The sequence below is a fragment of the Aegilops tauschii genome, chromosome 1 (assembly GCF_002575655.3).
Source record: "Aegilops tauschii subsp. strangulata cultivar AL8/78 chromosome 1, Aet v6.0, whole genome shotgun sequence".
In the NCBI taxonomy this organism is placed as follows: domain Eukaryota; kingdom Viridiplantae; phylum Streptophyta; class Magnoliopsida; order Poales; family Poaceae; genus Aegilops; species Aegilops tauschii.
In genome coordinates this window covers 97,378,289-97,450,377 of record NC_053035.3, presented here as the reverse complement: position 1 = coordinate 97,450,377, position 72,089 = coordinate 97,378,289, and the positions used below count along the sequence as shown (strand labels likewise).

General features: G+C 46.6%; 1 protein-coding gene and 1 long non-coding RNA gene across 2 annotated transcripts; one reads left to right on the top strand and one right to left on the bottom strand.

The window, feature by feature from the left end:
- Window positions 1-32,207: 32,207 nt before the first annotated feature.
- LOC120967365 (uncharacterized) lies at window positions 32,208-33,627 on the bottom strand. The gene is made up of 2 exons (XR_005761167.2): window positions 33,100-33,627; window positions 32,208-32,971 (listed from the first exon to the last, which is right to left on the bottom strand). It is a non-coding gene; the product is annotated as an uncharacterized lncRNA (long non-coding RNA).
- Window positions 33,628-34,030: 403 nt separating this feature from the next.
- LOC141027731 (uncharacterized) lies at window positions 34,031-38,856 on the top strand. The gene is made up of 3 exons (XM_073505022.1): window positions 34,031-34,480; window positions 34,604-36,078; window positions 36,849-38,856. The coding sequence occupies exons 1-3, from the start codon at window positions 34,031-34,033 to the stop codon at window positions 38,854-38,856; spliced, it is 3,933 nt and encodes a 1,310-aa protein (XP_073361123.1).
- The last annotated feature ends 33,233 nt before the right edge of the window (window positions 38,857-72,089 follow it).

The window sequence follows — 72,089 nt, the reverse complement described above, 5'->3', positions numbered from 1 at the left end:
AAGAACTAAATTCTAAGAGCTGAAAAGAAAGTAGAGTAACCAAGTTAAGATCTATTTTCTGGTTGAGATCAAAAAGTTGAGGAGATATGAAGTACCACCTCTCTTGCGGCGCCGTATAGGCATCGGGGGTGCGATGGCTGTCGGTGGCGTTGAAGCAAATCTGCGACGGTAGACGGGTGCATCTGGGGATAAGTCCCGTTGCGGTGGAAGAGAAGGTCGTGCGAGCGGCCCCGGCAAAGAGGACGACGGCGCCGATGAAGCGAGGGGACGTGATGCAAGGCTCTTGGTCCGTCGCTGTGGATGAGAAACGTCCATCTCTAGCAGTGGACGGCGCGGTCTTGGTAGGCGCTCCGGCATGGTGGAGGACGGTGGCGATGGATGTGGTGGAGGACGGCGGCGATGGATGTGGTGGAGGACGGCGGCGATGGATGGGGTGGCGGACGGAGGCTAGTGTAGGGATGGTGTTCTAGCACGGATGGTGTATGAATGGGAAAATGGAGGGAGAGGTACGGGGAACCATGTTTTTGGGACGCGCCTGTCTGAAATATGGGAAAGTTATGAACTTAGCCCCCGTTTAAAATTTGGATGTCTCATCGGTTGGGGAAACGACGGTAATCTCACATCTCGCCAATATTTGCCGAGAGCGATTTCGGGCGAGGAGAGGGTGGTTGGCGCCCATGGTTGGCACCCACGGTGTATGAACAGGGCTGACAGGTAGGGAGGTTGTGTCACGTCTGAGTGAAGTTACAAACCTTCCGCTATTGAAAATATTTGGCTACATCGATTTCGGCCGAGTCGAGTTTGTTTTGCCGCCCACCGTGTATGAATAGGGAAATGGAGGGAGAAACAGAGGTCTTTCGGACGAGCTTGAATCAAATGTGTTTTGCTGCCCATGTTTGGCGCCCACCGTGTCGGAATGGGCTCAGAGGCGGCCGTGTCACGTCTAATTGAAGTTACTATCTTACCCCTATTTAGAGCAGTGGAAATCGGGCCAATGGATTGTCCGTGTAATGGGTAGACAGTAATTTCCATCTCCAAACACTTGGCTTCGGGCAGCCGACGTGGGAGTGGTTTTGTCGCTTCTTTCGAATTTTGGGACAATAAGCATCCACGTTTACCCTGGCAACTAAATTCGAATCCATTTTGTAATCCTATACAAATCTTTATAAATCATTCTATGTGTTTTTATATATCTTCAAAAGGACGACAAAGATGTATTCCACTATCATATATGAATAGGTTTACAAATGTCGATACTCAAATTCAGAAGCTAGAATCCAGTTTAAGGTGAATTCGAATATTTGGAACACTTCACACTACTAGGAAAATGGCTATAGCTAATATGGACATTAATGGCGCACCATGTATGTGGTGCGCCACTGCTATATAGCAGTGGCGCACCAGATACAGGTGCACCATTATTGACATATTACTAATGGCGCACCTAATGTGTGGTGCGCCATTACTAGTTTTGAAAAAAAATTAAAAAAATTGTTAGCAGTGGCGCCGCCTTTTCAGTTTTAAAAAAATAAAAGAAAATGATGGAAATGTCAAAAAATAAAAGAAAATAAGTTTCCCATCTGATATGTGGTCTTGTTGTTGGGAAAATTTACAAATATGAATTTCGACTTTATTTGCAAAATCTCTCTGTAATTTAGTAAAATGGGCATAACTTTTGCATACAAACTCGGATTAAAAAGTTTTTTATGTGAAAAATCATCTACTCGAAAAGTTACATCCGAATTCAACCAGGGGAACCCTGTTGAACATTTTTCAGAATCCCCAAAAACCTAATAGAATAAAAGATACGGGGCGTTTAAGATCTAGAGGGGGGAATGGAAAAATATTCAAACATGGCGCACCATTTGCTAGGTGCGCTACTAGTAACAGAAAAAAATTGGTTTCAAATTTTTTTTGAAAAAATGTTCAAAATATGATACGTAATATGACGGGAAGTTTGAAATATTTTTCAAAATTTCGTCACACCCATGAACATGAACAAAGTCATAGACATCAACAAGGTTTAATAGGATTGATATGATAGATATATCAACAAGTGCTTGTGAAGTGAGCTGGTGGTGGGGTTGGATAGAACTGCGAAGTTAAGCGTGCTCGGGCTGGAGTAGTGTGAGGATGGGTGACCTTCTGGAAGTTTGACCACGGAGTGCGTTTTGACTTGAGATTAAGCATATTGACCCGAGATTAAGCCATAGTGACCCGAGATTAAGAAAAAAACGAAAAAAAATTGAAAAAAAATTCCTGAAAAAAATGTTAGTAATGGTGCACTTCTATGTGGTGCGCCATTACTAAGTCAGATAGTAATGGCGCACCAGATAGGCATAGTAATGGCGCACTATAGGTGCGCCATTACTATCTGGGATACTAATGGCGCACCAGAGGTGCGCCAGTACTATTTCTTACTAATGGCGTGATAATAGTGGCGCACCTATAGTACGCCATTAATGGCAAAAATAGGTGCGCCACTAACAGGCCTTTTCTCTAGTAGTGTCATGTCCAACTCAAATGTCACACGCAGCATAATGTGTACTCCCATTTAGATATGTACACAAGCGATGTATCAAGATTCAAATACCGAGTCAATCAACCAAGAATGTACAGAACTAACAGACATATAAACACTTATAGAGTATATGGATCAATAATATCAATTAACATACATAAGCCAGGCCGCTGTACTTTTCTTTGCTACAACGGCATCCTTTTTTTAGCCAAGCTACTACAGCATCTTGGCCCTTTCCGATGCGTGCCACTTATGGTCCATCTATACTACTATTATTGCTGAATGCACATTCAGCCCGATTGGCATATTTGTAGGTCTGGCACAGCAATCAAAATGAAATGTCTCCGAGTCTTATCAATTAATACAGACTTGTGCTCAAATAAAATTACAAACCAAAAAACAAAAAACATTATTACATGATCTCTAAAACAAATGGTTTTTTTATTACATGAACAAACAACACAAAGGTTATTCAATGATGGAAAGAACATTTCACCTATGATTTACCAAGTGGGAATTTAATTTCCTTTTTTCCTTCAGGACCTTAACAATTTGGTTAGTCTCAGCTTGCTTCGTTTTGAAATCCACCAAATATTTAATGGTTGTCTTGAGTACTGCTACTGATTGTGCTGTTTGCTTCCTCAACATGTCAACTTCATCTCTAAGTGCAGAAGTAGAATCTCTTTCTACCACTAGTTTAGCCTCTAGAGCATCAGCAGTTGGCAATTCATAATGCACGATTGGGCCGGTGCCACTGCTGTGGGATGATACAACGTCCATGGGGACCTCGCTCTTTGATCTTGGGCTAACCTATTTTGCCATTAAAGTTTCGATTGGATTCAGAAAAGTTGAAGTTAGCAAAACATCTCAACTGGGAGTTATAACAGCAAACCAGTTAAACAAACAAGGAATTAAAGAGTTTCAATTTGATGCTGAAAAGTAGTTATTAACATCATTGTAACCCGTTGTTGCAGCAGCAAAGCAGTTAAACAAACAAGTAGGTATTTAAGTTCAGGCAAACAGGTAATTCTTAACAGTAAGTATCAAACACATAGATAGGCGCAGTCTATAATAGGATTAACAGGCTGTGGCATTATGTAATCAGTAGCAAACTAAATTAAGCCAAACAACGTAATTGAGCAATTTTGTGATAAGTGGCTAACTAAAATTCCGAGAAGCAGGTAACTGAACTTACGCTAGTTCTTTGTACAGGCACACTGCAACTTCTTTTTCACTTACAAGGTTGTACGAAGGAGTCCATGGCATCAATTGCTTGGATACGTAGTCCCAATACTTCTTTCTTCCCACACTGCATTGGTAAGTCGAATGGTTAATCTGGTAAGATGGTGCGTCCTTGATATGTTATATGAGGACGTGTAGTCAAACTAGTTGTAGCCACACACATCACACTGGCTTTTACTGTATATTTCATGCAATTACTTTTGGCATATCGAGATCTAAGCAATCTACAATAGGATGACAAGACTGGCATCCTTCACATTATTGGCGAACTCAGTTCATAGAAATAAGCAATTCAACCATTCTATGGGTAAATCAAAAGCGCCACTGGAATATTTTTCACTACCCCTATCATACACACAAAAAGGGGCGATGCCACCATAGGGGATGGTATGGGCAGCCGCCTTGGGTGGCTCGAAAGTGTGCACCTAGTTTGAGTCGTCCAAGTCGGCCCAGGCTAGTTTTGTTCATCCCAACGCACGAGCAGGCAATGTAAGAAATGAAGAAAAATGTTTCAATTTGGATAGGCCAATAACATAAGTGCAAGGCAGGCCCTATAGCAGGCTCGCGGCCCAAACGAGCGCCTCCCATATCGATCGACAGCAGGAAAAATCCCAATTCATCCGCTCCAGCCTCCAGTCTAGTTCGCTCCTAACCTAGCCGCCGCTGGACAGACCTACACAGCACTTCCTCGCGCCCTCGTTGGAGGGAGGTCGCCGGGCTTCAAGCGAATGGAAGGACAAGAAGATGAAGATCCAACCCTGGGTGTAGCCTGCGTGGGAGGCAGCGGCGGCAACACGGGCATGGCATCGAGCTTGCGCAAACAGACAGTCGCAACTTGCAAGAGTAGCATGCGCAACGAGCAGGTACATCACATCCCTGATTATATATAATTCAACTCTTCAATTTCTGGCCAATAGTTAAACCTGACGGTGTTGTAAAACTGCTTGTATGTAGGGAATCTATGAGAAAATGAAACCAATTTCTACTTATTTTATAACTCCCCGAATCAATACTGAACTGACTGAATCTGATGTATCTAATCAAGTTTCCGGTGCAAACATCCAAGCTCATGTTGTTCTTGAGCCTGAAGTGTCTAATGAACAGACTGCTAATGAAGGATTTCATGCAAACATTTTACATGCTCCTGGTGATGAACATATAGTGTCTAATGAGGCATCTAATGCAAGCATTTTGCAAGCTCCCATTAAAGGATTTAGTGTATAATGATGATCTGCTATGTTGAGAGAGACGTAGAGATTTCCAGGCATTGATGACAAGCAAATTATAGTGCATTTTCATGGCTTGAGGAAACGTCGAGGCCATCTACCAGAAAGTCCCCATATCATACTTTTCTAATCTGTTGTTTGAAACTATTGGCATACTTGTGCAGGATAGATATATTGATATGCAGTTTGCGCACTGGTTATGGGTGCAATTACACTTCGATATTTTCAGCCAGAGAACGAATAATTCAAGCAGGTACAGACCATGTTTGTAGTCCTTGTACACCATGTTGCATTTTGTGTTTTTTGGTGCTTGCATCATTTAGTGTTTATAATCTGAACTACTTTGGATCATTAGCTGGTTTTCAAAGTGCATGTAGCTTCACATTTCTCAAGTTATGTTGATTTCCGGAGTGCAAGTGCCTTCGTATTTTTTAAGTTAAATGTTAGCCCCTGGTAACTTGAATTCGTGGATCCGCCACTGCACACAAATCATACACGAATGCCAGTACGAATTAAATGAAATGCAGGGACTTATGGTAGCTCGTTGTACAGGCTCACTGCAGCTCTGCTTGCGCTTGGGATGTTCCATGTACAAGTCCATGTTACCACTTGCTTGGATGTGCAGGCATTGTGCTCCTTGCATCCCCCTCTGCATTTTTGACATGGCGAATGGCTGATCAAATAAGAGGAATCGACCTTGCTGTTGTACCGGAGGACAGATACTTACAAGGTTATACGGGTGTGCAGGATGTGTACCAGATCCCGTAGCGCCGTCATGCTTCGCTAAAAAATGGATTTGCTTGTTTCAGATGATATCTCCAGAAGAAATAAGAGTTAAAGTCAGAGTAGGATAGGCGTGTAAGATAAGAGAGCAGTGAAAGGATATCCAAACATCGTCGGAATAGTGCACAAGGGAGTGATGTGTGGATACCTAGTTTGGGCCAGCGTTTGGGCATGCTCGCCTAGCTAGAGTGCGGGTCACTTCAGAGCCGTTGAGGGTGATGCGCTGGCGTTGGCTGGCCGCGCACGGATGCAGATCTTGAGTGGCAGCGGAGCGCTACGATGCGGTGGACGAGACCGTTGGTGAAGCCCCAGCGGCCTCGGGGGGCGGAGGCGCGACGATGTGCTCGGTGAAGTAGCCCCGGTGAGCTGGGAGACGGCGTCGGTGAAGCGCACCTGATGCGGTGGAAGTCGGTGTCTATGAGGCACGTCGGTTGCGGCGGCCGACGTTGTCGGTGGACCACCCGGTGCGGTGGACGAGGGCGTAGATGAGGTAGCTCCGGTGCGGTGGTGAAGTGCGACCGTCGTCTGGCACAGAGGTGGGGAAAGAGACGAGACGAGGGGCAATTCGAACTTTGCTTGGGTTGGCGGCGAATTAGGGATTTGAGCAATCTGGGCGCGGAAGGGGACGGTGGAAAAGGGAGATTTTGCAGGGCTGGAATTGGGGCCGCCAGATATTTCAATCCGAAACGTGGAAGCGCGAACTTATTTTGTCATCGTCATTTTGGGGGGGGAGGGGGGAGCGAGGGAGGGGATGGGTGGCTGGGTGCTAAGCGTCCGTCCGACACACGCGACCACCACGACACGACCCTGTTCTGCCTGGTGCGCCTACATTTGAGAACGCAAACGAATCTTCTTTCAGTTGCAAACGAATCTAGATGTATTACCATGCCCGTGTTTTCCTTGCAATAATTAGTCATTCGAAATGAGATACTATAAAATAATTAATGAGGAGTTATTTGAAAAAAATCAAAACGGTATCCACGCTAACGTGGATTAGAGTGTGTGTCACATAATTAGTTATTTGAATTAGAGTGTGTGTCACATAGCGATCTCCAATTCTAACGTGGATTTCGCATTTCACTGTATCCACGCTACTTTTTTAATACAAATTCATATGTATATGATGAACACCATGGTAGTGAGAAAACTTTTGGATGGATTCAAACATATGACCTACAAACTTAGTATGGCAAGAATTCGAAATAATTACCCATATGCATGGTCCTCATTTCAAATCTTACAATGTACACCGACTTGAAACATCGATATTAAGTCTCGTACTATCTACATTCAAATGTTGCTTTTAGCCCCCCCCCCCCCCCCCCGCACACACGCTACATACTTCCTGTATCGGTCAATCTTCCTCTCCTAACCACCTTAGGAAGCTATCGGTTTCCAACACACATCCATTCTTTCTCTCCATGTTTCGATCTCTAACTCTCTCAACTACACAACCCCCTTTTTCCACTCTGTTACGAAATGTATTTACCTCACACACCCGCCATTGCACCCCATGCCGAGCTCTCTCTCTCTCCCTCTCCCTCTCACCCTCTCGCGCTAAATACATGCATTGCCTATCTAGCCCCCAACCTCTCATGCGCACGCACGCACGTTGTCTATCTAGTTCACTCCCTTGAGACTGTCTCACTCTTTCTTCCGCATGGCGGGCCACACTCGCTGAATATCGCTCTCTTTATCTGAGTCTCGTTTAACCTCATTTTCTTTCACACACAAATGATATATCTCCCTGTCCGGGCCTCGATCGACACACTCTATACTCTCTCACACAGAATGTCTATCTAGGTCAGTCCATTGAAGCCGCCCCCACTCTTTCGACCTCATGGCGGGCCACGCTCGTTCTCTCTCTCTCTCCCTCTCTCTCTCTCTCTGTCTCTTTGTATGTCTCAATTGACCTCGCTCTTTCTCGGACAAAAACGATATATCACCATGTTTGAGCCCACTTCGACTTATTCACATTGTATACTCTCTCATGCACATTGTCTATCTAGGTCACTCTCTCCAACCCGTCTCACTCTTTCGATCACACGACGACCCTATGTGATCGATTGACCTTGCTTCCTCCCACGCACAAAATATATCTACACGTCTGTGACTGGATCATCTCTCGAGCTCTATCTTACAGCCCTCACCCTTGCCAAAAGCTCAATCGGACAATATCTCTCCAGAGCATATATATTTGTTCAATGAATGTCGGACCACACTCACTTTGTCTCTCTATCTATATGTCTCTCGATTGACCTCGCTTTCTCACGCCGTATCTTCCACACATTGAAGCTACCTCTCCATCCCTCGCAAAGCCGGAGCTATTTACATAGCGAGGGGCACTCCAAGCTTGGATTAATTTGTGTAGGCATTTATTCCGGTCGGTTTAGATTATAGTCTCGTAGCATTCGGCCCACAACTACTCGAAACACCGTTGCAACCCCCGCAACTCCCCTAATTGATTTCCCTCTGCCTCGGTCATCGCTCTCTCGCACGTCCTTTCTCACCTTCAACGTCGCACCATGGTATTATTGCAAAAAAACTCTGTTGTTCTCTTTAATTATTATAAATAAGCTACAAAACTACACACCGATAGTCCACTTGGAATGGAACAAATTTCGACCCACAAATTAAAGTGCTACAAACTACACACCGAGGGGCCCACATGTCATGAAACAAATTTGGACCCATATACAAATTAAAAAATAAAGGACAAGGATCGAACATGCGACCAGGGCCTTCAAGCCGCACGTCAATAGGCAACATACGTAGAATAGTAATGTTTGTTGTACGTCCCTTTGTTCACATAATGTTTTTATATTACCATAGCCTATTTAATTGATAACATGTAATATTATTTTTAGTACTATTCGCCTTCACTTACTGGTGGGTTCCATGTGTGCTCTCTCTCTCCTCCCCTTCTGCGTTTAGATGCACGGGCAAACACGAAGAACTCGCGGGCGATGTTGCCGTTGACCATATCTGGACGCGTTCACAAGTTACGGCACCAGTTTCACGTGCTAGCAGCACTAGTCAGGGTGTACGTGCAATGCACGTTAATTTGGAAGTATATTAAGTGCATGCGGATATTAAGTAGGATATTATTGGCGTGTTATTATGTGATTAGCACTACTTTTGGCATGAAATTAACTGCACGCTAAACATGTTGAGCGCTCGACATTGAAGCAGTCTAGGTCGTTGGATGACAAGGAATACATGTGGCTTGATGACGTTTTATATTTAATTTGATACGGCTCTAGAAGAACATTCAATCGATCAAACCATAGATTTCGTTCAGTCTGACTCCGACTATAAATTATACGATGATCGATCTAAAATAAACGGAAATGATAAACATTCGGATTTTAAGCATGGCAATCCAAACGTTTTTCATGGCAAATTTAGATTACGCGGCGGCGGCGGCGGCGTCTTGTGGTGGGAAGCGACCCCTCTGCCGTGCTCTGTGTGTCGTCGGGCCACTGACCAATGGCGACGGCGGCGCCTTGCGCCATTGTTGGCATACTCCTGGACGTTGGCCTAGCTTCAAGGAAGGCCAAAATGTTCTGGACTTTGGAGCGAGTCAACTGGCGGGAGGAGGCGACTGGCGTTGGTGCAAGGAAGCGGTCGACGGCAGCCATCCATGCCGCTGAGGGGGGCACTAGCACCCGCGCAGGGACAGGCGCTGTCAACGGTGCGGCGGAGACATTCGTGTGCAAGGGCACCGGCACGGGCGCACACGTTAGTGCACGCGCAGGTGCATGCGCTGGCAGGTGCACGGGCACCGGCACGGGCGTGCGTGTTAGTGCACACGAAGGCGCATGTGCTGGCAGGTGCACGGGCGCGTGAAAGTCGGCGGGGACCTCGTGGAACCCCGTGGCATCAAGCTCGGCGACAATGTGCGGCTCCCAGCCCATCAATGCCACAGGGATGGGCGCTGGCGCAATCGGGGCGACGGGGGCCGGAACGGGAGCCGGGACAGGCGTGGCGTCTTCCCGCAAGGCCAGTTCAAGCTCGTCCCAAAGCGCCTTATGTTCTTGAGACTCTGGCTGGGTGTCTTCCTCAGGAAACTGGAAGACTAAGGGCAGACCATCGTGATGCGGCATGGCGTACGTTTAGGTCAGGCTGGTTGGAGGTAGACGACAGGAGAATCGGAGAGGAAGAGAGAAGATTGTAGCGATACCGGGTAGTGCGGGGTTGATTTTAAACTGCGGCGCCGGCGACATTAAAAGTGGGAGCAGTTGGGACGAAGGTGGGCGGCGGAGCCTGGTCAAAGGGCTCGCCTCCCGGTGAGCCTGCACAGCGGTCTGCTCGCACGCCTCCCTGTCAGCCGGCGCAGCGGTCTGCTCGCACGCCTCCCGTCGACTCACATGCTTGCTCAGACGGCACCTGCCGATGAGAAGCGGGACTCGTGGCGGCACGTAAACGCCCACGGTTTCAATAGTGAAAGCGTTCGCCTTAACGTGACAGGTCTTTGTTCCAAAATACCTTGGCTCTTCATTTGTGCAACTTGTCATAAGCAGCTTGTCTCAAATTGAAGAAAAAAATTACGAAGTAATATTTGTGCCATATCACGTGACCATGCTCAGTTTCAAGAATTTATGGTCACTTTTGGATTTCCTGAAATTTAAGATCCAGGATTCGAAACAATATCATAACCTGCATCATGCAATAAATTTTCAAGCCATACATTTGTCCTGTTGTATTTCTTAAAAAAGGATTTGGTCAAACATTTTGCTTAGTAAGACTTTAGACAAGTTATATATGCAGAGCAAAAGGATAATCCCTCTGTACCAATGCATTGCCTAATATATTAACTTAAGTACTAGGCACGAACAAACGGGCTCAATTCTGTGCTCATCCTAGTGTAGTAGTAGTACTAGGCAATGCAATTGACGGGTGACCTTGGCGAGCGGCGACCGAGGGAATTTAACCGTGCTCGACACGGTAGGTAACATTGTCTAGTTACTAAAGCATCCCTCTGTTGTTCATCGGTAGTCATTATGGACCGGGGACATGAGGAGAATTTCCTAGGGCTGGAATTCTGGTCGCCAGATATTTCGACTCGAAACGCGGAGGCTCGACTGGTTGGGGTTGCCTAATGTGCGTACCACGCACGCCACCAGAAGGACATGAGCCCAGTTTTTTTTAGGATCAATACGAGCCAAGGTCTGGCTGGTACGCCGTTGGGTCCTACCATTCGAGAATACGAAAGGAACCTTCTAAACTGTTGAACGAATCTATGTGTATTACAATGTCCGTATTTTCCTTGCAATTACTAATCTCAACGTGGTAATTGATTTATGATGAGTTGTTGAATTAGAGTGAATTTGTGATATAGTGATCTCAACGTGGATTTCACATTTCATGGTATCCCTGGTAAGTTTTTCAATGCAAATTCAAATTTAAAAGATGAACAATATGGAGGTGAGAAAACTTTGTATGTATCAAGCATATGACCACACACACACACACAGAGAGAGAGAGAGAGAGAGAGACCCACACACGAACACAACAACAATCCAATAAGTATAGTGCATCTATTTTTCCAAACCATGCATGTATGACACGAATTCAAAAATACTCCTTCTGTTCCTAAATATTAGTCTTTTAGAGATTTCAACAAGCGACTACATACGGAGCAAAATGAGTGAATCTACACTCTAAATTATGTCTATATACATCCGTATGTGCCAGTCCACTTGAAATCTCTAAAAAGACTAATATTTAGGAACGAAGGGAGTAAAATGTAAGACATGCATGGTCCTCAATTCAAAATTTAAAACGAACATGAAACTGAAACATGAATATTAAGTCTAGTACTACAGTACATGCAAATGTTGTGTTTAATTAGGCGGAGCTATGATTGTCGGGGGTCACCCCCTCGACCTTAGGTAAAATTGTGAAGCTCTGTTTAGGGTTGTTTAGATTATATTTTTCCCCACCCACCCAACCACCGATTGGTTGTGCACCCCCCACCCCTCCTCCTCGGGAGAATAACATGTGCCCCCATACCTTAGATGCTATATGCCGATACGAGTTGCTTGGAGCTTGTAGATCTGAGATATAGCAGCTCACATAATGTCTTAATATTTTTTACAGGAAACCTTGATGAGTTTGAGAATTGCACACAATTTGTACAAAAACTACTCAGATGCCCTTGGATCCCATATCCAACGACCTCGAAGCTCGTATCACCGTAACATCTAAGATGAAGGAGGACATCATATTCTCCTGTATGTAAGAATATCATGTGCTACCACACCTTAGATGCTTTGGTGATACAAGCTCTTCGGAGCCGTTGGATTTGTGACCCAACACCTCCTCGGTGGTTCGAATGGTTTTTTGCAGAAAAGCCCCCAAAGAGTTCGGCCACTGCTTACAAGCACAAAGACTGCTCAGATGCCATTGGATCTCAGATCAAACGACCTCGAAGCTCGTATCACCGTAGCATCCAAGCTGCGAGAGCACCTTATGTTTTCTCGCACGGGAGAATATGAGGTGCTCCCGCACCGTAGATTCTATGGTGATACGAGTTCACGGAGATCTAATGGCCCACAGTAGGAGGTTTGAATGTTTTTGCAATATACGACTGAGAGAGTTTGGGAATTGCGCAGAAAGTACAAGTACTACGCATGTGCCATCTGATCACTGATCATACGACCTAGATGCTCATATCACCGTAGCGGGTAATTAAGCTACGGGAAGCACCTAATATGAGCAACGGGGAGCCGTTGGATCCAAGATGGAGCGGCACACACGGGGCCTGAATGTTTTGTTTGCAAAAAAACTTTGGAGAGTTTGGAAATTGCGCATAATTACAAAGACTACTCCCAAGCCATTGGATCTCACTTCCAACGGTGTAAAAACTCGTATCACCATAGCATCTAAGCTGCGGGGTGGATGTGATATTCTATGCCGCTGTCATTTTTGTTCGTAAACTTGCAAAATACATGTAACTTGTGCCGTTACTTGTCTAACCGCGCAAAGTGTTTGTTCAAAAACACCATCCTACATTGAAATATCGGAACAACACACGGGGGTCCCACTTGTCATTAATCAAATTTGGACCTAAAACTAACAAATCTGAAAGACGAGATTCGAACTGGCAACCTGGACTACAAAGCGTAAGTCGATAGCCTGAAACAACAACGGTTGTTGGCTTTGTCCCATAACTCGATTTTATACAGTATTACGTTGAGTAGAGTAGAGGGAGTGCCTCGCCAACACGTGTATGACCGTTGACTCACTTACTGGTGGGTCCCAGGTCTGCGATCTCTCTCTTCTCTCCATTGTCTAACCTTTGCACGGGTGAGGGAGTCCTGGATTAGGGGGTCCTCGGACAGCCGGACTATATCCTTTGGCCGGACTGTTGGACTATGAAGATACAAGATTGAAGACTTCGTCCCGTGTCCGGATGGGACTCTCCTTGGCGTGGAAGGCAAGCTTGGCGATACGGATATGTAGATCTCCTCCCTTGTAACCGACTCTGTGTAACCCTAGCCCCCTCCGGTGTCTATATAAACCGGAGGGTTTAGTCCATAGGACAACAACAATCATACCATAGGCTAGCTTCTTGGGTTTAGCCTCTACGATCTCGTGGTAGATCAACTCTTGTAATACTCATATCATCAAGATCAATCAAGCAGGAAGTAGGGTATTACCTCCATCGAGAGGGCCCGAACCTGGGTAAACATTGTGTCCCCCGCCTCCTGTTACCATCCGCCTTAGACACACAGTTCGGGACCCCCTACCCGAGATCCGCCGGTTTTGACACCGACATTGGTGCTTTCATTGAGAGTTCCACTGTGCCGTCACCATAAGGCTTGATGGCTCCTTCAATCATCGGCAACGATGCGATCCAGGGTGAGGTTTTCCTCCCCGGACAGATCTTCGTGTTCGGCGGCTTCGTACTGCGGGCTAACTCGCTTGGCCATCTAGAGCAGATCGATAGCTACGCCCCTGGCCATCAGGTCAGGTTTGGAAACTCGAACTATACTGCCGACATCCGCGGAGACTGGATCTTCGACGGATACGCGCCCATGTCAGGTGCGCCGCACAATCACGACGAGCATGATTTAGCTCTGCCATCGGACTGTGTTCGGGAGATCACACCTGCAGCTACTCCGGCCCTCAATCCGGAACAAATCACGCCATCTGTAGACGGGTGGATGGACCCCGCCACGGAGGTCGCACACTCAGTGGCGATAGCGCCGAATACTGACTTCACCTCCTACGAGACCCGTGTTGCTGAACTGTTGGATTTGTCCCCGGCCACAGACTCCGAGCCTCTTGTGTCCGTGACCATCGAATCTGATTGGGCGCCGATCATGGAGTTTACCTCCGCGGATATCTTTCAGCACTCGCCTTTTGGCGATGTGCTAAATTCATTAAGGTCTCTCTTCCTGTCAGGAGACCCTTGGCCGAACTATGTCCGGCTAGAATGGGATGCGGACGACAAAGAAATTTGCGACCCACCCACCACCCACTTAGTAGCCACTGTCGACGATTTAACCGACATGCTCGATTTCGACTCCAAAGACATCGACAGCATGGACGACGATGCAGGAGAGGAACAGGAACCATCGCCCACAGGGCGCTGGACAGCCGCTTCATCACATGACATATACATGGTGGATACACCCAAAGAAAACAATGACGAGGAACGGAAGGATGCAGCGAAGGATAGCTCGCTCGAGAAGCAACCAAAGCATCGGCGTAGGCGCCGCTCCAAATCCCGCCTCGGCAAAAACAACGATAACAGCGCAAGAGAAAATAACACCCCAGTCGACTCCAGAGGAAACGACGACCACATTGACCCAGCGGCAGAGCAGGATGAACCAGCAAACGGCGAACATAGTACGGATCCGCTGTCCGAACACGGCGACGCCGAGGATAAAGCTCATCAACCTCCCTCCGGAGAGGAAAACAGTCCGGACGAGGATGCACACATCATCCCGGAAAGGAACTTGGAACAAGAGAACCTCCACAGAAGGCTTATTGCCACCGCGAGGAGTCTGAGAAGCAGAAGCAAAGGCTTAAGGCCGCGCAGATTACTCTCAACAGTAGATGGAACAAAGTGCTCAACAATGAAGAAAAGTATGGTGGTAGTTACCACACAAAGAGCTATCCAAAGCGCAAGATGTTGCCTGAATTTGATGATGAGGCCTTAGAGCCCACACAGCCGAAAAATAAAATGGCCGACCGGTCGGATGAACCACCTTGTGGCCGCGATAGAGCGGCTAACAAGGCCGCACATAAGTCAGCACACGATTCACGTGAGGACTTGCATCAGAAGACCGGCGTGACCAGATCCATCTACGAATCAAGGAAACGTGCTCCAGCGCACAACGAAAATCGAACACTACAACCGTCAGAACGCCATGACACATCCAAATACAGGGGTGCCGCACACCCCCTATGTTTCACCGATGAGGTGCTGGACCATGAATTTCCAGAAGGATTCAAACCATTGAAGATAGAGGCATACGACGGAACCACAGACCCTGGGGTCTGGATTGAGGACTTTATCCTCCATATTCATATGGCTCGCGGAGACGATCTCCAGGCCATCAAGTACTTGCCCCTCAAGCTGAAAGGACCAGCTCGACACTGGCTGAAGAGCCTCCCCGAAAACTCAATTGGAAGCTGGGAGGAGCTTGAGGATGCCTTTAGGGATAATTTTCAAGGGACCTATGTCCGAACTCCGGATGCAGACGATTTAAGTCACATAATACAACAGCCCGGAGAGTCAGCCCGAAAGCTTTGGAACTGATTTCTCACTAAGAAGAACCAAATCGTTGACTGCCCGGATGCCGAAGCCTTAGCAGCTTTCAAACACAGCGTCCGAGACGAATGGCTCGCCAGACATCTCAGCCAAGAAAAACCGAGAACAATGGCAGCTCTGACAAGCCTAATGACCCGCTTTTGCGCGGACGAAGATAGCTGGCTAGCCCATAGTAGCACCAGCGACCCAGGCACATCCGAAGTCAGGGACTGCAATGGAAAACCACGACGTAGTAAAAACAAGCGTCAAAATAACGAAGACAGCCCAGACAACACGGCGGTAAACGCCGGATTCAGGGGCTCTCGACCAGGTCAGCGGAAAAAGCCTTTCAAAGGCAGCAGAGATGGACCGTCAAGCCTAAACAAGATTCTAGACAAATTATGTCAGATTCATGGCACCCCCGATAAACCCGCAAATCACACCCATAGAGAATGTTGGGTCTTCAAGCAGGTCGGTAAGCTAAACGCCGAACACAAGGGGAGGGAGACACCAAGTGAAGACGAGGAAGAGCCTCGACATCAAAGCACTGGGGGACAGAAAAAATTCCCACCAGAGGTCAAAACAGTGAACATGATTCACGTGAGAAGAGGAGAAGCAAACATGCACTCCGAGACACACGTGCCGTAGAGACCGTCACCCCTAATTTCAACCCCTGGTCGGCCTACCCGATCACTTTTGATCGCAGGGATCACCTGACAAGTATCCGGCACGGAGGATTGGCTGCCTTGATGTTACACCCAATAATAAACGGATACCATCTCACACGATTCCTTATGGACGGCGGCAGTAGTCTTAATCTGATATATCAGGACACAGTCCGCAAAATGGGGATAGACCCGACAAGAATCAGCCACAGTAATACTACCTTTAAGGGAGGAATACCAGGCCCAGTAGCCCGCTGCACGGGCTCTCTAGTACTAGAGGTTGTATTCGGTTCTCCTGACAACTTCCAAAGCGAAAAGTTAATGTTCGACATCGCTCCATTCCGAAGTGGCTATCAAGCACTACTCGGAAGAGCAGCTTTTGCTCGTTTTAATGCAGTACCGCATTACGCTTCCCTTAAGCTTAAGATGCCCGGTCCACGTGGCATCATCACAATTAGCGGAAATAAAGAGCGTTCCTTCTGCGCGGAAGAACGTGTGGTGGCTTTAGCAGCCGAAAACTAAACGGCCTCTCCAACCAGAATAAATGATCGGTCGTCAAGACCGCGGACACTGGTAGACGAGTCCGGCACATCACTAGCTGTAACAGCTTAGATATACCTAAGATTGGTTTGATGGATTTACCCTCATAGGCGGTACCAGGGGCTTCCCGCGTGTAAACAGGGCTAGTTCGGCTCAACTTTACTTATCTTGAATTTTCATGGTTTATTGAGAATAACCAATTTTTCGCACGACAACTTTCACCTAAGTTCTTCTCTTTTACAGACAACAATTGTGCTACACCCTTCCAGGATACGGCACAACGGAGACACAGGCGCAGACGTGCAGTAGGGACCCGCTCAAAGGTTTCTTTTCAGATTAAGACCCTATGTAAACCTGTTTTACTGTCTCTTGTTGTTCACATCCTCCGGATACTCAGTATAACCGAGAGCGATGCTGACGTTATTGGCATTTCGCCACGTCAGAACGATGCACGTACCTGGACACTCAGGGATCATTATCAAGGGCGTTATTCAGCCCGGTATATGTTGTAAAGACCGAATACCTTAGGGAGTGTTCGGCGTCACGAGTTTGGCCTTATATGCATCAGCTCCGAATCATGTCTTTGGTCAAATGTTGGGTTTGCCCGGCTCCCGTGTTTTGCTACCTTACGTTCCGCTCTATCGGCTAAGGTGGCACCGGGAGAACTACTGCGATTGTGCCCTGGTTCATCCGGGTGAGCACCTTAGTAGAGAAAGCCGAAAATTGACTGTCATGATAAAGCGCGAGACTGGTCAACCACTCGATGACTTAGCGGAATCTTCGGGATTCCTCCGCCTTAACGAAGGGCCATTTCCCGGTCATGTACGTATGCGCCCCGTATTCGGATGAGCGCGGAGGTACCAGGGGCTATATAGTAGTCCCACCATCAAACTCCTATGGCTAAGTGAAAGTGTTAAAGCACTATAGTCCGATTGCCTCGTTCGCTGCGCTATCACCTCCTTAATGGACCAAGACGTTGCATCAAGTGTGAACACGCGTTTTTTGCGAACACCCCCGCATTATATGCGTGGGGGATGAAGCCGACGACTGCAAACTTTCAGGTTATATACATATATACATAAACGGCCGCACAGGAGGCATCATAATACTTTCAGGCAAAAGTATAAACACAGCCTTTATAATTTAATAAACATTGTTCTTACAATGGGAATACATGTCACTAGAACATAATATTCTTCGAGCACTGAGCCTCTATTAAACGAGCGCCTTCAAGGACTTCTTCAAAGTAGTGCTCGGCCGATACTCGGCCCACGGCCGAACTCTGGGTTGCAATAGCGGTGGCCTCCATCTCTGCCCAGTATGTCTTGACACGGGCAAGTGCCATCCGCGCACCCTCTATGCACGCCAACCTCTTCATAGCGTCGATGCGCGGCACAACACCAAGGAACTGTTGCACTAAACTAAAATAACTATTCGTCCTTGGCCCTTCCGGCCAAAGATGATCCACAACAGACCTCATGGCAAGCCCGGACAACCTATGGAGCTCGGCCCACTCGGCCATTCGCTCATTCAACAATAGCGGACGCACTGGAACATTGAACTGTGACCAGAACAGTTTTTCCACTTCACGATCTTTTTGATCTTTGAAAAACTCGGCCGCATCAGCAGCACTCGCTGCCAAATCCACGTATGCGTCTGCAGAACTCCATAGTTGATCAAGAGGGGCATACTTAGGATCTCCGAACTTCATCCGCAACAAAAAGGGCTTCCCAGCCGCGATATCCCCGGCTTGACATAGCCCCTCCTTCGGCGCTCTGATTTTAGAGCGGGCGTCCTTGGCCGCTACCATGGCCTTCTCCATGTCCGTCATCTTCGTTCGGTTTTCCTTTTCAAGAAGCTCGTAACGGTCGGCGGCATCTTTCAACTCAATAGCGATCTTGGCTATTTTATCCTTGCTTTCGCAATGCGCAGCCTGTTCGGCTCTCAGCTCTTCGACCGCCTTTAGAGCGGCCGCATCACTCTTCCTGGCTTGTTCCTTGGCTCGGGCAAGTTCCGCCCAAAGGGTCTCCACGGCGGCAGCCCCATCTACAGTCACAACATATTAAAGATACTAGCATTATGCTCCTCTTAATATGTGTTGATCACCGGAGAAAACGCATACCCAGTGCCTCGTCAAGCCGCTTGTTTACAAGCACGATGTCGGCATCTGCCGCATCAAGTTGCCGCTTCAGTTCGGCAAACTCACCAGTCCGGCTAGCCACCGGACCCCCAGCCACCTGCACATGAAAGGCGGCTTGATTATTACCTGGGACTATGATCCTCCGTTTGCCGCCGTTCTCGACAGCAACCAGAGTCTCAGGGGCTACTATCTACATAGGGCACACCTAGCGTGTGCGGTACCGTCAAAAACATATACTATTTCACGTACCTCAAAGCCTTTCAGCAGACTCATAAAAGCTTCATGCAACCCGCTTTCGGCGGATGAAATCCTCTCAATCACCGTGCCCATTAGAGCACGATGCGTTTTCGAGACAGCCGCTTGCTCCAGAAGATTCATCAGTGCGTCCGATCGCATACCGGACGGTTCCGGACTCTTTCTGTGGCTCTCCTTAGGAGACGAATACTCCGGACTTCGGGGGGCTGAAGGGTTACCCCCTGGCCTTGGCAGATCAGGAGAAATCCTCCGTGACGACACCTGAGGGTCGCCCACTTCACGAGGCGAGGAGGCACGGGAAGGTGTTTCGCTCTCCATCATCTCCGGAAGAAGATCCCCCGAAGACGAACTCTGTCGAGAAGGGCTACGATCCGAACTACAAGATGCACGCTTCGGTTATCGTTCTCGGAAACGAAGCATGATATATTTACTATAAAGTACTTTCGTTCACTTACAGCTCGGTAGAGGGCTGGTCCCCTTGCGGGTACTGTGCGGTAAGGATGCCCTCCGGGGTAGGACCCTCCGACAAAGGATTCTTCCTTCGCTTGGAGACCATTACTTCCAAGTCTTCAGAGGCGGTCCTCTTCCTCCCCTGGGGAGAGGGAATTTTAGATTCTCTCCCCCCCCCCCGGTTATCCTTCCTCGAGGAGGCACTAATTCCCCCGGTTTGGATGAATAGTGAGTGAGGCTCACTCTCGGCCTCTTTGTTCCTCCTGTTACCTTCCCCTGATGGCGCTTGATAAGGCGCAAGCTCAATCATCCTGGGTAGTACAGGATCCGGTGAGCCCTCGGGAAGGGGGGCCGGACACATGATCATCTTCGCCTTTTTTATCGAGTCTTGGTCAAAAGGCGACTTTTCAGAATGATGTTGTGATAAATTAAAAGACAACGTGTTCGGCCACTGAATTACTTACTTGAGTGTCTGGACGATTGCAGTTCAGACCCGCATCCTCGGAGGTGTCCGGACACTCTATTTGTGATCCAAAGAACGATCTGTACATCTCTTCGAGCGTCACGCCGAAGAAGTGCTGAATAGTTCGCGGTCCTTCCGGGTTGAACTCCCACATACGGAGAGGTCGACATTTGCAAGGCAGGCTCGACGAACTAGCATAACTTGCATTACTTAACAAGGCTGACATCTCTCTCGTGGAGATCTTGGATGCGACTCTGCAATGTCGGCACATCATTTGCTGCCCCCCAGTCCAGCCCCTTGTTGACCCATGACGCCAGTTGTGGCGGGGGGCCGAGCGGAAGGCAGGGGCAGCTACCCACTTGGTACCCCGGGGAGCTGTGATATAAAACCACTCCCGTTGCCATAAACTGGACACCTCCATGAAGGAACCCTTTGGCCATGGAACATTGGCGCCTTTGCTTATTACGGCACCTCCGCACTCCGCATGTCGCCCCTCAATCATCTTCGGCTTCACATTAAAGGTCTTGAGCCATAAGCCGAAGTGTGGGGTAATGCGGAGGAAGGCTTCGCACACGACGATGAACGACGAGATGTGAAGGATGGAATCCGGAGCCAGATCGTGGAAATCGAGCCTGTAGTAGAACATGAGCCCTCTGACAAAGGGATCTAGACTGAAACCTAGCCCTCAGAGGAAGTGGGAGACGAATATGACACTTTCGCCAGGTTCGGGAGTGAGAATGACCTGCCCTCGAGCAGGCAGCCTGTGCGAGATTTCGCCGGTCAAATACCTAGCCTCTCTTAGCTTCTTGATGTCCTCCTCTGTGACGGAGGAGGGCACCCACCGACCTTGAAGGTTGGATCCGGGCATGATTGTAGGTCTGAAGCGCCTAGCCTGAGCCTTGGGTGTTGGAACTCGAGGTGCGGGGAGGATTCAATTGAGCGCGAGAGGAAGGAGACAGGCCTAGGCCTCTTTATAAAGGGGATAAATATCAAGCGTCCTCCGCGTGGCCGTTTGGGACTTGCCTAAATCGAGGAGTCATACCAACGGGCACGATTGGGTTACCTATACCCGTATAGATGAGAATCCCGTGAAAAAAGGGACACGATCTCTGCTTCGACAGGACGTGCCAATAAAAACCGCCTCGCAACACGTGTAGTGGCAGGCTCGGAAAAATGGTTCATCATGACCAGACCACGGCAATACGTCACATTATGAAAAGCGGTCGGCAGATTGGATTTGTGGAAATATTATTCTCTCTACGGTGGTATGTGGAATTTGTTTTGAAGAGCCGGACACTATCCTTGTGTTCAAAATCTTCTATGGAGTATTCGGAGGAGGAACCCGCCTTGCAATGTCGAAGACAATCTGCGCGCCGGACTCATCGTCATTGAAGCCTGGTTTAGGGGCTACTGAGGGAGTCCTAGATTAGGGGGTCATCGGACAGCCGGACTATATCCTTTGGCCCGACTGTTGGACTATGAAGATACAAGATTGAAGACTTCGTCCCGTGTCCGGATGGGACTCTCCTTGGCGTGGAAGGCAAGCTTGGCGATACGGATATGTAGATCTCCTCCCTTGTAACCGACTCTGTGTAACCCTAGCCCCCTCCGGTGTCTATATAAACCGGAGGGTTTAGTCCATAGGACAACAACAATCATACCATAGGCTAGCTTCTAGTGTTTAGCCTCTACGATCTCGTGGTAGATCAACTCTTGTAATACTCATATCATCAAGATCAATCAAGCAGGAAGTAGGGTATTACCTCCATCGAGAGGGCCCGAACCTGGGTAAACATTGTGTCCCCCGCCTCCTGTTACCATCCGCCTTAGACGCACAGTTCGGGACCCCCTACCCGAGATCCGCCGGTTTTGACATAGACAACGGGCACACACGAAGAGCAGCGCTAGCTTGCCGTGGTGTTATTACAACTAAAAAAAGCTTGGAAAATAGAAGAATTGCCTAGAACAAGAGACGTTGTGGCTGGTCGAGACGGAGCTAACCACACCTATCCTCTATGCCATGTTAGCATGATGAAGCTGTGTGGCTAGTGGGGTGTTTTCGACCGACTGGCTGGGTCCCGAGGTCGAACCATAGGTACTACGTCTGATACAGTAAATTTTTACACGCACAATTTTCCTCCTTGCCGAGACATGGCACACCCTACCGCGCGGTTTCGGGGTCCTCCCGGGTGGTGCACGCATATATTCTTCCTGACGTGGGACGCCCTACCGCGCGTTTTTGCCGAAGCAAGTAAATGAGTCGTCAAATCACGAAAGACCACTTTTCGCGCCGAGTACATCAGTGAACCACGGTGGCTAGCTAGTTGGGCTAGTTCGACCGATTAGCTAGGCCGCCGCCACATTTGTTTTTTCACCCCTTTTTTATCTACTTGCCAGCAGGTAAATTTAAATATCCACCACGGCGTTGCTCTGGTGTTTGAGTGCGGCAGGATTTTTAATTTTTTGATTGACGGGAGCAGGCGCGGCAGGATTTTTAATTTTTTGATTGACGGGAGCAGGCGCGGCAGAAATTAATCACGATGACTCCGCCTGTAAAACCCACTGCTCCCTGATGTGAGAAGTCGTCGACTGGTGTTTTACCATGGTGAAAACCAAAAGATTCCCCGCTCCTCGGCTGGCTCCCTCCGCCTTCCCGTAGATTGCATTGCCTTTCAGCCATTTCGCCCCCTACATCACCAACGTCGTGCGCCTCGAGAAGCAGAGGGACTTCGGTGGTGTTTAGGCGCCCTCTGCATGGGCATGTCCATTTCTCGGCGCAACATGACCGTTGGATCAAACTCAGACGATGCAGATCAGTCACTGTAGCACAAAGCGTGTGGGTCTGTTTGGTTGCATTCTCATCTCAATATAGTTGTTTCCTCTTCGTGTATTTGTGTTAACCTACTAGTGTGGACTCATGCACCCTTCATGCACTCTGCCAAACACCCAAAAGTGGGTTAAGAAGGGAACTTTTGCTCCCATCCCGTGCACCCTTCATACACCCTGCCTAACACTATTCGTGCTTCATATGGTTCATGTTTCATGGAGTACTGTACCACCGTACTCTCCGTGCGCTGTAGACCTAGTTCTGTTAACATTGATCTCACCGTTCATTCTCGACCGGACAGTCGAGAAAGCGGTACTATGTTACTACATTACTGTTCATATAGTTGACATGCGCACATCATTCGTTGTCGTCATATCTTACTACACTAGCAACAAGATTATATAGTACTGACGTATGAACCACTGCACATGCCTAGTAGTAGGAGCACTGTGTATGTTCATGTGGCTGCCGTGTTTCGCACTCCTCCATCGTAAGAGTGGAAACGCTTGCTGTAATCATTATTTTCTTCAGAAAAACAGTGGACACGCTCTACCGTGTGGATCCTCCTCCAGCCATGCACTAAATTACTCACTTTCACCGACGTGTGGGACAGCCAGCATCGGGGTCCACCAGCCATGCACTAAATTACTCCGTAGTACAGTGACGGTAGACTACCCCGATCGAAGCGCCGCAATAATGCCCAATGAGCCGTCAAATCACAAAACCCCCTCCTTTCCAGCCGTAAGTTGGACAGACGAAGCAACCATCATTTCACTCTTCTCTCTCAGCTTCCTCTCTACCCAACTCGCTTCTCCCTCATCTTGTTCCTCATTTCTTCAAGAAAACCCTGACCTGCTTCTGCCATTGTTCTTCTCTCCCAAAGAAGGAAAGGTGAGCGCATCGATGGTGTTGATTCTGGCCAAGGCCCGGTCTTGCAACTCCGAGACTGATCCTATAACTCCCTCTCTTTTCTTCTTTTGGGTTTGTGATTATGGTTTCTTTTCTTTTATTTCTATTTGACAGTTTCTTGATGGATGCTGGAGCACCGCCCGAAGTCATGTCTATGGCTCTGGCCAAAACCGTCAAGGCTCACAAGCACCCCGCTGAGACTACCGCTGACAAGCTCAAAGCCATCGCCCTGTCCAAGCCCCCCTCTCCGGGATCCCTCATTAAGCAAGTCCAGGTAATATCTCTTCTTGACGATCTTTTTCTCGATCTTGATCGTGTTTTTTCATCTCACGCAGTACTAGTACTAGTAGTACAACTTTCTGGGTGATCTTGCATGTGATTTTTGTGTGCCAAATGACGGTTCTAAATTCCTCTTTTGACCAAAACATGCGAGAGGTTGACACTGATTTCTTATAGATTACTTTCAACTACTCCCTCTGTCCCAAATTTCTTGTCTTAGATTTGTCTAGATACGGATGTAAGTATTAGATACATCCGTATCTAGACAAATCTAAGACAAGAATTTTGGGACGGAGGGAGTACTTTATGAACATCAATGCTACCTTTGAAGAGGGTATATTTGCCTCAGTAACTTGTGTTATGGATATTGCAAGTAATCCCTCTGCTCTCATGCCTTTGAAGACATGTTCTAGTGTCTTTGTTCACTCATTTCTGTGCGTATATGTAGTCGTATATGGAGTATAATATCGAAAATCATCTTATATTTCTGAACGGGGGTAGTAATAAAATATGGTTTCTGTTTGAATGAGAACCAGGTCCGCGGTGGAGATGAAGTTCTCAAAGTCATGCCGTGTGAACTGGAAGACCTGAGGATGAGTTCTACTACTAAACTATCCAGCTGTTGTGTCCTTGTCGCCACGTGTCCTGAACTAGTGTTTTCCTGTAGCATTGTTGTCAGGCGTGTTCTCGAGGTTGTACTTGACCACAGCAATTGCCTGGTTGTGCCTTCGATTACGAAGGGTGTGGTTCTTGTAAAGCTTCCCAACAAATCTGATGCGGCCTATCTTCATGATCATGTTTATGAGTGGAAAGACCACTCTGTTAGGTTCTCCAAGGTTGACGAGATGGTGATGGTGCATGTAGACATCTCTCACGAAGTCCATGACCTAGTCAGTTATGCGGGGTTCATCCCGTAGGTCGGTGGCAAGAAATAGTCTGCAGAGTTTAATTAGTGCAACTTTGCTTGTCTGTAGTAAGTACTATTGTTCAGTACTTGATTTGTGTTTGTGAACCCTGTATTGTTTATTAGTACTGCCGCTTTTGGTGTGTGGTCAGTCCTGAGAACGGTCTATGTTAATGTCTGTCCACTCAATTCAGTCTATATATTTTGAAGTATCAGGTCATCTTTTTTGTGAGGACGGTTTATCGATTATGGTTACACTCCAATATCTGTATGGATAGCAGGGTTTATCGCACCCACCAGGATTTCCAGTCCCATGGATGTTCGGTCCATACGATTTGTCACGACCTTTTGACTGTTCTGCTTGTGGGAGTAGGCGGGGCCCCTGCATGCCACCCGTAGTTGGACGATCAAGATTCTGTTTAGTACTTCAACATAGTGATTTCCTGGTAAGAATTCACTCGTGTCACATCAAGTAAATCTTATTGATTTACTGTCTAAATCTTATTGATTTAATGTCATGTTTTCTTTCTTTTCCTGCAATTTTACGATGCAGGTTTTGCCATGTGACATTCATCATAGAATAAACCGTTTGGTTTGCTCTACGATGCCTATTTTTGCAGGTTTCACTTCTTATGTCGTGTCAGTAACGAAGGCACTGTCCATCACTTATATTACTGAAAAAAATTGGATCAGTCTGTTGCCTGAGTACAAGCTGAATCCCTATGATGAACTGCAGTTTGGTTTAACAAAAACGCCACAATTAGTCCTTCTCGTGTTTAAAAGAAATGAAGAAAAAAACTGGTTCACGGTCACGAAGCCTAGTCAAGTTAGAAAGCTGACCATAGCAGACCAGACACGATCGCCACTGTCTCGCACATCGGTACCACCTTCAGCAATGGATCGAGCACTGGCAGTTGCTCTAGCACTGACAGCGGCAGCAGCTCAGTCTGATCCAGCTGAGGATTGGGCACCGACCGCGTCAGCGGATCAGGCTGATCTACCGGAGGATCGGGCATCAACACCGGCACCTGCTCCGACACCGGCACCAGCTCTACAAGGAGCACCATCTCCGGCAGCAGCGGCGGCTTCGGCACCTGCACCAACACTTGCACTTGCATCTGCTCCGGCCCGTGCAGCGGCAACCAAACAAGCAGTTGCACCGGCAACAGACTGGGCTGCAGTTCGCACTTCATATACCAAAGTCCTTACAAAAACCGACATGTCCACCTTCTTGGTAAGCATTGGCCGCCCAAGTGTTTCGTTCTTTTTTCTTTCCATGTTGTTTCGCATGATTCACTGTGTTGATCTAACTGTTTGGGTATGTCTTCTTGTTTGCAAACAGAGAATTCCTAGAGCAACGAGGGAGTCATTTAACAATCCGGGCGACAGCGGTCAAGTTTCTCTTACCATGCGCAGCCTTGGTGTGAATGAACCTGCTCAATATACCGTAAGTACAAAGGATGGTCGCATGATGATTGATGCTAAAGGATGGTCAAGGTTCAAATCTAAATCATATCTTGCGGTAGGGGATGATCTCAAAATCGAACTTTCTCGGCAAGGAGAGCTGGTCCAAATCAACTTTGAAATTTTTCAATAGCAGCACGCAACTGCCAAACTGATCTATCCTCCGAGAGATTTTGATGTAATAATCTGGCATGGTGAAACAAGAGTCCTATGTGTATAAGTAATACGACAGTATTATTTATCACATGGTATATCATTGATAGAATTGCAACTCTCATTGCTGGTTAGGAACTGTCGTTCGATTTCATTCCAACAGCTGTCGTGCTTTATTCAATTCTGTGTATTCGCCTTGCGACAACATCAAAAACCAGCACCGTACCGATCGCTTGCAATATGAAAAGCGCTGAGGTAGAACACATGGGCCCCCAAACATGCAGGGTGGGCCTGCGGCCCAAAGTCCAAAACCGTGAGCCTGTCTGAGTATTATATTCTCAGCTGAACCCCCATAATGCACGTGCGTTGCACGTAACATCAAGATGCATTTGTATGAGTATTTTATCTTGTGAGAGAAAAGGATGAACGAGGGAAGGCCTTATTTGCAAATGTGGAGAGGTGTGTGGGTACCTTTTTGCAAAATTGCCATAGTTTCCTTCCTATCCGTCAGATATAAATCGGACGACCTATATTGCAGGATGGAAGGCACACCATCATCACCAACTCGTCTATACTTTGTTAAAAACAACTCTGTTTTTATAATTATATATGTTATATATATTCCCCTTGATTTTCCTTATGTATAAAGTTGTGATATAAAACATTTGTATATTTCTTTACAGAGGGACTATCTCTCTGTCAAAAATATATTTTTGTGTAACTAGTTACTCCTGTCTTTCTACTTCCTTTCACTAATATGTGGGGCATCCGGCAACGGGGTCCACGTGCCATATGCACAAATTAAAGTGCACAACTGCACGGTAGACACACCCCGGTCGTAGCGCCGCAGTAATGCCCAATGAGCCGTCAAATCACAACCCCCCCCCCTTTCCAGCTTTAGCAGTAAGCTGGACGGACGAAGCGGCAATATTTCACTGGGCCTGAATCCCCTTCTCCCTTGTCTGCTTGTTCAGAGAAAACCCCCTCTCGGCGATTGCATAGGGTTTTCTCATGGAGAACCAGGTACGAATTCTTCATCCATCCCCGATAAATCCAAGTCCCTTGGTCGCGGGTAATCCTAGGAGGGCAGCCGCCGCGGTTGATGCATTTTTCTTCCTACTGAATCTAGTGTGTTTCATTTGCAGTGCCAGGACCCTATAGGTTTCTGCGCCCTCGGCGAGACGCCACACTTGTTCCTTCTCATCCTAACACAGGATTTTAAAACACGCACAGTATGTTCCTAGAATCCTCTTTTCTATCCAGGAGGGTGGGGTATTTTTGAACATGTTGTCGACTAATTTGGAAATTTGGATTGCTATATTTGGATAAAAGGTACTACCAGTACGATGGTCAACACTGACGTGAAGGAGGAAGTTATTTCTAGATTTGGATAGGGAATACATTTTGCTCTCATATTATTTTTGCTGCAGTGCATTATTTGCTCTGCCAGAACACATGTACTCAAGATGCTCGGCCTTGCCATAACTGAATACACCAGTTTAATGGTCACAGTGAAGACAAGCCATGGATATAAGTTCCGAGTTGGGTTCATGAACCAAGAAGATCGCTGTTTTTTTATGGCCGAACTTGGATAAACTTTCTCAAGTGTTACGGACTGAAATTTGGCGCACGAATGTTGATGGAAATAGCAGAACCTGGTCTCATCTTCACTGCGATCTTCCACCCCGACGTCGTTCCAATTGTTCATCCATGTTAGTTTTGTATCTGGTTCTTGCTTGTTGCCTCGATTACTTCTTAATCCACCTATTCTGTCTAACTAATCACAATTTAACTTTAGAAGTAGCAACGAATCTCTCACGAAGATGCTACTTCTAACTAATATTTTCTTATAATTGGTGGCACGTGTAGGTTTTTTCAGAGTTAAGCAGGCTGCTCGTTTGTTATTCTGTAACAACTCGGCTGTTACTGATGGCACTGAAGTTGACTGGGACGACATCCACAAGTTCCTACACTTTATTGATCGTCTTGAGGTCCTTGTGGGGCGTTTCAATGGTGGAAGCCCACGTGGGATATGTGTGCCACTGCTGCACTTGTTGAACAGATCCAACTGTGTCGAGAAACTTATGGTACGAGCTGTTTTCTGTTATATATGTTGTTCATAAACTATTGCTTATACACAGTTTTACAGATGTGATCTTCTTGAAACAGAAACTGCCCAGTTCTATTGTTCCTATACAGATGCCTGACCATGGTCGGGTCAGACTTGCGCTTGGTCACAACATGGTGTTTATGTCGACCTACTCCATTCCCCTTGGAGGTGAAAAGATACTTATTCATGGGTGGTCTCAAATAATGAAGGCCCGTCAATCTTGGAGAATAGGACAGAAGATTATGTTCCTGCTTTTCCATGGCTCTAAAGCGAATACCCTGTTTATTGACCATATTGTGAGATGAAGCCGCTTTCAGAAGGTTGTGGATGTGCGGGGTGGCGCCTGGGCCTTGTCCTGGGGCTTGGCGGCCTCACCCTTGGTTAACTGTAGGCAAAGTAGCACTGTTCGAGGCGTGCTTTGTACGGTTGAACCTGTATAAATACTCACTAGCAAAAATGCCCGTGCGTTGCAACGGGAGGAAAAAACGTTGTGTATACCAAAACATCCACCGGTGTGACTCGATAGACCCAGGCGATGCCGCCTGGTGGCAACGGCAAGGACGCGCACGCCAAGGCATGAAAGAAATGCATATCAGTCAGGATTGCAATGTTGCACTTGCCGCATCGGGGACCCTGGATCGAAGATGCTAGATCGATATTTTAAAGAGAAAAAATGAATCCTAACAAATACACCGTGAAATAAAAACAATATGTATGCACCACTATAAATATTGCCAACTGATTCATCCAATGTTGCATGTAGAATCCCGTTTAATTAGATCCACTGAAATTTGGGTATCTTTATTTTTTTATTTTCATCTACAGCCCATTACAGCAATGTTCAAAGGTGGTGAGGTACGAAACTTTTTTTTAAATCTAGACAAAGCTCATGCATGCAGGCTGCTAGCCGATCGATCAAACTAATGCCCACCCAAAGGACACACCGGCGCGCACTCCACTCCACATCTGCTCACAACACCACCACATGATTTCAATTCCCTGAGGCACCTAGCCGCCAGCTAGACCTCATTGGACCGGCCGCATCACACATCAGCCGACCCACCGATGTATTTGCCCTGCGAGCTCTTTCTCGCCTGGACCATTGCTCTGCCGGATCATAGCCCCGTACGGCCTTGGCACCACCGCCGCACCTCCTCGATACAATCACCATGTCATCTTCGGTCATCACCCACATGCACGTCCATCCTTCCATTGATTTAAATATCAAAGAAAGCTCAGCTCTTGTCTGCCCTCACAAGTTCTTTTCTTGGGCGACTTGCTATATGAGGCCAGCTAATGTATATAACATGGTACAAATTGGTTTAAAGAAACGATGTGGTACTATTTAAAATAATAGTCAATTTCTAGTTGGTTGCTGCCTATCAATGTGTCGCTTGGCTCACATCAAGTCACAATTTACATTTTTTTGTGGGGAAAGTCACAAGTTACATACTTGAGCGAATTAGTTTTAATATAGAAGCATGAGCTAGCTCAGCTGGACCAACGCTGGGGATTGTACAATGGGGCCATGGCATGAAACATTTTTATTAATGTATTGCAGGTTTATTTCTAGAAAAAGAAGGGGTCTTTAAAAAAATCATGACGGACTAAGAATACCTATTTCCTTTATTAGTAGGTATAGAGTATAGATATAGATATAGATGTAGATATAGATATAGATATAGATATAGATACGTCTGTGACCAAATATAAAGTTTAAATTGAACTATAAAAATGTCTTATATTTGGTTATAGATAGGACAACACCTAATGATTTTCCAAAATATATCTACTTATCAAAAAAATCATTCTTGAATTCCTTCTACATGTTTGAGTCAGAAACTGTAACCACCATAATAATCCAATTCAATGGCCAAGTAGCACAATTTAGCTCGACACAAGTCTGTATGAAAAGAATAATCATAGTTACTCGTTAAAGTGCGACATTGTACAAAAATTGCACAACAAGAGAAAAATGATAATGAATGTATGCAAGATAAGAACGGATGAGAACCCAAACATCAAAAGTGACATTGGTATATAGTCTATGTTATACTGTTAAATAACAAGCCTTCTATTATCTATAAGCTTCTTTGTGCTACACGAAACAGCAAATAAGATACTTGTAGGGGCTCATTATAGCAAACATACTTGCCTACAGATTGTTTGTTCTACCTGTGCGCGTAACCATCGAGTGCATAAATATTCCGGTGGTTCAACACTGATTGAGTTAAGCATATTCCTTGAGAATCCTCATGCCGCTGGCACATAGTACACTGCCTCCATTCTATATCTGCCGCCCTACAGTCAAGACATCATATAAATTCCGATCGGTCCCTCAGCTACGTCGTGGGTGTGCTATTGCTCCAATATATTGCCTCTCTAATCCACCTTGCCGTTATATTCATCTCAGTAAGTATTGTCCGGCAATTTTTGTAGTTGATTTAATTCGTTAGTAATATATTCCTACAAAGACAGTTCTGAATCTAGGAACAAAACTACCTACAAATTACTTTGATATGCTTCCAGTTCTATATGATTACAATATTTAGGAACTTAGATTGTCGTTGCATGGTGAATTGTTGTCTTTTGGTGCTTGACTGGGTCTGGTTGTTCTGGGGTGTAGCCTGAGCTCCCCAGTGTAAGATCTACGATTCTTTTGAACTCCCCTACTTGCGATGTTGGCCATATGCATGCTGGCATATTGACATGCTTTTTGAGAATGGATGTTTAAATACATATATTTTTTGTACGGATGTGCAAATAAGATTCTAAGTTTCTAACCCACTGACCTAACTCAACTTAGACAGGACAACATCAGAGAGGAGGAATGTCAATAATACTGAAGCAACAAAGTAATCATATTATGTTCTGCAACCATCAGTAGACAAAATCTCTGCCCTCCCCGTTCTTAAACACAATTACATGAAGAAAAGAACATGCTTTAGTTCTACGCACGTGGGTTTGTGGATAAACTAACCAAATCTAAATATGTATTTCTACAAAATAAAACGTTTATTGCTGAATCACAAATCCTTCCATCCAAGTGTGAATTTCATTTGTTCAATAAGAAGATTGAACCTGAAATAAAAGAAATTCAAAAGGACAAGAACACACATCACTTGCATTGAATCAGTGTAAAGAACATCACAAATATCACACGACCACGATTGTAATCCTGTGGACTGGCTAGGACATAAACAGTTAGGGGACCCTCAATACCCGACAAAATTTACAGTTAATTGCATAAACAAAGTGGTATAGCTGGAACTGAACAAATTGGAAACAAAATTTCAGTGGTAAAGACGACAAAAACATGTGAAAGAAGATTAGCCTTTGCATCACCTGCACGTGTGAACTCGATCTTAGTATTTAGATAGAGATAAATCATGTCCATTAGTACATCTATCAGGAAGAACACCATAGAGTGCATCCTTTCCACATGCTCGTACTGCAACCTCTGAAACTGGTGAAGGCTGTATGAGAAAAGTTATATGAACTAATCTGGTCTTAACATTGATCGGACAAAAGATTCAGAAGATTTGTTTTGAGTGTCGTAAAAGAATAATCGATTTCACCTTCCCCATAAAGTCTAGAGAAGCAAACGTTAGAAGCATAGAGGATTCAGTTTAGTAAAGCACTGCAGCCCGTGCGTTATACCTCTGAAATTTGAAAAACCGTCATACATGCGCGTCAGTGAACTCCTCGATCTGCTTCATGATTCACCGAGTCCTCCATGAGCACCTGGTCATCCAGTAGTTAGTAGTTACCTCATCATCCAGTCAACCCCGGTGCATGTCTCGCCCACCGCCTCCCATGTCTCGCCCGTCAGCTTTCCAGAGACAACTACAGTGCCGCACCGCTGGCTGCCGTCGCATCGCACGCGCCATCAGGTCGTCGTGCCCACAGCGATCCGTAGTGCTGCGCAGATGCATCAGCCACGCCGGATGCACGAGCTCCACCCTGTCCAGAGAGAGACATCGTGAACTTCGCTCTGCCGACTGCCGAGGGCCCGAGCCGCCAATCCGCCATCGCGTCAGATGGGCAAGCGCCGCCACGAGTGCTGGTCGACCGCTGCCGCGTCGTCACCCACACTGGGCGGTGGAGAAGTACGTTATGATGGACAAGGAGGATGTCATGCCACCAAGACCTGGCGGCCGCTAGTCATTGTTGTCGCCGTTCTCGTAGCCCCACTGCGGCTCCTGGGGCTTGTGCTGGCCGCCGCCTCCTCACCTCAATGTTACTCTGTGACTCGGCAGGAACTACAGGCTACCCTGTATTCATAGGCGTCAGTGACCTCACATAGTCACATGTGTACATCAGGCAGAATTGACTTCTTGAGGCATGTAATCATCACCGTTCATGGTAGATGTATAAACTGATGAGATACTATAGTATGTACCTTAGACCGGGAGAAATTCCGGCGGGCGGTGGAGCACGTGCAGACGGATCTCCGGCGAAATCGACGGCGTACAGGAATGGCGATGTCAAAAACTTGTAACACGGCGATGTCGGGCAAGAAACTTTCGATGCGATCTAATCCTGGTCGAGGGGTTCCTTCTTATATCATCAATTTCGGTGTACCGGACGGCTCCGTGCTCCTGAACATCTCCTCCTCGGACACAACTCCAAGACGCACGCAACATGTGTCAGGCCACAGCAAGCTGCAGTTCAGCGCGGGCATCTTCAGTTAACGCACGGCCAGGATTGAAGATGGAAGAAGGATCGGACAGCTCGCTGCGCTCGCCCTCCGAATGAACCGTTTCCTGTTACTGTTTAGTTTCCGTTGCCGTACTGTTCCGTCACCTGTTGTCGCTGGCTATATAAAGCCACTCCTCTCTCTTTGTAAGGTATGCCATTTTCTGTAATGAACAACTACCACTTTACAGCTAATACAGATAAGCATATTCGCCTCCGATACTCTCACGCGTTCTCGGTGACGAACCCTAGCGCTCCGATCCCCAATTCTCCTAGCTTGATCTAGGTTCGGGCATGACAATTGGTATCATGAGCCAGGCTGATCTTCGGCGAGTAGTGTAGCGGCGCTGAAAATTTTCTCCCTCCCTTCCCTCCCACTTTCTGGCGGCGATTTTGGGCGGCGGTGTTGGGCGGCGATGGAGGCGGTGTGGTGGCGCTGGCGGCGGTAGACTTATTCGGCGACAGCTCAGGATCAAGAACTGGTTTGCGGGAACTCTCTGTTTCCGTGGTAAAATTCCGAGTCCTTTTCTGGGTGGTGTTGCAGGGAAGCAGATCTCGTTGGGCAGCTCAAGTCTCAGATCTGTTCGGGTTCCCAGCGCTGCGGGCTGTAAAATTCCTCTCAGGCTGAGATTGAGATGGGGCGTTCGAAGCCGAGCTTGGATGAGAATGATATCGCGGAACTGTTGGCTCTTAAGGGCGAGGTGGTTCAGACTCGTGAAGATACGGCAGAGATGCGGGGAGAACTTGATGACCTGCGCAAAGACGTCCACGCCATGAACCTCAAGCAGGATACCATGGCCAAGGCGATGTCGGGGGTGCAGGAGGTGGTCTCAGCTCTGAATACGCAGCTGTCGACTATGGCGGATATTCTCAAAAATTTCAGCAACAATCGTGCTCCAAGCCCGGGGCAACCAATCACAACCCAAACAGTGTCGGACGTGGACATACCCCAAACTTCTCGGGAGGCTGCAGAACCTGATCCCACGAGACCGTTGACTAAAGAACTGTGCAAGCGTTTGGCGTTGGAACAAGAGAAAACCAAACAGTGTGCACTCCAACTACCGGCCAGTTTACCTCCTGTCCGAGTATCCACTAGATCAGCTCCTCCGGGCTTTGCAGACGCACCTCGGCGTGACACACATTCGGGCAATGCAACTCCTACAGCAACTTATCGCACTGCCCATACTGCTGTATTCAATAACTTTCAGCCACCAGCAGTTCGAACACACTGGCAGGATTTCTACCGACAGTATGAACAGGAAATGCGTACCCAGTTTCTGAAATCTATCACTAAAGGACCACGATTGGATTTCCCTTCATTTGATGGGGATAATCCAGGAGGATGGATCAGACAGTGTGAGAAGTTTTTCCAAATGTCAGGTACACCTACTGAGTACAAAGTCAACCTTGCACAAATGCATGTGGTGGGCAAAGCAGATGTTTGGCTCAGACGCTCGGGTATCTTGGCAAAGAAACCTACATGGTCTCAATTCTGCACTGAAATTCTACACAAGTTTTCGTCCTCTAGTTCCTATGATCTAACAGAAAAGTTCCACTCTTTGAAACAGAACACTCTAACTGTAGCAGAATACACTGAACAGTTTGAGGAGCTCATGGCCGAAGTTCAGCAGGAAAACCCTGATATTTCAGAAAGTTGGTTTGTGAGATGCTATGTTAATGGGCTCAGATCACAGTTGAAGTTCCAGCTGAGGCCTCTCAGACCTGTTACCTTGACTGATGCTTACTGGTTGGCAGTAGATATTGAGCAAGGAGCACCTCTTAAGAAGCAATTCCCACAGTATTCTTCTAATGCAAAAACATCTTCTCTGTTTCCTAAACAGCACACTTCTCAGTCTGACAAACCCAATGAATTTAAACCTCCTGTCACAACTCAGAGGGCCAGAGAACCAGGCAAATGTTGGAGGTGTGGGGATCAGTGGTTCCATGGGCATAAGTGCAAGCAAGCACCTGTGATTAATGTTCTTACTGGTGAAACACCTACTAACAATTCAGGAGAACAAGAAGAAATGGAAGAACAGGAACAGGAAGAGCAGCCTATGGCAGAAGAACAATGCATGAGGATTTCTTTACAAGCTATGCAGGCAGACAGTGTTAATACCATTTCCATTGCTATTTCTGTGGGAGGGAAACAAGGAATTGCCTTAGTGGATTCTGGCAGCAATTCCACCTTCATGAGCTTAAAATTTGCACTCCAAACTTCCTGTACAATCATCAAAGATCAATCCAGAGCAGTAACTGTTGCTGGAGGGGGAAAGTTGTGGTCAGGTTCTTACATTCCTACCACTACTTTTACTGCTGGTAACACTCAGTTTCAGCATCACTTCAGAGTGTTAGACCTACCAGGACATGATGTTGTATTGGGTTCAGATTGGATGGCACAGCACAGCCCTGTAGCATTTTCTTATGATCCCAGACAGCTTATTATCTGTCATAATCAGAGTAATTCTATCACTATTCCAGCTTGTGAAACCCTGACTGCAACCAACCAGATTGATGCTTTGGAACTTAACAGGATGCTCCTCAGTGGTGCCCCTGCTTTTGTGCTCCAATTAGCAGAAGATACCACTCTTGTACCTGCTACTAAGGACAGTGCCCCCCTGCAGTTATGGAAGTCTTGCAAGAATTTCAAGAGGTTTTCAAGGAGCCACAAGGACTGCCCCCAGTGAGGGAATTAGATCATGAGATTCCTCTCAAACCTGATGCTGTACCACCTAATTCTAGGCCCTATAAAGTTCCACACATGCAGAAAAATGAGATGGAGAAACAAATTCACCACTTGTTGCAATCTAAGATGATCAGAGAAAGTCAAAGTCCTTACTCATCTCCAGCCATTTTTGATTATGAAGAAAGATGGGTCTTGGAGAATGTGCATTGACTACAGAAAATTAAATGCAGCAACTGTAAAAAAACAAATTTCCCATTCCGGTTATTGAGGATTTGTTGGATGAGCTCCATGGAGCAAAATTCTTCACCAAACTGGACTTGAGATCCGGATATCATCAGATCAGAACATGACAAGGATATTCCCAAAACTGCATTTAGAACTTACTTTGGGCATTATGAGTTTTTAGTGATGCCCTTTGGGCTTACCAATGCACCAGGAAATTTTCAGGCCTTGATGAACAAGATCTTTGGTCCTTATCTCAGGAAGTTTGTGCTAGTATTCTTTGATGATATACTAATCTTCAGTCAAACTCTTGAAGAGCACCAGGAACACATCAGAATAGTCCTGCAACTCCTCAAGGAACACCAACTATTTGTGAACAGGTCCAAATGTGTGTTTGCAGTTCCTCAGGTGTCCTACTTGGGTCACATTATCTCGGGTGAGGGAGTATCAACTGACCCAGCAAAAATTTCTGCGGTTGCTGACTAGCCAACTCCAACAACACCAACTCAGTTGAGAGGTTTTCTGGGATTATGTGGCTATTACAGGAGGTTTGTCAAGAACTTTGGTAGCATAGCTCGACCCTTACACAATATTCTCAAGAAAGATAGCTTTGTGTGGTCCTCTGCACAGACACAAGCTTTTCAGGAATTGAAACAAGCACTGATATCTGCTCCACTTCTAGCTCTTCCTGATTTTTCTGTTCCATTTGTGCTTGAGACTGATGCTTCAGGCACTGGGTTGGGAGCTGTTATGATGCAACAAGGTCAACCAATTGCTTATTACAGCTCAGTGTTGTGTCCTAAAAATGCTGCATTGTCTACTTATGAGAAGGAGGCACTAGCAATCATGGAAGCTTTGAAACAATGGAGACATTATTTCCTGGGCAATGATTTAATTATCAGAACTGATCACCAGAGCTTGCAGTTTATGACAGATCAGAAGATTTCCACTAGTATTCAACACAAGTTAATGCTCAAATTATTGGAGTTTAACTTTCAGCTGGAATACAAAAAGGGGAAAGAGAATATAGTGGCTGATGCACTATCCAGAAAATATTCTTGCATGGCAATTTCTGTAGCTACTCCTCAGTGGATTTCTCAAGTTGAAAATTCTTATATCAATGACCCCCACTGTCAGAAACTATTGGAGAAGCTGTTGGTCACTGCAACTCACACTGTCAACAATAATTCTCTTCAGCATGGCATAATCAGACACAAAGGGAAAATTTATGTGGGCAGAGACACTGAACTGAGACACAGGATTATGCAGGCACTACATTCTTCTGCTATTGGGGGCCACTCTGGCATGAAAGCATCCTACAAGAGATTGAAACAAGTGTTTTATTGGCCTGGGATGAAGAAGGACATGGATAACTTTGTTCTGTTGTGCCCTGTCTGTCAGAAAAACAAGGGGGAAACCTGCCCATATCCAGGGTTTTTAGACCCACTCCACATTCCTGACATGGTTTGGACACACATCAGCATGGATTTCATTGAGGGTCTGCCCAAATCCAATGGGAAAGAAGTGATATTTGTGGTAGTGGATAGATTGTCTAAATTTGCTCATTTCATTCCCTTGTCACACCCTTACACTGTTCAAACAGTAGCTCGAGCATTCATTGATAATGTTATGAAGTTACATGGTCCCCCTCTTGCTATTGTTTCTGACAGAGACTGCATCTTCACAAGTAGACTGTGGCAAGACATTTTTGCTGCCATGGGGATTGAACTGCGTTACAGTTCATCATACCACCCACAGTCTGATGGGCAGACGGAACATGTTAATCAGTGCATTGAGAATTATTTGCGTTCTATGACATCTCTAGATCCAAAGAAATGGGCACTGCATTTATCCATGGCAGAGTATTGGTACAACACGTCTTTTCATTCATCCCTGCAGAAAACCCCCTTTCAGGCGTTGTATGGTTATCCTCCTCCGGACCTCCAACTCCCAGCAGCACTTGCTACTACTAACCAAGAAGCAACAGAGTTTCTGGGGGACAGAAATGCAATGTGGCAGCAGTTAAAAACCAATCTGGCCAATGCTCAAGCTCGAATGAAGAAGTATGCAGACCTTAAACGTTCTGAGCGACAGTTTTCAGAGGGAGACATGGTGTATCTCAAAATGCAGTCGTATCGTTTGAATGCTTTTGGCGCTCGTTCTCATATCAAGCTTCAGAGCAAGTTTTATGGCCCGTTCCGCGTAATAGCAAAGGTGGGAAATGTGGCCTACAAATTGCTGTTGCCGGATAACGCTGCCATACATCCGGTTTTTCACGTCAGCCAACTCAAGAAACATCTGGGACCTCAGGCAGTTCCTTGTGCTGGCCTGCCTTTGATCGGTCCGAATGGGCGTGTGTGCACGGAACCGTCATGGGTGCTGGAGACGCGGCAGATACCCCGCAACAATGTGGCTGTGGTTCAGTGGTTGGTACAGTGGGAGAACCTGCCTCCTGAAGATGCGTCCTGGGAAGATGCAGATTTCATGAAGAAGGTGTTCCCAGCTTTCTTCAAACAAACGGTGGATCGTTGGTTCAATCGCCAAGCTCCTTGAGGACAAGTTCGCTCTCAGCGGGGAGTATTGTCAGGCCACAGCAAGCTGCAGTTCAGCGCGGGCATCTTCAGTTAACGCACGGCCAGGATTGAAGATGGAAGAAGGATCGGACGGCTCGCTGCGCTCGCCCTCCGAATGAACCGTTTCCTGTTACTATTTAGTTTCCGTTGCCGTACTATTCTATCACCTGTTGTCGCTGGCTATATAAAGCCACTCCTCTCTCTTTGTAAGGTATGCCATTTTCTGTAATGAACAACTACCACTTTACAGCTAATACAGATAAGCATATTCGCCTTCGATACTCTCACGCGTTCTCGGTGACTAACCCTAGCGCTCCGATCCCCAATTCTCCTAGCTTGATCTAGGTTCGGGCATGACAACATGGACTCTTCTCCGAGTCTGAGTTCGAGATGTGTGGGGAGCTCGATGACGTTGGGAGGGGCGAGGTTGGGGAGAGACGACGTTGGTCTGCATCCCTGCGACGGAGGTGGCTATGGCGGGCTAGGAAGGCTGCGGCGGCGGCGACACACGCAGAGAAGAAGAAAGAGCAGACCGAGCCAGAGAAGAAGAAAGAGATCGAGCCGGCTGTGCTTTCTTTTTTTAAGGCCCAACAATGGTTAGTTCACGGGAGGCACAAAAACGTACTAAACATGGCCTGGCCCAATAGATATTCCAGGAGCCCAATAACGAACATAGCGCAGCCGAATAATATTTCCAAGGAAAAATTTAGTACCACCTCGGTTATAACATCAACAATAATAATATGGGTGAACGGATTAAAAATTGGGCAGTGATCTGCGCCGGTGCACCGGCCGAACGATTCGGCCGGTCAGCTGCCCACCGTCAGATCGCTTTGCCCAGGGCCGTTAGATCACGCCCTTCTATTGCTTCCTTCCTCGACAATAAAATCACATTGTGCACGATGACGCTTCGAGGCCGCCGGTCACCGTCCTCGCCGCCGGTCTCCGTCCTCGTCGCCGGCTCGCGGCCCTCGCCCCCGGTCGCCGGTCGTCGTCCTTGTTGCCGCCAGGTCGCCGTCCTTGCCCCCGCTTGCCGATTTCCGTCCTTGTTGCCGCCCGGTCGCCGTCGTGGTCCCCGGTCGCCGTCCTCATCGCCCCCGGTCGCCGGTCGCCGTCCTCGTCGCCACCGGTCGTTCGCCTGGCTCCCCCGGTTGAAGCTTTTTTGTCATTACCGCTTGAAGCTTTTTCTCCTGGCGGTTGAATCTATTTCATTGCCGTTTGAAGCTTTTTCCACCATTGAAACTTTTTCCCGCGGTGGAAGATTTTTCCTCATGCCACTCTTGAAACTTTTCCTCTAGCTAGATGACGCTGTTCCACAAACGGTTGAAGCATTTTCTTCCTGGGTGGAAGCTAGACATGGCTGGACGGCGACGGTATTTTGAATGGATGTAGCAAAAAACTTCACCGATAGTAGCAACAAAAACTACGGGTGCAGCAAAAATCAAATACAGTCGCCGTCTTCGCGAGGTCGCAACTCCGCCTTACATGGATGTAGCAAAAACTTTAGCGGTAGTAGCAAAAATCTATTACGGTTGCAGCAAAAATCGACGTTTGTCATCATTCGCGAGGTCACAGCTCCGCTTGATGGATGTAGCAAAAAACTTCACCGATTGCAGCAAAAAAATGACGTGGGTGTAGCAAACACAAAAAAACAAAAAGAAAAAAGTTTCCGTCATTTTTAGAAAAGCTTCGACTATAGGTTGAAGCATTTCACACATACGATTGAAGCTTTCTCTACAACGGATGCAACTTTTTCTGGTTATGCAGTGTATGGTTGTAGCTTTCTTTTTAAAATGGTTGTAGCTTTTTTCATCTATGGGCGAAGCTTTCCTATCAACGGTTGCAGCTTTTTTCTTTGTAGCAGCCTTGGTTAATGCTTTCTCTATCGTTTCGGGTTGAAGCTTTTTCATCAAGGGTTGTAGCATTTTATGTCGACGGTTGTCGCACTCCGCCATGGCAATGACTGCTTGCAGCTTTTGATGTATCTGGTTGAAGCTTTTTTCATCTGTCGACGGTTGTAGCACTCCGCCATGGCAATGACTACTTGCAGCTTTTGATGTATCTGGTTGAAGCTTTTTTCATCTTGGTTTGAAGCATTTTGGTTAACGGTTGTAGCATGAGGGCCTGCGGCAGGTTCTGCAATGCCTTCTGCCATGTCTGCAGCGCGAGCGCCGCCGTCCTCGCAGCTCGCCATCACCATGCTCGCCATCCATGATGGCAGCTCTCCTGGGCACCGGTTGCAGCAGGCCACGACGCGGTCCCAGCTTCCGCCGGGGCCGGCGAGCGAGGACGGCGAACGGCGACGGGGACGGCCGGCGCGGGTGACCACCGGCGATGAGGACGGCCGGCGGGGACGGCGAACGGCGACGAGGACGGCCAACTGAGGTAGGGACCGGCGAGATGAGAGAGAGAGAGGAAGCAGCGCAGCCCACCCATGAGTCGCGAGATGAGATCCGCGAGATCCGCAGCGCCACCTGTGCTCCAACCGGCGAACGGCGAGGGCGAGCGGCAACGGCGACGGCGAGATCTGCGCGGAGTTGGGGCTAGCCGGCGGCAGGATCTGAAGGAGGAAGAAGGGGATCGGGAGGAGCGCGAGCGTACGATGCGCTTCGCCTCGCTTCGATCGAGTGGCCCGCGTGGGACCGGCGGAACGGTTCGGCCAGCGCACCGTTTCTAAACACTATCCTTAAAAATTTGGTGAAACGCACCTTACTTTATTAGTAGGTATAGATACTGCTTTCAGGTATGGTTGTTAAGTGCCCCTGCTGGTTTCAGTTAAGGTTGTTAAGTACTCCTGCTGCTTTTATAGTCTGCCGTGTTTCTTCAGTCCTGTCTTCCTCCAGCCGCCAAAACCAAACCAGCGCCGACGGGGCCGCCTGCTTCCGCCTCCCACGGCTGGCTGCGCCTCAGCGCACGCATCGCCGGCCCACCATCTCCTAAATCGTTAACGCCGACGTCCGAGGCCTCGCCGTCGTCCTCCGCGCGCTTTGGTGCGCTCGCCGCGGCGCCGCCCTCTCGCGTTGTCAACATGGTCAACAAACAACAGGAATCAGCAGAAGTACGTGGAGAGGATGACAGTATGGGCCCACCATGTCAGCCTATTGAAAAATAAAATGCTTCCTCCTAGTGTTTTCCTGACATCTGGGACCCACGACATTGTGAGCGTATATAGTCAATAGATAAGAGAACAGCACAAGATCGGCTGACACCTGGGACGTAGCTGCTTGGGCAGTATTTTTTTTGTTATTATTGAGGCGGAGCAGGGTTTGAACTGGGATGTGGCCCGTCTAGCCCAGGCTTATATTTTATGTTCACCATGTGACCAGCCCAGCTATTTTTTCTTTGTGAAAATGAGCCCAGTTTATTTTTTCTGAAGAATACCCAATCCAGGCCTACTTATTTTTCTACGCCCTCATGCGCTGCAACTCTTTCAAGACGCCTGCAAATCTGGGAAGTAATATGAAATGGGTTGTAAATATGAAAATAGATGACAAATTGGCAATTACTTTATAACTTCTGAATTTTTTCATATTTTCAGATTCCTATTTCACTGGGCATTAACCTAATTTAAATATATCTTCAAAGTAATTTAAATCTGGCTCGACATTTCGGTATTAAAAATAGTTTGGAACCCACAGAAATATGCGAAATTGACCCTGGCCAAGCAAAAAAATGGACTGCAATAAATTGCATAAGAAGTCGCAATGAGCTATATATAAATTATTAAAAAAGAGGGAATGGTCTGACTTATGGGCCTATTAAGTTGACGCGTATGCAAGATTTTTTTTAGTTATTATATACGTCAACAAACGATTCTAGGAGACGTAACCGTTGGATGTCAATCCAACGGCCGTCGTGTTTCTTCAATCTCTGATCTTCTTGCTCCAGCCGCCAAATCCAGCGCCGGCGGGACCACCTGCTCCCGCCTCCCGTGCAGGCCTCACCGCCCCCTACTACTCCCACCGCTGGCCAGGGCATCCCTCTACTCACCCACACCCCATGTTATTCTGCGGTGACGGCAGCCTCACACCGCAGCCGAACCAGTGAACCCTTGTACTCCTCTCCGCGTGGGCATCCACTGCCGCGTCTTCCCCGGCTCCGCGTCGTCCCCTTCCTAGGCCTCGCCGTCGTCCACCGCCCTGGTGCTCTCGGCGCGGCGTGGTCAACGTGGTCAAGGAACGACTTCCATCGGAAGAGTACTGTCGTGGAGAGGCTGACAGCTGGGTCCACGGCAGCCGTAAGGAAGTGCCTCCTTATTACGCGGAAAATAATTATTCCTCCACCTGACAGCAAGGACCCACTGGACGGGCCACTGTATTTGGCAAAAAAACGTTTCCCCCCTGACTGCTGGGACCCACCGGACGGGTCACCGTATTTCGTGAAAAAAACGTTCCCCCTGCTGTCAGCTCGGACCCACCGGAAGTGCCTCCTTATTACGCACAAAAAATGAATACTCCCCCTGCTAGATGGGACCCACCTTGGTGGGAGGCTGACTTGTGGGCCTACTAAGTTGACGGGGACGGAGTGGTTTGTCAACTTAGTCAATATGAACGATTCTAGCTCTAGTGACCGTACGATGTCTATCCAACGGCCGTAGTGCTTCTTCAACCTCTGGTCTCCTTGCTCCAGCCGCCCAAAGCAGCGCCCGTCGTGCCGCATGCTCCTGCCTCCCGTGGCCGGCTGTGATGCCGCGGAGGCCTCACCGCCCCCTACTACTCCCACCGCTGGCGACGGCGACGGCAGCCTCACACCGCAGCCGAACCAGTGAACCCTCGTACTCCTCTCCGCGTGCGCATCCACTATCGCGTCTTCCCTGGCTCCGCGTCGTCCCCTTCCTAGGCCTCGCTGTCGTCCACCGCCTTGGTGCTCTCGGTGCGGCGTGGTCAATGTGGTCAACGACCGACTTCCATCGGAAGAGTACTGTACGTGGAGAGGCTGATAGCTGGGTCCACGGCAGCCGCAAGGAAGTGCCTCCTTATTACATGGAAAATAATTATTCCTGCACCTGATAGCGGGGACCCACCGGACGGGCCACCGTATTTCGCGAAAAAAACGTTTCCCCCATGACTGCTGGGACCTACCAACTACATGTTCGCACGCAAGGAAGTGCGTCCGGGCAAATAAATGATTCGCCCCCGTGACTGCTGGGACCCACCAGCTACATCTTCGCACGCAAGGAAGTGCCTCACAGTCGGGACCCACCTGGTCGAAGCGTACGTAGCGTTGTTATTCTGGTCGCGAACGTGTACGTACATACTGGTCGATGTAGAGGCGCGCACGTGTCGTAGTAGAGGCGCACACGTAGCATGTACACGTACGTACAGCGGCCAGGGTGCAAGAAAGTAAATACGGCCACGTACGTACATACGGGCGGGGTCTCGAACGCCTACTCGCCCGTACGTACGGCCAGGGCTCGTGTACATGGCTGGGTCGGAACGGAGAAACTGCATCGTCGTCGTGTTCATGGGGAGGCAACGGAATGCGCCGTGTTCATCGGGAGGCAAGGGAATGCGTGGGAGCCAACTGGCTTGGACGGAACAGCCGATGGAAACGAGGCCTGGCATACCGCAGAACGGAGGAAACGGCCTTGTGTTCGACCGACCACGTTTGAAACGGGATCCTGTTCATCGGGAGGGGTCTGGCGTACCGCTAAATGGAGGAAACGGACCTCCTACGGTCGAAACGGGGGTCCTATTGATCGGGAGGGGTGTGGTGTACCGCAAAACGGAGGAAACGGACTTGTGTTGGAGCGCTATGGTCGAAACGGGGGTCCTGTTCATCGGGAGGGGTGTGGCGTACCGCAAAACGGGACTCCACGGGATACTGTTCATCTCCACCGTCGACCCCCTCCAGCCTTCACGGGCTACTGTTCATCCACCGTCGACCTCCTCCAGCCTCCACCTGCGACTGTTCATCCACGGGCTCCTGTTCATCCAGCCTCCACCGCGCGCTACTCCACTGGCTACTGTTCAACCAGCCCTCTCCACGGGCTCCTGTTCAACCACCCCTCCACGGGCTACTATTCATCCTGCCCTCCACCGTCTACTGTTCATCCAGCCCTCCACAGGGTGGTCCTGTTCATCCAGCCCCAACCGGCTCGATTGATCGGGGTCCTGTTCATCTAGAGGCAACACCATGGGGTCCTGTTCATCCACCCCCACCGGGAACTGTTCATCCAAACCCCCCCAGCAACACTCATTGTTCATCCAGAGGCAGCATCGATCGGCTTCAGTTAGCAGCAGTAGCGAAGGAATCGCTCGATCGAGTTCAGTTAACAGCCATCGATCGATCACTCGGGTTCAGTAACGCGTAGCCTGCAATGCAATCGCTCGGGTTCAGTTATAGCCCAACGCCTCGCTCGGGTTCAGTTAGAGCCCAATGCCTCGCACCCACGCGCGTGCATGTACGAGAGAAACGCGCATCGCTCAGCCCCGACCACCCACCGTAACCGAGAACACCCCGATATTTTTTTCGCCCTCGCTTCTACCATGGTTTTTTCCGTCATGGACGGCCCAAAGAATGTCATGCAGCTGCGTCTCCGGCCCGCCCAGGACGAAAAGCCCATTTTCTGTCATGATTTTTTGTCATAGAAGTAGGACCCCACCACATCTATGATGATACCGGGTTTTGTCACAATTATCGTCATAGAAGTGTCATAAGTATGACAGAAAAAAATTGTTCGGCCCAAAATGTCACGGATGTGTCTTTTTTTGTATTGATGTGTGTTGTTCTGAACAATTATATTGTGTAGAGTGACATTTTTTACATAAGAACTAGACAATGTACGCCCGCCTACTCCTCCCTAGGGATCTATTGGCTCCACCAGATTCATCATCGACACGAGCTTGTTGTGCTGAGTGTTGTCTTTCTTCGGTTTGATCTCTTGCACGGGGAAAGAATATCACATCTGATCAATGTACACCAAGCCAGCATTCTGAAAACAAAATGAAATGTGTTTTGACAAAAAGAACTTAGACAATAACTCCAGTGCATGTTGGCATACATACCCTGAGCTCTTGAAGTTATGCTTCTATGAAGCATCCTCCCTCCTCTGTCTCTAATTTTGCCATGAGGCCGATGATCCATTGATACGTCTCCAACATATCTATAATTTTTGATTGTTCCATGCTATTATATTATCTGTTTTGGATGTTTTATATGCATTTATATGCTACTTTATATGATTTTTGGGACTAACATATTAACCTAGAGCCCAGTGCCAGTTCATGTTTTTTCCTTGTTTTTTAGTTTCGCAGAAAAGGAATACCAAACGGAGTCCAAACGGAATGAAACTTTCACGATGATTTTTCTTGGACCAGAAGACATCTAGAGGGCTTGGAATGCACGCCAGGAAAGCCACGAGGCGGCCACAAGGTCGGGAGGCGCGCCCAGGGGGTAGGGCGCGCCCCCACCCTTGTGGGCCCCTCGTGACTCCACCGACCTATTTCTTCCGCCTATATATTCTCATATACCCCAAAACCTACCAGGGGATCCACGAAACAACTTTTCCACTGCCGCAACCTTCTGTACCCGTGAGATCCCATCTAGGGGCCTTTTCCGGCGTCCTGCCGGAGGGGGATTCGATCACGGAGGGCTTCTACATCAACACCATTGCCTCTCCAATGAAGCGTGATTAATTTACCACAGACCTACGGGTCCATAGCTAGTAGCTAGATGGCTTCTTCTCTCTCTTTGATTCTCAATACAAAGTTCTCCTCGATGTTCATGGGGATCTATTCGATGTAATCCTTTTTTGCGGTGTGTTTGCCGAGATCCGATGAATTGTGGATTTATGATCAGCTTATCTATGAATATTATTTGAATATCTCCTCTGAATTCTTATATGCATGATTTGATATCTTTGCAAGTCTCTTTGAACTATCGATTTGGTTTGGCCAACCATATTGGTTTTTCTTGCAATGGGAGAAGTGCTTAGCTTTAGGTTCAATCTTGCGGTGTCCTTTCCCAGTGACAGTAGGGGCAGCAAGGCACGTATTGTATTGTTGCCATCGAGGATAACAAGATGGGGTTTTCATCATATTGCTTGAGTTTATCCCGCTACATCATGTCATCTTAATGTGTTACTCTGTTCTTCATGAACTTAATACTCTAGATGCAGGCAGGAGTCTGTCAATGTGTGGAGTAATAGTAGTGGATGCAGAATCGTTTTGTTCTACTTGACACGGACGTGATGCCTATATTCATGATCATTGCCTTAGATATCGTCATAATTTTGCGCTTTTCTATCAATTGCTCGGCAGTAATTTGTTCACCCACCGTAATATTTTCTATCTTGAGAGAAGCCTCTAGTAAAACCTATGGCCCCCGGGTCTACTTTCCATCATATAATCTTCTACTTTCCATCATATAATCTTCTATTTTCCATCGTATAAGTTTCTGATCTACAATCTTAGTTTCCTATTTCCTTTCTTTGCAATCTTTTACTTTCTGTTCCATAAACCAAAAATACCAAAAATATCATTTTACCGTTTATCCATCTCTATCAGATCTCACTTTGCAAATAACTGTGAAGGGATTGACAACCCCTTTATCATGTTGGGTGCAAGTTGGTGTTTGTTTGTGTAGGTATTCGGTGGCTTGCGCGTTGTCTCCTACTAGATTGATACCTTCGTTCTCAAAAGCTGAGGGAAATACTTACTCTACTTTGCTGCATCACCCTTTCCTCTTCAAGGGAAAAACCAACGCAAACTCAAGAGGTAGCAGGAAGAATGTCTGGCACCGTTGCCGGGGAGATCTACGCCAAGACGAGACATACCAAGTACCCATCATAAACTCTCATCCCTCGCATTATATTATTCACCATTCGCCTCTCGTTTTCCTCTCCCCCACTTCTAAAATGATTTTCGAAAAGATTTTCCTTTTCTTTGCCGCTCTTCCGTTCGTCTTCTTTGTTTGCTTTTTGTGTGCCCGTGTGTTGGATTTCTTGCTTTGTCACGATGGCTCAAGAAAATACCAAATTGTGTGATTTTTCCAACACCGACAATAACGATTTTATTAGTACTCCGATTGCTCCTGCTACTAATGCGGAATCTTGTGGAATTAATGCCGCTTTGCTGAATCTTGTTATGAAAGATCAATTTTCCGGCCTTCCCAATGAAGATGTCGCATCCCATCTTTATAATTTCGTTGATTTGTGTGATATGCAAAGAAAAAAGATGTGGATAATGATATTGGTAAATTGAAGCTATTTCTGTTCTCGCTTAGAGATCATGCTAAAACTTGGTTTTCATCTTTGCCTAAAAATAGTACTGATTCATGGAATAAGTGCAAAGATGCCTTTATTTCCAAGTATTTTCCTCCCGCTAAGATCATCTCCCTTAGGAACGATATTATGAATTTTACGCAACTTGATCATGAACATGTTGCACAATCTTGGGAGAGGATGAAATTGATGATACGAAATTGCCCTACTCATGGTTTGAATTTGTGGATGATTATACAAAAAAATTATGCCAGATTGAAATTTGCTTCTAGAAATCTTTTAGATTCGGCCACGGAAGGCACTTTTATGGAAATTACTTTAGGAGAGGCTACTAAACACCTAGATAATATTATGGTTAATTATTCTCAATGGCATACTGAAAGATCTTCCACTAGTAAAAAAGTGCATGCAATTGAAGAGATTAATGTTTTGAGTGGAAAGATGGATGAGCTTATGAAATTTTTTGCTAGCAAGAGTGCTCCTATTGATCCTAATGATATGCCTTTGTCCACTTCGATTGAAAACAATAATGAATCTATGGATGTGAATTTTCTTGGTAGGAACAATTCTGGTAATAACGCGTATAGAGGTAATTTTATTCCTAGGTCGTTTCCTAGTAATTCCTCTAATAGTTATGGTAATTCCAACAACAATTCTTATGGAAATTATAATAAGATGCCCTCTGATTTTGAGAATAGTGTTAAAGAATTTATAAGTTCGCAAAAGAATTTCAATGCTTTGATTGAAGAAAAATTGCTTAAGATTGATAATTTGGCTAGAAACATGGATAGAATTTCTCTTGATGTTGATTCTTTGAAACTTAGATCTATTCCACCTAAGCATGGTATCAATGAGTCTCTCAAAGCCATGAGAATTTCCATTGATGAGTGCAAGGAAAGAACCGCTAAGATGCGTGCTAAAAAAGATTGGTTTATAAAAGCATGTTCTTCTAGCTTCCGTGAGAATAATGATGAAGATCTTAAAGTGATTGATGTGACTCCTATTGAATCTTTGTTTTCCAATGTAAATCTTGATAAAGATGGGACCGGAGATGAGTCAACTTTAGTTAGAAGGTGTCCCAATGATTCGGAGTTTTTAGATCTTAATGCAAAAATTGACAAAAGTGGGATTGGAGAGGTCAAAACTTTAAGTAGAAATGAACCCACTCTTTTGGATCTCAAGGAATTTAATTATGATAATTGTTCTTTAATAGATTTTATTTACTTTTTGCAATCCATGTTGAATTCTCCTCATTCTTATAGTCAAAACAAAGCTTTCACTAAACATATCGTTGATGCTATGATGCAATCTTTTCAAGAAAAACTTGAATTGGAAGTTTCTATCCCTAGAAAGCTTTATGATGAGTGGGAACCTACTATTAAAATTAAGATTACAGATTATGAATGTCATGCTTTGTTTGATTTTGGTGCTAGTGTTTCCACGATTCCAAAAACTTTGTGTGATGTGTTAGGTTTCCGTGAATTTGATGATTGTTCTTTAAATTTCCATCTTGTGGATTCCACTATTAAGAAACCTATGGGAAGAATTAATGATGTTCCTATTGTTGCAAATAGGAATTATGTGCCCGTAGATTTCATTGTTCTTGATATAGATTGCTATCCTACATGTCCTATTATTCTTGGTAGACCTTTCCTTAAAACGATTGGTGCAATTATTGATATGAAAGAAGGAAACATTAGATTTCAATTTCCGTTAATGAAAGCCATGGAACACTTCCCAAGAAAGAAAATTAAATTGCCTTATGAATCTATTATGAGAGCCACTTATGGATTGCATACCAAATATGATAATACTTCGATCTATTCGTGTTTTATGCCTAGCTAAGCACATTAAACAATAGCGCTTGTTGGGAGGCAAACCAATTTTATTTTTATTTTTGCTTTTTAGGTTCTGTTTTGCTTTGAATAAATCCATCTAGCCTCTGGTTAGATGTGGTTTTGTGTTTTAATTAGTGTTTGTGCCAAGTAAGACCTTTGGGATAACTTACGGTGATAGTTGTTTTGATCCTGCTGAGAACCAGAAACTTTTGCGCCCAGGAAAATAATTTTCATAATTCAATGAAGTGTGCTTTTGATATGATTCTTTTTGCACTAGATTGGTACACAAATTGCCCAGGTTTTCTTAATGTTTCAGGATTTTTGGAGTTACATAAGTATTCGAGAGTTACAGATTGCTACAGACTGTTCTGTTTTTGACAGATTCTGTTTTTCGCGTGTTGTTTGCTTATTTTGATGCATCTATGGCTAGTATATTGATGAGGATATGACTACCTTGGATACGACCAAAAATATTGCATACATGTATATTTGTGAGGTGATTTCTAATGCAAACTATGCAATAATTTATTTATGGCATCCAGGACAAATATACTTCACAAACTTTTGTGTCATGTCTAATTGCAGGTGTATGGGACATTTGTACAATCCACATATGAAGATAAGGGGAAAAGAGATGTTTAGGTGCTGTTCAAAAAGTCCTCTCACGTCACTTTTGGGCCAAGAGAAGATAGAGTCCAAGTCTCTCACGTTTTGGATTCAGATTCAAACTACACAGACATACCGGACTCAAAACGCCAAGAACTCTTTCATACGGACTCCGAATTGGGTGATTCTTTTCTTGTTGGAAATTAGATTTCGTGCTCTTTCCAACCCAACTGGATTCACCTTAAAATTCGTATGGAGCGTTGAGTTATCGACGAAACAACCTGACGCTGCAGCAGAATCCAAGTCAAACTACAAGTCCAAAGGTGTTGCATCACCTCCACTTGGGTCCATGAGCCTTGTACGACCTAGGGTTAGTTTTAGGCTGCCTTGGGATGTCCTCCCACCTCCTTGGCTGCCACCCCTTGCTCCTATATAAGTAGATCCATCCAGTAGCTTTTTCCTTGGGATTTGTTTAGTTAAAAGTTAGCCATTGCAACTTCGTGTACTTCGTTTGTGTCCAACGACCAGACCAAGACCGCTTACGGATCCTCACTTTTATCAACACTTCATATATATTCGCAATATTCAGATTGCTTTATCATATTCTTGCTTGTACTTTGATTGCATGCAGGAATAGACCTTCGTGGTCAGGCTGGTCTTGCTTATGGCATCATCAGTAACCTCAGGAGATTGGTTTAGCAATTGCTAAGGTGTAACGTTGTGCACGTTTGTAGTCGGATCGTCAAAGTCGACTCCAGCAAATCGAGAGTTATCATCTCATCGAAAGATCGGGACACCCCCGCCTCTATCAAGTGGGGCAACTTCGTGTACTTCGTTTGTGTCCAACGACAGACCAAGACCGCTTTCGGATCCCCACTTTTATCAACATTTCATATATATTCACAATATTCAGATTGCTTCATCATATTCTTGCTTGTTCTTCGATTGCATGCAGGAATAGACCTTCGTGGTCAGGCTGATCATGCTTCTGGCATCGTCAGTAACCTTAGGAGATTGGTTTAGCGATTCCTAAGGCGCAATGTCGTGCATGTTTATAGTCGGATAGTCAAAGTCGACTCCACCAAATCGATAGTTATCATCTCATCGAAAGATCGGGACACCCCGCCTCTATCAAGTGGTATCAGTTTTCAGGTTGCTCGGTGAGAATTTCCAGTTTTCCCTAGGTTAGATTTATTTTCTTACCTATTGTCCAAGAAAAAGCCACAAAAAAAGTTAGATCTGTTCATCCTTTGTCCGAGCCAGTCTGAGCCTTTGCAATTTTCTTTTCATTGTTTGCATTATTGAATTATCGGTTGCATCGTCGTGTCGAGTTGCTGGTCTTAGTATCTAGTTCCTTTAGATTTTCGAGTTCTGTTCACATTAGTCACGCCGCCGCTGCATCATTGTCCCTTCCGCTGTCCACCACCCCATTCATCAATTTCCACCACGTGCTACCCACTGTTCATTGTCATAATCATAGTTGAGGTCATTCACATCTTCGCTTGATCCAATCTGCATCTTATCTAGTTTGTTTTGGAAAGAGGGAGAGAGAAAAAAAGACAAAGAAAAAAAGAGAGAAAAAAGTTTAAAAAAGTCAAAGAAAAAATAAGAGAGAAAGAAAAAGGAAAAAAAGTGTGAGAAAAAAAAGAGAAGAAAAAAACTAAATTCGAATCTGTCTAGAGTCAATCTCGTAGCTGAATTCAGATTGGAATCTGTTTTGTGCACTGTTCAATAAAACAGGCTTATCCTCCTCATACGAAGTCCGTTTAGCGACGACCCGCATCTAAATAGTTGCAGAAGCTAGTTCAATATTTGACACCTCAAAATCAGCTTCTAAATAGGTCTTTTTGCCCTCCGAAGTTCACGAACACAACTTGTTCCAGTTTTCCACGCCAGTTTTAGAAGTTTTTGAATCCTCATATCAACTCGGAATTGAGTGATTCTTTTTGCGTCTGAAAGCTTGAGTCAGTGCCATTCTTGAGAAAAATTATCAGGCATAAACTTTTCCAGAGGAAAGTTGGAGAGAAATTTGTTGGTATATCCTGCTTGGCAGGTGTTTTACATCATTACTGCTATTGTGATCTTCACTTTTATCTTGTTGTCCAGAGCTACTTCATATCCTTTATTGATTCTAGTTGTGCTACGCTGTGACCTCATTAGTGTTCTAGGCTCACGTCTCTAGTTCGGTCTAGCCTAGGACAAGCACAATACCGTCGTTGAGCGTTTATTCAACATTGCATCTCTGAATTGATTATTTCTAATCTTTTGCTACCAAATATTTAAGCCTTCCAAACTCCACATATTTTTACACCGTGACCCTGGCAATCGCTTTACTCAATCTTCGAAGTTATTTGACACCGCTGGTTGCCTATCACCACCTGCTGCATGGTAAGAACTTGTAAGATATTGGTATTTGCTATACTTTGAGCGTTTTACCACCACATCCTAGTAGTTCATAGGAACATTATTCTCGGATTTTGTTTCTTATTTTCTACTAACTATGGCAGGTTCCGGAGTTGTTAGTTCACGGGCTTCATCGATCGTGGGAGATTTTCCATCACCTAAGACAATACAACAACCGTCACAAGAGGAGCAACAACATCAGAATGCACATAATCAGGTTAATGTTTCCATGCCACCATTTACTGGTCGTTTTAGGTCTGATTTATATATTGAATGGGAGTACGAAATAAATATTTGCTTCCCATAATTTTGATGAGCATGGAAAATTTCAAGCTGCGGTTAGTACTTTCAGTAGCCTTGCTTTAGTTTGGTGGAGTGAATATTGTCGGTTAAACCCTGATTTTTTTACCTACTACTCTGGATGATTTAAAACTTGTCATGAGAGATAGATTCGTCGATGTTTATTATACTCGTGGCATGATTATAAAATTACAACAATTAAAACAAGGCACTAACACGGTAACAAAATATTATGATGATTTACAAACTACATTGTTGCACTCATTTTTAGAAGAAAGTGAAGAAGATATTATGGATACCTTTTGGGGAGGATTAAACCATGATATTCAAGAGATACTAATTCAGGAAGAGTGTTATCCTATCGATCATTTGTTTCATTTTGCTTGCAAAGCTGAATAGGAAATAAAAAGACGTGTTGCCCACAAGGAGAACAAGCGCACGGTGCAGATTCCAAGTGTTGATACAGATGTTTCTTCAACTACTAGGCGTACTATGACAACCACATCCGTTGTTGCGAGGACTACATCATCTCCACCATGTGACACATCACCACCGAGAGTGCCTACATCATCTGAGTTGATCATAAGAGGTAATGACAAAGGTACAGATTTTCCACTTTCACATGAGAATGATGCATGCCTAGTTAACTTGAATACATCATGTGTTGAGCTACCTATTGATTTGGGAACACCACCTATTTTAGAGAACTGGGTTACTGTCATGAATGCGTCATGTGATTAAACAACAGAAATGCCAACAATTTTGAGTGCACCCATTGAATTAATTGTTAATGAAAAAGAACCAATGTTTAATTCTTTTGATATGACCTCTAATCTTGGTGATGATTCTATGACCAATCACTTATTGCATGTTTGCTTAGTTAAGCATGTTGTAGCATGTAAATTTGATGCAAGTAAGGTTTATTCACAAATGTTAAGATGGTTTAATGATGAACATTGTTAACCTTTTGAAATGAATAAGAGCTTCACTTATATGTGCAAACTGAGTTGCAATATTTTCATGCCTTCTACTTCTTATGATAATATTTTGGGTTTAGATTTTATGAACTATGAAGGTTACTCATGCATACATGTGTCATATGTGCAAAACCCAAGGGAAGTAAAAATGGATGACATATACATATACAACATGTACACCTTGTCTCTTTTGTTAGCCACATTTCAGATTAAGCAACGCCGAGGACGGCTTTGTTTTAAAGAAGGGGAGGATGATGAGGACATACATGTATATTTGTGAGGTGATTTCTAATGCAAACTATGCAATAATTTACTTAGGTCATCCAGGACAAAAATATTTCACAAACTTTTGTGTCATGTCTAATTGCAGGTGTATGGGACATTTGTACAATCCACATATGAAGATAAGGGGAAAAGAGATGTTTAGGTGCTGTTCAAAAAGTCCTCTCACGTCACTTTTGGGCCAAGAGCAGATAGAGTCCAAATCTCTCACGTTTTGGATTCAGATTCAGACTGCACAGACATATCTGACTCAAAACGCCAAGAACTCTTTCATATGGACTCCGAATTGGGTGATTCTTTTCTTGTTGGAAATTAGATTTCGTGCTCTTTCCAACCCAACTGGATTCACCTTAAAATTCGTACGGAGCGTTGAGTTATCGACGAAACAACCTGACGCTGCAGCAGAATCCAAGTCAAACTACAAGTCCAAAGGTGTTGCATCACCTCCACTTGGGGCCATGAGCCTTGTACGACCTAGGGTTAGTTTTAGGCTGCCTTGGGATGTCCTCCCACCTCCCTGGCTGCCACCCCTTGCTCCTATATAAGTAGATCCATCTAGTAGCTTTTTCTTTGGGATTTGTTTAGTTAAAAGTTAGCCATTGCAACTTCGTGTACTTCGTTTGTGTCCAACGACAAGACCAAGACCGCTTCTGGATCCCCACTTTTATCAACACTTCATATATTTTCGCAATATTCAGATTCCTTTATCATATTCTTTCTTGTTCTTCGATTGCATGCAGGAATAGACCTTCGCGGTCCGGCTGATCGTGCTTCTAGCATCGTCAGTAACCTCAGGAGATTGGTTTAGCGATTTGCTAAGGCGCAGCGTCGTGCACGTTTGTAGTCGGATCGTCAAAGTCGACTCCATCAAATTGATAGTTATCATCTCATCGAAAGATCGGGACACCCCGCCTCTATCATAATGGGGGGTACGAACCATGGAAAAGTTGGAATACCATAGATATTACACCAATATAAATAAAGAATGAGTTCGCAATAGTACCAAAAGTGGTGATTTATTTTCTTATACTAACGAAGCTTATGAGATTTTCTGTTGAGTTTTGTGTTGTGAAGTTTTCAAAATTTTGGTAAGGATTTGATGGACTATGGAATAAGGAGTGGCAAGAGACTAAGCTTGGTGATGCCCAAAGCACCCCAAGGTAATATTCAAGGATACCAAGAGCCTAAGCTTGGGGATGCCCCGGGAAGTCATCCCCTCTTTCCTCTTCGTCTATCGGTAACTTTACTTGAGGCTATATTTTTATTCACCACATGATATGTGTTTTGCTTGGAGCGTCTTGTATGATTTGAGTCTTTGCTTTTTAGTTTGCCACAATCATCCTTACTGTACACACCTTTTTAGAGAGAGACGCATGAATCGTGATTTATTAGAATACTCTATGCGCTTCACTTATACTTTTGAGCTAGGCAATTTTGCTCTAGTGCTTCACTTATATCTTTTTAGAGCACAGCGGTGGTTTTATTTTATAGAAATTAATGAACTCTCGTGCTTCACTTATGTTATTTTGAGTGTCTTTAAAACAGCATGGTAATTTTCTTGGGTTATAAAATTAGTCCTAATATGATAGGCATCCAAGAGGGATATAATAAAAAAATTCATATTAAGTGCATTGAATACTATGAGAAGTTTGATTCCTTATGATTGTTTTGAGATATGAAGATGGTGATATTAGATTCATGCTAGTAAGTAGTTGTGAATTTGAGAAATACTTGTGTTAAGGTTTGTGAGTCCCGTAGCATGCACGTATGGTGAACAGTTGTGTAACAAAGTCGGAGCATGAGATATTTTTTGATTGTCTTCCTTATGAGTGGCGGTCGGGGACGAGCGATGGTCTTTTGCTACCAATCTATCCCCTAGGAGCATTCGTGTAGTACTTTGTTTCGATGACTAATAGATTTTTGCAATAAGTATGTGAGTTCTTTATGACTAATGTTGAGTCCATGTCTTATATGCACTCTCACCTTTCCACCATTGCTAGCCTCTCTTGTACCGCGCAACTTTCGCCGGTTCCATACACCCACCTTATACCTTCCTCAAAACAGCCACCATACCTACCTATTATTGCATTTCCATAGCCATTCTGAGATATATTGCCATGCAACTTTCCACCATTCCGTTTATTATGACACGCATCATCATTGTCATATTGTTTTTCATGATCATGTAGTTGACATCGTATTTTGTGGCAAAGCCACCGTTCATCATTTTTTATACATGTCGCTCTTGATTCATTGCACATCCCGGTACACCACCGGAGGAATTCACATAGAGTCATATTTTTTTCTAGTATTGAGTTGTAAGTAAATAAAAGTGTGATGATCTTCATTATTAGAGCATTGTCCCATGTGAGGAAATAAAAAAAAAGGAGAAAAGGCCAAATAAAAGAAAGAGAAGGCCTAAAAAACGAGAGAAAAAGAGAGAAGGGACAATGTTACTATCCTTTTACCACACTTGTGCTTCAAAGTAGCACCATGATCTTCATGATAGAGAGTCTCCTATGATATCACTTTCATATACTAGTGGGAATTTTCATTATAGAACTTGGCTTGTATATTCCAACGATGGGCTTCCTCAAAACGCCCTAGGTCTTCATGAGCAAGCAAGTTGGATGCACACCCACTTAGTTTTCTTTTTGAGCTTTCATACACTTATAGCTCTAGTGCATCTGTTGCATGGCAATCCCTACTCACTCACATTGATATCTATTGATGGGCATCTCCATAGCCCGTTGATACGCCTAGTTGGTGTGAGACTATCTCCTTCTTTTTGTCTTCTCCACAACCACCTTCTATTCCACCCATAAAGTGCTATGTCCATGGCTCACGCTCATGTATTGCGTGAAAGTTGAAAAGGTTTGAGAACATCAAAAGTATGAAACAATTGCTTGGCTTGTCATCAGGGTTGTGCATGATTTGAATATTTTATGTGATGAAGATGGAGCATAGCCAGACTATATGATTTTGTAGGGATAAGCTTTCTTTGGCCATGTTATTTTGAGAAGACATGATTATTTTGTTAGTATGCTTGAAGTATTATTGTTTTTATGTCAATATTAAACTTTTTTTTGAATCATACAGATCTGAACATTCATGCCACAATAAATAAAATTACATGGATAAATATGTTAGGTAGCATTCCACATCAAAAATTCTGTTTTTATCATTTACCTACTCGAGGACGAGCAGAAATTAAGCTTAGGGATGCTTGATATGTCTCCAATGTATCTATAATTTTTTATTGTTCCATGCTATTATATTATCTGTTTTGGATGTTTTATATGCATTAATATGCTATTTTATATGATTTTTGGGACTAACCTATTAACCTAGAGCCTAGTGCCAGTTCCTGTTTTTTCCTTGTTTTTGAGTTTCGCAGAAAAGGAATACCAAACGGAGTCCAAACGGAATGAAACTTTTGCGATGACTTTTCTTGGACCAGAAGACATCCAGAGGGCTTGGAGTGCACGTCAGGAAAGCCACGAGGCAGCCACAAGGTCGGGAGGCGCGCCCAGGGGGTAGGGCGCGCCCCCCACCCTTGTGGGCCCCTCGTGACTCCACCGACCTATTTCTTTCGCATATATATATTCTCATATACCCCAAAACCTACCAGGGGAGCCATGAAACCACTTTTCCACCGCCGCAACCTTTTGTACCCATGAGATCCCATCTAGGGGCCTTTTCCGGCGTCCTGCCGGAGGGGGATTCGATCACGGAGGGCTTCTACATCAACACCATTGCCTCTCCGATGAAGCGTGAGTAGTTTACCATAGACCGACGGGTCCATAGCTAGTAGCTAGATGGCTTCTTCTCTCTCTTTGATTCTCAATACAAAGTTCTCCTCGATGTTCTTGGATATCTATTCGATGTAGTACTTATTTGCGGTGTGTTTGCTGAGATCCAATGAATTTTGGATTTATGATTAGCTTATCTATGAATATTATTTGAATCTCCTCTGAATTCTTATATGCGTGATTTGATATCTTTGCAAGTCTCTTCGAACTATCGATTTGGTTTGGCCAACTAGATTGGTTTTCCTTGCAATGGAGAAGTGCTTAGCTTTGGGTTCAATCTTGCGGTGTCCTTTCCTAGTGATAGTAGGGGCAGCAAGGCACGTATTGTATTGTTGCCATCGAGAATAACAAGATGGGGTTTTCATCATATTGCTTGAGTTTATCCCACTAAATCATGTCATCTTACTTAATGCGTTACTCTGTTCTTCATGAACTTAATACTCTAGATGCAGGCAGGAGTCTGTCGATGTGTGGAGTAATAGTACTAGATGCAGAATCGTTTCGGTCTACTTGACACGGACATGATGCCTATATTCATGATCATTGCCTTAGATATCGTCATAACTTTGCGCTTTTCTATCAATTGCTCGGCAGTAATTTGTTCACCCACCGTAATATTTTCTATCTTGAGAGAAGCCTCTAGTGAAACCTATGGCCCTCGGGTCTACTTTCCATCATCTAATCTTCTACTTTCCATCATATAATCTTCTACTTTCCATCATATAAGTTTCTGAACTACAATCTTAGTTTCCTATTTACTTTCTTTGCAATCTTTTACTTTCCGTTCCATAAACCAAAAATACCAAAAATATTACTTTACCGTTTATCCATCTCTATCAGTTCTCACTTTGCAAATAACCGTGAAGGGATTGACAACCCCTTTATCGCATTGGGTGCAAGTTGGTGTTTGTTCGTGCAGGTATTCGGTGGCTTGCGCGTTGTCTCCTACTGGATTGATACCTTGGTTCTCAAAAGCTGAGGGAAATACTTACTCTACTTTGCTGCATCACCCTTTCCTCTTCAAGGGAAAAACCAACGCAAGCTCAAGAGGTAGTAGGAAGAATGTCTAGCGCCGTTGCCGGGGAGATCTACGCCAAGCCGAGACACCAAGTACCCATCATAAACTCTCATCCCTCGCATTACATTTTTCTCCATTCGCCTCTCATTTTCCTCTCCCCCACTTCTAAAAAAATTCGAAAAGATTTGCCTTTTCTTCGCCCCTCTTCCGTTCGTCTTCTTCGTTTACTTTTTGTGTGCCCATGTGTTGGATTGCTTGCCTTGTCACGATGGCTCAGTGATTTTTCCAACACCAACAATAATGATTTTATTAGTACTCCGATTGCTCACACTACTAATGTGGAATCTTGTGAAATTAATGCTGCTTTGCTGAATCTTGTTATGAAAGATCAATTTTCTGGCCTTCCCAATGAAGATGTCGCATCCCATCTTAATAATTTCGTTGATTTGTGTGATATGCAAAAGAAAAAAGATGTGGATAATGATATTGTTAAATTGAAGCTATTTCTGTTCTCGCTTAGAGATCGTGCTAAAACTTGGTTTTCATCTTTGCCTAAAAATAGTATTGATTCATGGAATAAGTGCAAAGATGCCTTTATTTCCAAGTATTTTCCTCCCGCTAAGATCATCTCCCTTAGGAATGATATTATGAATTTTATGCAACTTGATCATGAACATGTTGCACAATCTTGGGAGAGGATGAAATTGATGATACGAAATTGCCATACTCATGGTTTGAATTTGTGGATGATTATACAAAAGTTTTATGCCAGATTGAAATTTGCTTCTAGAAATCTTTTAGATTCGGACATGGGAGGCACTTTTATGGAAATTACTTTAGGAGAGGCTACTAAACACCTATATAATATTATCGTTAATTATTCTCGATGGCATACTGAAAGATCTTCCACTTGTAAAAAAGTGCATGCAATTGAAGAGGTTAATGTTTTGAGTGGACAGATGGATGAGCCTAAGAAATTATTTGCTAGCAAGAGTGCTCCTATTGATCCTAATGATATGCTTTTGTCCACTTTGATTGAAAACAATAATGAATCTATGGATGTGAAATATATTGTAGGAACAATTTTGGTAATAACGCGTATAGAGGTAATTTTAATCCTAGGTCGTTTCCTAGTAATTCCTCTAATAATTATGGTAATTCCTACAACAATTCTTATGGAAATTATATTAAGATGCCCTCTGATTTTGAGAATAGTATTAAATAATTTATAAGTTCGCAAAAGAATTTCAATGTATCTACAACACAGGGATTATGGAAGAAATTGAACTTTATCAAAACAATAACAAGAAAGGAAACAAACAAAAGATATAGTTAGGGCATCTACAATGGGGGCGCTTAGCCCAGGCACCAGGGATTAATTCCTTGTCGTTTTGGTCATATCCCATCAAATCTCGTCGGATCCAGGATTTTTGGTTGGCGTCGATGCCTAGCTAGGCGCTGGACGCCTCATTCGTTTTCTTCTCATGCGGAAGGCCCTACAAATATTCTTTACATAGAAAATTAATTTTGTTAGCGCTCAAACAATCGCTCCTGTGTTGGAGGAGTGGACTCCTGCATGGGCACCACTTCCTTGGTTTTTTATTTTTTATTTTCTAAGCGCCTCTCCATTGGAGATGCCCTTAAAAGCCAAATATGTCAAGTAGGCAGCTATGTCCTCTATGGAGAAACAAGTCAGACCTGTTTCCGGCCATCCGCCCTTATCGGTTCCTCACATCAAGAATAGAATCTTTGACCATACCTTCGCTATTAATATCAGTTGTTCATAATTTAATGTTGCTTTGGCGACAAACATCAACAGATGTTGTAGCTAGAGATTGATGCTTTATGACTAACCATGGTAGCAGCTTAAACTGAAGAACAAAAATATCAAAGAAAGGAAACATGTTAATTATAAGGAAAAAAAAGTAGATCAGATGAGCATTGAAAGTATTTCTACTTGTTCTTGTGTGAGTATCGCCTAATCTACACATTCACTGCAGTAAATTATCTAGGTACCAAAGACCAAAATTTTGCCTCCCAAAAATCTAACCAGAGACCAATCAAATACACACAGAGGATCCCAGAGTTGATAAAATTATGACATATAATCTTGTCCATCATTTTTATATGTTAGTAGAGAAGTTTCAAAATTGTGGTATTAAAATTATTATTTTCATGAAAAAACGATGATGCAGTTTTATCTAACAAATTTGAACAATCCCTTTCGAAAGAAAACAATCGGAATGCTCTTTTGTATGTCAACTTGCCAGGCTATTGTTTCGAGGTCTTAAACTACAATGTTGCATGTGTGTATGGTCATTCCAGCTGCAGTTACACTTCAATGGATTGATCAACTCTGAAATCTGAATGCATTTTCTAAAGCTCGCATGCAACACCTTACACTTCAATGGATTGATCAACTCTGAAATCTGAATGCTTTTTCTAAAGCTCGCATGCAACACCTTTGAGAGTTTCGGCAAGAGCAAAACTTCAAATATTAGTCGCAGTACAAATATTAAGACACTTGATGTACTATCATCTATTCGTTTGCATATATACCAATAAAAGAACATCACTCTAGTTCAAAGTAGCAAGGCAAACATAATAAAGACTATATGCAGACAAGAGTGAAATTTATGTAAATAAGCTACAGTGTGGCTTGAATGGGAGAATACATATTGCACACTGTTAGAGTTATATTTATTATGGCCTTTGGCCTTTCGCATTCTGGCTTTTGGCCTCCCCTTGTACATGTATATATGATGGCTTTCGCCTCCTAATAATATCAAGTTGCATATTTCCAATATGGTATCAGAGCTTTAGGTGACCGCTCCACATCGACTCCTCAAGTGGCCTCCACATGCGGCTCTTCGACAGCTCGCTACTCTCAGTCGACTCTACACGCGGTTTCCAAGGGTGGTGGTGACTGCTCATCGTCGGCAGGTGTTTCTACCTCGACTTCTTCCGTTGTGTCCTTGTCTGCGCGTGAGATTGCGCACATGCGATGCCTACTTGCCGCTTGGGAGTCTTCACCGATAGGTTTTGCAGTTTCTGTGACTGACTCTTCTGGCACTGTGAAACCACTTTCGACTCATTCAGGTACATCCCCATGGATTCTCGATACCGGAGCGTCATTTCATATGACTTATGATTCTTCTGCTTTCACCTTTGTTCAACCTATCGAGTCTCCTGTTCGTGTTCTTACGGCTGATGGCACTCCCCTCCCTATAGCTAGTCGAGGCACTCTTGGCACTTCTTCATTTCATGTTCCCTCTGTCGCTCATGTTCCTCAACTTACTATGCAGCTCATATCTGGTGGTCAGATTGTTTACTCTAGTTGTAGAGTCATTCTCGATTTTGATTCTTGTTCTGTTCAGGATCGTCGCACAGGCATTCCGCTTGGTGCTGGACCTCGATGCTCTGATGGTCTTTGGGATCTTCACTGGCTTCGACTTGCCTCCGCTGCCACCGCCGCCAGTATTGTAGCTCCTGTTGCTGCATCTACTAGCTCTTTTCAGTAGTGGCATCATCGTCTTGGCCATTTATGTGGTTCTCGTCTCTCATCCTTGGTTCATTGCGGTGTTCTGGGGTTGTCGGTGTACAAAAGTAGGGGCACACCTTTGTACCCCTTTACTTGTGCACGGGCAGTCGGAGCCGCGCACCACGGCCACACTAGGCAGGGCAGAGGAGGGGTGCCGGAGAGAAGCCAAGACAACCAAGACAACACCAAGGTCAGAAACACCAAAGAGCAAGAGGGCGAGGTGGACTCCCCCGGCAAGGCCCTTACCGGGGCGGCCTCCGCGGCCCCGGCAAGAGCCTTGGCGGGGCAACTTGCCCGATGCCAACAAAGTGAGCCACCCTTGAGCCCAAGGGTTCCAAGCGTCGCCAACGGCTGTATTGGAACCAAGGCTCGGGAGGCACCTCTGTGGTGGCATGCAGATCTTCGTCAAGATCATAAATACATGAGATCAGATGAGGACCAGAAGACGGCGACCCTCGGCGGGATCCGTGCCGAGGTGATCCACAAGACCCCCGGGAAGCGCCTTTCCGGGGACGACTGCAACACCACAGCAAGACCCTTGCCAAGGGCGTCAGCGGGGCCACAGCCAGGCCCGCGTCGACCAAGACTCCACCACCGTCCCCAAGCAGTTGCTAGCTCAACCAGCTGGGCAGGCACCTGCGTGGCAACGGGCGGCCTCTACGCCAACTCAGCAAGCACCTGCGTGGTGGCATGCAGATCTTCATGAAGACCCTACCACCGCGCCACGACTGCTCCTCGACTTCCCTCCTACTGCGGAGAAGCTCGACGAGTGGAGAGCCACCATCCGGAACCTCGTCGCCATCGCCAATAAAGATGATCCGCGACCGGCGGGGCCCTCGGGCCGGCGCTCCATCGAACCACCGCATGCCAGCGGTGGAGGGCCCGGGGGTTCTGCGGCCACGGTGCACTCTCCTCCTCCACGCCAGCCACCGCAGGTGTCGATCCGTCACGATGACGCTTGTGATAATATTTCCATAGCGTCGTCCGACCCACGGACCCACCGTGATCAACGCCAAGTTCTTCGAGAACGAGCCCATGAAGATGCTCGAACCACTATCGAGCGCCGGCGCGATCACGCCACCAGTCGGACAAACGGGCGGGACCCGCTATTGACCACCCAGCACCGGGGGGCTCCGGTGGCCTACCTTCCGAGGTGGGTTGCTCGGCCTTTACCTGTGAGCTGCGGCAGTTCCAGTGGCCGTCCCACCGCACGTTCAAGCCTGACGTCGGCGAGAAGTACAATGGCAAGACCCATCTGTCAGAGTTCCTCAGCATCTACACCATCGTGATGCAAGCTGCCGGAGCTCGCCACGACAAGGTGCTTGCCAATTACTTCCCGTTGGCACTGAAGCCCAATGTCATGTCTTGGTTGATGCACTTGCCGGCGGATTCCATTTCTTCTTGGTCGGATATGTGCCATGAGTTCGTTGGTGCCTTCACCGGGGGCCACCAAGCTCATGTTCAGGCAAGTGATTTGCATATCATTCCCTAGAAGGAAGGGGAAACCCTGCACAAGTACATCCAGAGGTTCAGCCGGGTGCAGTACAACATCCCTGATGTTCATCCCGCCGCCGTGATCAGTGCGTTCCATTAGAACATGCGCAACCGTAAGATGCACGAAGAGCTGGCGATGAACAAGGTTAAGGATGTGGCCAAACTTTATGTTCTGGCCGATAGGTGCGCCCGGGCTGAAGAGGGCAGGAAGTACCCCGGCGAGGACGCCGGCGTGGAAACCGACTCTACTGATGAAGACACCGCTGCCCTGACGAAGAAGGTCCGGCGTCGCAACAGGAAACGCAAGGGCAAGACCGTGCTTGCCGTCGAGGGATCCGACAGCACCGGCGCCGCCAAGAAGGCCAAGGCAGACGACCCCGACAAGGAGATTGCCGGGTGCGCCGCCTGCCGGGCCTTGGCGGCTGCCGACAAGCCAGGAGGCTCCGACAAGCAGTACTGCAAGATCCACCGCACCAAGGGCCACGACCTCCAGAACTGCCGGCAAGTCGAGCTGCTTGCTGAGAAGCAAAAGGCTGAGTACGAGAGGCGGGACAAGGAGGAGGGCTAGGATGGTGCCGAGGGATCCGGCAAGAAGCGTGGCGGCCAAGGAGGTCGCCGCGGCAAGGATAACCAACAAGAGAGGCCCGCTCGGGGCCGCGACAAGAAGCAAGAAGATGATGATCATGACGAGGATGACGAGTCCGGTGAGCAAGAGTTCCAGAAGGCTACAGACGCCATGTGCGTCCACGGTGGCGCCTCGCTGCATACTTCTCACCGCCAGCTCAAATAGTGGGCGCGTGAGATTACAGCAGTGGAGCCCTCGTTCGACGCTCAGAAGCCGCTGAAGTGGTCCAGCACGCCCCTCATCTTTGACGCCGAAGACCACCCTGACCGCACAACTGCGGTCGGGTCTTTGCCGTTGTTGGTCTCACCAACGATACGCAACCTCAAGGTGAACAAGATGCTGGTTGACGGCGGGGCCGGTCTGAACTTGATCTCACCCGTTGTGATCAAAAGGCTGCAAATTCCTGATGGAGACCTTGAGGAAACAGGCACGTTTCAAGGGGTCAACCCGGGAAGGAGCCAGCCGAAGGGGAAGGTCACGTTGCCTGTGTCGTTTGGAGGCGAACTGAACTACAGGACGGAGAGGATTGTCTTCGACGTAGCCGAGATCCCCTTGCCCTACAATGGGATCCTCGGCCGCCCGGCACTAGCCAAGTTCATGGCGGCGGCGCACTACGCCTACAACACGCTGAAGATGCCTGGGCCGATGAACATCATCATCGTTCCCTCCGACAAGAAGGACGCGCTGATCTGCACCGACCTACTCTACCAAGAAGCAGTTGCAGCAGCTGTCGCCAAGGCACTTGCTCCTGCCGCTGAAGCCCCGAGAGGGAAGAAGAAGACCGGCAAGACCTCTCGCACCCAGTCCGGCAAGCGCACCTCTTCGGAGTGTTGTGCTACCATCGAGGACGTGCTAGAGAGCTCCACCGGCAAGAGCAAGAAATCCAGAGCTGCGCCACCAGAGACCAAGAAGGTGTCCGTCAGGGAGAATGGCACGGGAGGGGCTTTTACCATAAGCTCCACCCTTGACAGCAAATAGGAAAGCGCGCTCGTCACTTTCCTGCGGGCGAATGTCGATGTGTTTGCGTGGCAAGCATCTGACATCCCCGGCGTTCCCAGGGAAGTGATTGAGCACCATCTTGCTGTCTGTCCCCATGCGCGACCCGTCAAGAAGAAGGTCAGGAAGCAAGCTTTGGAACGGCAGGAATTCATCACAGAGGAGATCAGGAAGTTGGAAGCAGCAGGCTTGGTGAGGGGGGTGCTCCATCCGACGTGGTTGGACAATCCGGTGGTGGTGCGCAAGGCAAACGGGAAGTGGAGGCTGTGTATTGATTACACAGATATCAATAAGGCTTGTCCTAAGTTCCCCTTCCCGTTGCTGCGCATCGACCAGATTGTTGACTCCACGGCCGGGTGTGATCTGTTATCATTCCTCGACGCCTACTCGGGCTACCACCAGATCTTCATGACAAGAGAAGACGAAGAGAAGACAACATTCATCACCCCATGTGGTACGTACTGCTTTTTACGGATGCCTTTCGGGTTGAAGAGTGTTGGCTCAACATTTGCAAGGGCAGTCCAAATTGGTTTTGAACCCCAGCTACATAGAAATATGGAAGCCTATATGGATGGCATAGTGGTCAAAACCAAGGACAGGGCAACTCTTGTACAACACTTAGAAGAGACGTTTGCCAACCTCCGCAAGATCAACCTCAAGTTGAACCCTGAGAAGTGTGTCTCTGGTGTTCCGTCCGGCAAACTTCTCGGGTTCTTTGTGTCGCAACGTGGGATCGAGGCAAACCCAGACAAGATCAAGGCTATCGAGCAGATTGAGGCACCCAAGCGGATCAAGGATGTGCGTCGGCTCACTGGCTGCGTTGCCGCCATGAGCCGATTCATCTCCAAGTCTGCCGAGCGCGCCCTTCCCTTTTTCAAGATCCTAAAGAAGGCGGGCCCAATGGAGTGGACCCCGGAGGCCAAAGCGGCGTTGCAAGACCTGAAGAGATACCTTTCCTCTACGCCGATACTAGTTGCGCCTAAACCACAAGAGCCGTTGCTGCTGTACTTGGCGGCGACGAATCAAGTGGTCAGTGCCACACTAGTGGCACAGAGGGAGGTTGACGAAGAAGCAGTGGCGACGGCGGGGCCGGCGGACACCAAGTCAGAGTCTCCCCCGGCAAGGCCTGGCACCGGCAAGGCAAGGCTCCCGGCAGGGTCTGACGCCATCGGGGCAGGGCCACGCGGCCAAATGAGGTGGTGCAGGAGAAGAAGATGATGCAGCACCCGGTTTACTTTGTCAGCTCCCTCTTGCAGGGGGCTAGGTCAAGGTACTCCTGTGCAGAAATTGCTCTTCGGCCTCCTTATGGCCTCGAGGAAGCTGCGTCATTACTTCCAAGACCACGAGATCACTGTCGTCACCCGCCTCCCATTGCAACGAATACTGCACAACCCAGACGCAACCGGAAGGATTGTGGAGTGGGCCTTGGAATTGTCAAGCTTTGGGTTGAAGTTTGAAAGTACTTCAACAATGCAGAGCAGAGTCCTGGCGGAGTTCATTGCAGAATGGACCTCAACGCCTGATGAAGAGATCCAGGAGACCACTCTCCCCGGCAAGGAAACAGCTCGCAACTGGATTATGTACTTTGACGGAGCTTTCTCGCTGCAAGGCGTCGGTGCTGGTGTGCTGCTCGTCGCACCCACCGGAGAGCAGCTCAAGTATGTAATCCAGATGCACTTTCCTAGGGAGATGTCCACCAACAACACTGCTGAATATGAGGGGTTGCTTGCCGGTCTTAGGATCGCGGCAGACCTCGGAGTTAAAAAACTCATCGTCCGGGGTGATTCACAGCTTGTCGTCAGACAAGTCAACAAGGATTATCAAAGCCCGTTGATGGAGGCCTACGTAGATGAGGTGAGGAAGCTGGAGGGGCGCTTTGACGGTATACAAGCGGAGCACGTTCCCCGAGCGAAGTACGACATCGCTGACTACCTGTCAAAGCGCGTTGCATTCAAGCTACCTGTCGAACCAGGTACATTTTTGCTTCGGTTGACTCAACCATCCGTCGAACCATCAACGGAGCAGAACAAGTGGAGGAAATGAGGCCCCGACAAGTACTTTCCCGCCGAGCCCCCAGGGGCCGCCGGCAAAGGTGTTGCCGTGGACCCTAAGCCTGCCGAGGAGCGCTCGACTCCGGCAGGCCGTCAAGCCCTGGCCGTAGAGACGGCCGCTCCCATGGCAGAAGAAATGCCTTTGGTCCTTGCCGTCGAGCCCCAGGCTCCAGCATGGGCACAGCATACGGTCTGATTCCTCCAAACAGGGGAGCTTCCTGAGGAGCAGGAAGAAGCGGAGAAAGTAGCCCGTCGGTCTGCTATGTATCAGTTCGTCGATGACGTCCTGTATAGGAAGAGACCGAACGGTGTGAAATTGAAGTGTATTCCCCGGGAGGAAGGACTGGAGCTGTTGGCGGAGATACACGGAGGCATGTGTGGCTCCCACATAGGGTCGAGGGCCCTTGCCGGCAAGGCATTCCGGCAGGGTTTCTTCTGGCCCACTGCCCTCCAGGATGCAACGACACTAGTAACCAAGTGTGAAGCATGTCAGTTCCATTCAAAGAAGCTTCATCAACCAGCTCAAGCCCTTCAAACAATCCCTCTCTCCTGGCCATTTTCGGTCTGGGGGCTCAACATACTGGCCCCTTCCCCCGTGCTGTCGGGGGCTTTGAGTACTTGTATGTTGCAATCGACAAGTTCACAAAGTGGCCGGAGGTGGAAGCAGTCAGGAAGGTGACAGCACAGTCAGCTATCAAGTTCTTCAAGGGACTAGTCTGTCGTTTTGGTGTGCCAAACAGAGTCATCACCGACAACGGCACGCAGTTCACGAGCCACACCTTCATGCAATACATCCAAGACCTCGGCAGCAAGGTCTGTTTTGCCTCTGTGGCACACCCATGGAGCAACGGCCAAGCGGAGAGGGAAAATGCTGAAGTGTTGCGAGGCCTGAGGACAAAGACTTTTGACAAGCTGCACAAGAGCGGAAGGCGCTGGATCGATGAGTTGCCGGCGGTTCTTTGGTCGATCAGGATGACGCCAAATTGAGCCACCGGCCAGACACCCTTTGCCCTGGTATACGGGGCAGAGGCAGTTCTCCCCACGGAACTCACATACGGGTCACCTCGAGTGCTCGCTTACGACGAGCTTGAGCAAGAGCAATTGCGGCAAGATGATGCAACGCTCCTTGAGGAAGATCGTCTTCGGGCGGCTGTGAGAGCAGCACGCTACCAGTAAGCCTTGCACCGCTACCATAGCAGCAAGGTTCATGCCTGAAGCTTTGAGGAAGGCGACCTTGTTCTTCGGCACGTTCAGTCAGCCAAGAATACCAACAAGTTGACGCCAAAGTGGGAAGGCCCTTATCGGGTAATACGAGTCACCAGGCCCGGCGCAATCCGCCTGGTGACCGAAGATGCTGTCCCAGTGAGCAACTCCTGGAACATCGAGCATCTTCGCAAGTTTTACCCATAAGGCGCGGCTTGCCGGGCCGCCCGGCAAGCCACCTTTTGTACAAGCTTTGCCGGGAAGGCATGTAACCCTTTGTACAAAGCCAGGCGCAGACCCTGAGCATAAATAAATGAAGCGCTGGCGCCCTAAGTTATAGCATGCATGCTAGGTTAAGTCTCTCCCTCGGTTAGGGTTGATAGTGCTTAGCGGCGACTAACCCCTAGCCTAGAGGTCGAGTGTGTGTCTTTCTGTCCTCTTTGGTTCGCAGGACATGTAGACACATCTCCTGAGCTGCTTGGGAGAAAGAGGACGGGCCGGCGCTCCGGCCCCGGCAAGCCAGGATTGCCGGGGCCTGAAGACACAAGGATCCAACCACGGCAAACCAAGGTTGCCGGGGGCTGCGGATTCAGATAAGTCTTTCATCCCCTGTTATGCACTTCTGTATAGAACTGGGACATATGAAACCTCGTTTATATTCTTAAAACCACCGTGCTCCCCTTTTCCCGTACCCAAGAGCTATCCCCTAGGTCAGAACTTGGTTGTAGTCGCGGTGGCAAGAGAAATGAACGAGGGGCCTAACCCTACTTCGCCCTGCCTCCGCCAAGAGCGTGAGAATGGTCGACCAAAGTGGGGGAACGGCAAGGCCTGTTGCCGGGCGACAATGTTGATCTTAGAAATAACAAGGATTCGTCCTAGGCATGGGCCTCGCTCACGCATAGAGAACCCGGCAAACACCCTTTTTCATTAAAAACGTCCCATACAGGTACAGTTCGTACGGAATACAAAAACATGAGCAAGGGGATTACAAGTCTAAAAATTAACAAGTGCCCGCAGGCTTACAAACTAAAAAGAGATAAGGTGCCCGTAATCCCTTTCTTGTCCCTCTCCTCAGGAGGTGAAACAAGACAGCAGGAGGGCGAAAGGAGCACCTAGGCGAGGTGCGAGAAGCAGAAGGCACCAAGAGAGCATCCCGGTGCCGGCGGAGGGGCTGGAAGATGAGGCAACGGCCTGACAATACGTGACGAAGGCGTCGGTGCCCACGTACTCCGAGTTGACGGCCGCCGCCCGCCTTCTTCGCCTTCTCCGGTCCTCCTACGCCAGCCGCCCAAGGAGGCGATGGGGAACTCGCCGATGGAGAGCTTGACGAGGAAGGCCCTCAGCAGGGCGCGAGGCCGAGGGAGGGGCGACGCGATCAGTCGAAGTCGGGGTCGGCATCCTGCCACCCTACTCCCTCGTCGTCGCTGTCTCTGTCCTCCTCGTCACTCCCGCTCGAGGAGGAATCTTCATTGTCGGAGGAGCTCTCCACGCAGCACTTCACGCGAGTTTCAAGATCTCCGAAGAGCTTGACGGAGAGCAGGTGTAAGTGCATCTAGTGCCCCTTAGTGATTTTGGTGTATTGAAGACTTATAGGTTAAGGGACTAATGTGTTTATAAGTGTATGAGGAGTTTGATATTTACAGAGAAAGTCGACCCCTAAAAATGAAGTTCTTCGACTGAAGACTTTGGATTTCTGAAGACTTTTTGAAGACTTTGAAAGTGAAGAAATTGGTGTAACCTTGAAGACTTGGTATTCATTTGAGGAACATGAAGTGTGAAGACTTTTGTTTTCGTAGTTTCATTTTCTCTTTCTTGAGTCATAGGAAACACCGTAGTGTTAAAGGGGGTCGAGGAAATACTAAGGTAAAATTTCCATGTGATGCTCAACTCAAAATCCTACACCTACCAATCCCTTCGAGTGAAGCCATTGGAAATCTCATACAGTTCAGTCATATTCTTCAGTGACAGAGACGAAGTTCTTCTGGTCTCTGAGGAATTTGTTCTGACTGAGGAGTTAGGAATTCGCCAGTGCGGATTGCCTACACAGTGAGGAACATGATAGCCCTGAGGAATTAGACACTCAAAATTCCGACCGTTGCTGTGCTACGCGCCAGCTATCCCAAAATATCTTCCCACCTAACGGTCATATCATTGAAGGGCATTTATGTCTTATCATGCCGGGCTGCTCCCTAGGCTATAAATAGCCGCCCCCTACAACCACTAGCTGGTTGGCTGCTCTGAGAGAAACTGACACTTGTCATTTGAGAGCATCCCATCCTCCGAGGACTTTGAGCGAAAATCATCAAGTGAGGAAAACCCAAACCCAAACACCTACAAACCCTAAGTGATTGAGCATCACTGAAGAGATTGATCCTGCGTGGATCCGATGCTTGTTACCTTTGAAGACTGTGCTTCTTCCAGACGGTTAGGCGTCATGGTCTAGAGCATCCAAGAGGAAATTGTGGATCGCCGAGTGACCGAGTTTGTGAAGGTTTGGAAGTCACCTGAAGACTTACCACGAGTGATTGGGTGAGGTCTATGTGACCTTAGCTCAAGGAGAATACGGTGAGGACTGTGTGTCCGGGACTGTGTGTCCTCAGGTTTAAATATCTAGCTGCTCCAACTAGATGTACAACTGAGACAGCAGTTGGAACTGGTCTACCAAATCATTGTCTTCACCAAGCCAACTGGTTCTATTTCCTCAACTCTTTCATTTCCTCATTGCTGTGTTGTGCACTTGTTCATATCTGTGTTTGAAGACTTTCACTGAAGACTTTCTCAATTTCCTCAATTCAATTTCTTCAGTTTGTTTGTCTTCATCTTGTGTTATCCTGTGTTTACGCT

Coding starts and splice junctions, on each gene's coding strand:
- LOC141027731 (XM_073505022.1), top strand. CDS start 34,031: ATGGGGCGTTCGAAGCCGAGCTTGGATGAGAATGATATCGCGGAACTG. Junction 34,481..34,603: donor CCAGTTTACCTCCTGTCCGA/GTATCCACTAGA, acceptor AATAACTTTCAG/CCACCAGCAGTTCGAACACA. Junction 36,079..36,848: donor AGCCACAAGGACTGCCCCCA/GTGAGGGAATTA, acceptor TGGCTATTACAG/GAGGTTTGTCAAGAACTTTG.